The sequence below is a fragment of the Brachionichthys hirsutus genome, unplaced genomic scaffold (genome assembly GCF_040956055.1).
Source record: "Brachionichthys hirsutus isolate HB-005 unplaced genomic scaffold, CSIRO-AGI_Bhir_v1 contig_317, whole genome shotgun sequence".
NCBI classification, from domain to species: Eukaryota; Metazoa; Chordata; class Actinopteri; order Lophiiformes; family Brachionichthyidae; genus Brachionichthys; species Brachionichthys hirsutus.
Window position 1 is genome coordinate 701 of NW_027180462.1, and position 70,749 is coordinate 71,449.

Below are 70,749 nucleotides of genomic sequence, written 5' to 3' on the forward strand. Positions count from 1 at the left end.
TGTGCTGACATCTGGAAAACGCCGATGTGGTACGACTCCTGCATCGCTATCATCTCCTCCTCCTCTCCATGTCCACGAGCGTGCAAGTCAGAGCAGCAGTTCAACAGCCATTCCAAACGAATGTCACATTCCTTATAATGGGTAATCACGTTTGGGATATTTAGTTTGAAACAAGCCTGCCCAATTATTGCAGATATTGCAGGCTGTTTCATGGTACTTACAGTTCTGTATATGAATTATTAATTAAGAATTTAAAGGGGACATATAGATATTTGTTTTTTTAAATAACTTTTTTTAAAGAAGAGTGGATAAATCTATCTTTGGTGATAATGTCCCTGCGAATATTGGCTAATTTCTTTTAATATGCGCTAAAAAAGTCACCTCACCGGTTACCATGGTAGCGTGCAGCTGCGCCCGTCCCCGCTATGAATTTAGTTTTGGTTTAATGTTCAGAGGCGTTTCTGACAGAGCTGTTTGAGACAGAAAAGAGGGACGCTGTCCTGCAGCATCTGTTTGCTATTTTGACCAAAGACAGTCACAGATATTTCATATAAGATTTTGTGAACTACTCTGAAATCAAACAATGTATGAGGCAGTTTCAGGCTTTAAAGATCTGTCAACCATAATGTTAATAAACCATTAATAGTGGCTCTGCTTTATTCCCACTTTTGTCCCATCTAATGCATTTTGTGCAATGCTGTGTTGAAGTCCAGTCTCCTTTCAGCCTGACATACAGATGTGTTCATTCAGCCACTAGAAAACTTGACAGGCACTGTACACAGACATAGTATCATCACTCTCCTAACTGTCACACTCACATACACGTGGCAGGTTTATTCCCTCCTGAATCACAGCTGTGCATGAGACACAAAAAAAAGAAGGTATTGCAACTGTCCAAAGTATCTCTTTAACATCCTGTGATTATGGATGCTACACGTTATCAGTGCTACGATAACTCAGAAAAAAAACATCTTCATGGAGGATAGACTGCAAAAAAAAGGAAATCTGTCACCTGCAGCTTTGATATGAGCCTTAAAATGATGTGCTCATCCTGAGGGTGGGGTAATGACAGCACACTTGAACACACAGCACCTGAATTTCACATAGTTGTGCTATCTCTCTTTGTACACACACATAAATATATCCCTCATTCGAGTGGCCCTGAGTGGACATTGAAGTTATTTTCCGGGTCGGGACACTTGTTATCTGAATGCACCTGCACTCTGGAGGAGGTGGCTGGAATGGGAGGAAGAAGATTAAAAAGAGAACGAGCTAGTCAACCGTGACCACAAGGCCTTCCTCAAAGAAACGTTGGAGCGACATGTGGCTTTGATTTTCTTTATTCATGTCATAGAAAAATGTACATCAAAGACGATACCATAGAAAATAGAAAAATAGCACACGGTACTCACTAGTTCAAGCACAGTTAGGGCTATACAATACTGCTTTGGCATAAAAATAAAAGCATGGACTAAAGTGCAAGGTCTTCCATGCTTTAAAAAAAAACTAATTTAAATACATTCACATGTTTGTTTTCACTTTTTCATCAGCGTTTCTTGTTCACAGCATCATAACAGTGCAGATACAGCATGCATGAAGATACGTTACTATCATCGTACCCCCCCCCCCCCCCCCCCCCCAGATTGTCTATGGTCACAGGAGGGTTTGTCTTTTTGCTCACACACGTACAGCCCTATCGCCTTGTTACACTTCACTCGGCGACCGGGATCGATAGGCCGTGTTGGCTTGAAAGCAGCCGCAGAGAAGCATGTAGATGGAGCGCTGGATCTCTGCATTCCTAAAGGCGTAGATGATGGGGTTGATCATGGAGTTGTAGGTGGCAGGCAGGAGAGTGGCGTACGTGTACACTGTCGGGTAGTCCCGCTCACCTACTAGGCAGTAGATGGCGAAGGGCAGCCAGCTGGCGCCAAACGTCCCCAAGATGATGGCTAGAGTGGAGACACCCTTCTTAGTGGCCACATAATGCGAGGTGGCGAAAAAGTGCTGCTGGAGGGCGATCTGGTGGGCGTGGTGACACACGATCTTACAAATCTTGAAGTACAGTGTCAGCATGAGCGCGAAAATGCCGAAGAAAGAGGTGGCCAGGAGCGCGACGTTGCTCCTGGTCAAAGGTCGCACGATGCTGCAGGAGGCGGGCTCGTCCAGGCAGTTCCATCCGAGCACCGGCAGCATGCCCAGGAACAAGGACACTCCCCAGGTGCCCAGCAGCATCAGGTGAACATACTGCAGCGTCTTGTCCGAGAAGTACGTCAGGGCATTGTAGAGGGATAAGTAACGGTCCACGGTTATGGCCAGCAGGCTGCTGATGGATGCAGTGAACGAAGCAACCAGGAAGCCTACAGTGATCAGGCTGATCGTCTCGGACGACATCACGTACTGGAACACAAAGTTCAGGATTAATCCCATCCCTGCCAGCAGGTCCGCTGTGGCCAAGCTACCGATGAGCACAAACATGGGCGTCCTCAGTGTTGGCGTGTAAAAGATGATTGCCACCACTATGGCATTTTCACAGGCAATCACGGTGCCCGACATGCAGAGCATAATGTCCCATGGGTTGATGGGGAAGTCGAATGGGGCCCTGGAGAAATCCAGGCTGCCGTTGCGCTCTGGAGAGTCTGTCTCGATCCATGGGAGCGCCTCACCTGCCACGAAACCTGCAGAGGAGTCGTTCACCGCCAGCGACTCGTTCATATCGCCAGGCTGTCGTCTTTGTTTCCTACAAGCAGCAGCAGAGGAAGAAGATCGGTATGTTGATGAGAATGAGAGGGCACAGCATCCTTCCACGTAAAAAGGGTTCAAGCCTGCGGCTCATTATAGTCTTCTAATGAGTTCTTTTAAAAAGCACAATGTACCTTTAATTGTAAAAATGTAACAGAGAAAATTCACCCTTAAACAGTCTGTAGCACAGAAAAGTTTGGCCCATTTTAAAGTCAGCTTTAGGGTGGATTTCTCTATAATAGTGAGGCAGAAGCAGCGGAGCTGTCCATGGTGCTGAATGAATAAAACTATGGGCAGAAGAGAAGGAAGAATCTGTTTGGAAAGTTAAATGAAAAAATTCTATATATTAAAAGACTCACAAAGTGATTACATTAGCTGTCTATTTTTGTAAAAGTTAATCAACCTGATTTGTAAAACTATGTGTAATTATTGGTATTTTAGCTGAAGGTTGCTCGTTTCCCAATTAGCCCATAAGCTAATTTCATTCATTCTTAAAACAATCTCTTTGCTATTTTGGAGAGATAACTCAAAGTTATTTTTTTAATATAATTTCCCCAACAATAACTAATCAGTAACTGTTTCATCATCATCGGTTCTGTAGTATTTCGATTACCTACCTCCGTGGTAAAAACGGTATCAGCAGAGATTAGATCCAGAGTCCTCCTCTGTGGCAAAATGTCAAAGATCTACACAGAAGGGAGGCGAGCAGAGCCCCCTGTTCTCTCCTCCAGAGAGAGGGGGAGAGAGAGAGAGAGACAGAGAGATAGAGAAAGGGAGAGAGAAACAGAGACAGAGAAACAGAGAGAGAGAGAGAGAGAAACAGAGACAGAGACAGAGAGAGAGATAGAGATAGAGAGATGACAATCCGGACTCCTATTGGATAGCAGTAGGAAAACTGATATTCTCTTTTAATGTATATTAATTAAATAATACCAGAGGAAGCTGCTGCTAAGTTAGCCTAGCATCTGAAGCTGCATTCAACAGGCCACTTTTTATTTTATTTTTATACATTTTATTGAAAATGAACAAATATAATACAACAAATACTGTGACAATTTTCAACAGGCTCAAGAAACATGAAAATCTGGAGAAAGACAAATGAAAGACTTAAATTCTTACAACAATTTTTTCAAACAAAGTCTTGGCTTTCATTGCTTTCGCGTTCAAGGGCAACTCAAATAAGAGTGCAGGAAAGGTATAAAAATAACAATGTCAGGTTTGCTGGCATGAATGCATTCAACAGGCCACTGGTCACGTTCAGCCACAGCTGGAGCGTCACGCCGGCCCAGGGAGACAATGATGACCGCCCATTATAAACACACCAGTGCGCTACTGGAACTGTTATCAGCCCCATCAACGATTCAGGTATAATACATAGAATGTTAAACGAGCTAACTCCATCGGCTGCTTTGGTCCAATCCAAATCACCTTGCATTGGGACGAATGCTCCGAGAGAGCAATAAATAAACATTAATAAACACCAGTTGTGAACGGGTTAGTGGTCAGGCCATGGTAGTTCATGTCTGGCCTCATCTCTTGGGTTGAGGGGGGTCGAATCTCCGATATGCAAAACTGTGTTAACGTCAGATCACAGACCCGTTTATGCTGTTGAACTGAAACCCGGCGGCGACACAAAGAATACGTTGGTTCTGGATCAGACGCGCCGATGCAGAGCATCCTGAAGATGCTCCGTGGACATGTCTGGTGAAGACGCAGCAGTGGAAGAACTGGGATGCTTTGAGCTTCCTGGAATGATGTACAGAAGAGGACGGCAGTGAATGAAAGAAGGGCAGTGACTCATGAACTGCAGTTTTTTTTTTTAAGGCCGGTTAGCCTTTTTTTCTGGATTCTTGGAAGACATTGGAAACGGTTTGTGTTTGAGAAATTAAATTCAGCTCGGAGGCCACAGCTCCGCTGGACATTCAGTCAGAATGCCGATTGGAAGCTACTGTACCTTGGAAATTCCAACTTCTGTGGCATTACATTCTGTTATGCTTGAAAAATGCCAGGTATGAGCTTCATAAAAGGATGTAATCTGCTGTATCAATTACATGTCATGCAACAATGGATGGGAGGCAGCAGTGGGAGGAAGGGGAGAGTCACTGCTGAAGAGCAACATGGGAGCCAGTTTTGGTTTCCAGGCAACAGCTGTTTGTCCACCTTCTGTCAGCAAACCTGGGATGAAGAGGGGGTTGTCTTCATTCATACGCTAAGTGGTCACATGAATTACACGCCCAGTGACTCATGTCAAACACCGACAACACATCAAAACCAAAAACAACAACTCCAAATCATTTCTGATTGTTCACCCAAATGAAAGCAGCGCGCATAAACATTAAATCCCTCCTTTCTTTTTCTAGAGGAGAGCTTCCTCCTATACCATCGTCTGCATACAGTTATTAGTCTCATGAGTCTATGGAGAGGTTTCCAAGTAATGAGTCACCTGCACAGGACAGAAACGCAGCGGAAGTGGAGAAAGTTGATTTGCTGTGGCAACCCCGGATGGGAAGAGCCGAAAGAGAACAAATATTTTATAAAAAGTGGTTTCATTGGAGTAGCATCATTAATGAGGGGAAATGAAATAAACATTGTAACAATCAATACTTATATTGGACTGCAATTAATAGATTAATGTATATACACCCCAAAATATTTACAGAACTCAATCCAAGTAGATAATGTCATATGTGTCAGGTTTTGACGATCCGATCAATCTTTGTGACAGAAACGTAAAAGTAGTTTTTGTTGCATCTGCAAATATTCCAATGATTTGAAATACGCATCTTTTTTTTTCCACCTCTTGTTTTAATCTGGGCCTAAAAGCTCTGGAGCAGTTATTCATTTGATTCTCCTGCCGTTCCAGCACATCACATGCTGAAACGCCCCCACTCCTCCTCGGGCTCACAAGGCATTGGTCAATCAACATGCTGGTTGAAGCGCACGTCTGTTACAGGAAAGGCAATTTTCAGCACATTTCACATTTCGTGACACATGCTGTTGAATGTTCAGAACTAGGAGATAAAAGCAAGAAAGCATGGACAAAAATAAACCGGGGGGGGACATGCAGAGGTTAAATGAAAGCAAAAATATCACTTTTCTTTTACTGCAACAAACTGGAGAACAATAAAGGACAAGTAAAGGAGCTAAGAATAAGAAATAGGAAATAGTGGGGAGAAAAGCACTCAAATGTTGATAAATATTTAATTATACAACTATATATCAGAAATGCCTTTACACAAAACACAATCATTGTGAAGTTTTGAAAACAATAGTTTCTGTAAAATTCACATAAAAATGAAAACTCAGGTTTATTTTAATCCAATAAAGCAACGTGCAACTTAAAAAATAAATAGAAGTCAAATCACCCAGATAAAACTGACTATATTGAAATTGTTTCCTGAGTGAAAAAATTAAATAAAAAACATGTAAAACTTGTGGCTTTTTGTCTGAGGTAATAAAAAGAAATTCAAATCTCAAAGCACGTTTAAGCTGGTATTTAAAGGGCCATTCGTTATATTCTTTGGACTTGCCATTATTTTGACGTGATGTTGAAAACATGTCGTTAAGTAGGGGGATGCAATAAAATGTTATTAATGGGAAAAAACTGAAAGTGCAAAAACTAAATAGCTCGTGGAGACATGAATGAATGAACAATTATTTTTTTTGAAGCTATTAAAATAAATGCCTTTGCTTAATAGAAATACTAAACAGACCTGAATCCTTCAGTCCAAATAAAGGATGTACAGTTTCATCCATCAGTGAGGACCATTTCCTTCCAGCAGGAGGACACCTGGGCTGAAACACGTCTACGCCGCCATCTTGTAACTGGGAATAAGTCATTGCAAGTGTTGCCGATTGGATCTTGTGTTTTGGGCTGGAGCGATCGGGTTTAAAATATGGAGCTCCAGTTTGTCTCACATGAATCTGTTCTTGAAGTAGTCCCTATAAATCAACATGTCCTCCCTACAGAGCGCCCTCATCTGGCCATGAGCCGCCATCGCGTGGCTTTCAAACTCGTCGCAGCTGGCTCTGTCGACCTGCGGAGGACAGACGGCGTAGATGCTGTCCTCTGAGAAGGAGGACACTGGCTCTCTGAGGAGCAAAGGACAGAGATGGGTGAAAGCATGTTCAGATAGCGGCTGCATTGTTGATCTAATTCAAGCTAAATCCCACATTGCAGAACAAAAAAAGAAAAAGCCATGACCATCAATTTTCAGGGAAATACGGCTACTTTTTTTTGGTTGCTCGATGTTCTAAAATTTCACCAAGGATAAGAAAAATGCATGAATAAACCCCCCCCCCCTCAAAACTGCAGGGGAGATATCCTCTTTAAGAGAACTGTTAATAGAAACGAGGATGAAGCAGTCAGACCTTCTTAAAGTAGATGACTCATATTTTTACAGAAACCAGACTCAATCATGTCTCATCATGCTCCGAGTGGATTATTAACCGCATGCTCTTCATGCCGGCGAGCCAACAATAGTGAGGGGCTGCACAAGGCGTGCATTTCACACGGACGCCAGTCATGGGCAAAGTCACAACGTCAAGAGCGTCAAACCTCAAAAAAGGCAAACTACATAGAAAATAGCATTGACTGTTCTCTCTACACGCATCTTTAGTTATATTGCATCCATCCATGCGCGATGGACGAGAAGAAAAGAGAGTAAAGAAGTGACTGCTACGTATAGCAAAGCGCGGTAGCTCTGTTCACGTGTTTCAAGACTGCTAAAAATATCACGTTACCGTTGAAAGAGTCCGATTCCAACTGCAGACAAATGTCACGTCATGACCAGCGTCACGTGAATGAATGCCCGTCAAACACATTCTCTTTTTGCTTTCTGTATTTTAGTAAATGTGTCACGTGTTTTTCTCACAAGCAGATGATGTTCGCCAGGTTTACGTGGCCGGTTCTCTCCCTCCTGTGCTGGCTCTCGCCGAGATGTGCAAACCTGCAGAACAAACGGATAAAACCATCTTAGAAAATATATAAAATACTGTAAATAAAAAAAAAAACACCTGCAGTCTTTGTGCTTTGTGGAAACAAGCGCGTCTCTGCCACGGGCCCATTCCACCTAACAAAAGGTAATTGGGGCAACTATTCTCTCAAATGCTGTACTAAATCGCAGGTTGGTTGCCATCATCTGTTCGTGAACACAGATTATCAGGAATGAGCAAAGCACATCTGTTGAGGTCTCTAATGCTCATATCATCATCAAATCTCCAATTTATCTTCAGGTTATTTTTCAATTGCAAAATACACAATAACAAGCAACAGCCGAGCGCTCCCCTCCGGCCCTCGTTCATGATTTTTTAATATTAATGCACTGATTAGTGGAGCTCTGGCTGCAGCAAACACAGCTTAGGAGCCATTCCAACTTCCAGTCTCGATAATGAATGGAGCGTGTTTCTCATTATGTGCTACTACAGTGAGATGATAAAAAAAAACATTCTCCACTCCAGGTTTTTTTTTTAAGTGATCCCTGACTGTTTTGACAAATCAGTCTAAAAATACAAGAATATACATAAATACATAAATATTTTTGTCTATGTCTTTCTCATAAGCTATAAAATCCGGTTTGTTTGGTGGCCACCAATGTTGTTTACGCCGCAAGGCATTCTGGGTGTGACGCCAAATGGTTGCACCACCAAAGCTCACTGCTGTGTTGGAGTGGAGCAGCTGGTCAAAAGTTTCTTCAACAAGCAAAAATCATTCCTGAAACATTAAGTACATTTTAGATTGCTCCTGATTCTTGTAGCTAATTTTTTCATTAATTGTGTTGGAAAATACAGAAAACAATGTTTTCTAAAGCTGTGAGAAAAACTGAACTATTCCTTGTAACTAGTATTTTGGTAAAACAGGATCATCTACACTCAAACCACAGCCTCCAAATTGAGCATTAAACCATTGTGTCTTTTAACAGTTTTCACAAAACAGGGCTACAAGCTGCTTCATTTGTAAACTACTGGATGGGTGTTCATTAAATGTAATTAACAAACAGAGAAAGGACAACCTAATCAGAGAAACCTGTTTTTAAAGTTAATCTAAAATACATTTTATAGCATTTTATAAATCAAAGTCTGACTTTGAGCTGGGAGGGTCCAGTATTTCAAGGGTGACTAGATAAGTCAGGGTCTTAGCATCTGAAGGGGTCAGTCAGAACAATTGTAACCCAACAACTGCGCTTGAAACTCATGAACTCATATAAAACTTGATCAGCTATTGCCTCAGAGGCATGAGCATGCACCAAAACAAGCCAGGTATTCTCGCTGGGCCGGGGAATAGCCAATAGCAGAACAAACTATTACAGCTCCAATCAAATCACGGGACTGTATCAAATGTGCAGCTGGCAGTGAAAGAACAGGCAGTCGTGTTCCGTTTCAGAGTCTCACGGTGCCTATTCACCCATCAAACAAACAGAGAACGGACAAGATGAAATCGACGCACAAACATAAATGAAACCACGGGGTGAGGGGAAGGAGCTGTGGGCAGAAACAGAGCGGTCCGAAGTATGATACGCACGGGATCATTTCACCGCCTCAGTAACAGGCAATCTGGTCAGTCAGAAAAATGTCTTAAATGTTATTTCTTGTCCACTGTGCATTCTTAGATTTTGTGACAAATAAATTATTAATGCGATCAAAACACCTCTTTTTCTGAATTTTTCTACACGTGTTCTGCTGAGAGAAATGGACTTGAAAGATGGAAAAAGCCCAACAGACTGAATGCACATGTGGATCTGCAATGCAGCCGCGCGTCCATCACCTCTCATAGATGAGCAGGTCTTCCTCAGCAGGAAACGCAGCCAGACTGAGTCCATAGGGCTCCTTCATCGACTGCTGCTTCTGGATCTCCTGTGGAGGAGACACGGGAATGCAGTTAACCTGAGCGTCCAACTGAGACAGAAAAATACAAGGAAGTTTAAATAAAAGTAAAAAGAAAAACACAAAGAAATTAAATTGTTTTAGTTTAAAGCCTCCTCCAACTCAGATGACATTACATCAGATCAGTGCATCATGTTCCTTGACTTTTATTCAAAGCAATTGTAGGTGTCTGATGAGGGTGGGGTCATCTATGGGAGGGGTACAGACATTCTAATCATTATAATTTTAGAACTCATTTCAGAACATTTTTTATTACAACATGGTTTTAAAAAGTAAATGTAAACAATTAAACCAAAAACTGCTGAGCACCTAAATCTATGAAAAGAAAAGCAATATACAGTATATTGACAGGGTGTTTAAAATTCATCAGATGAGCCTCTCTCTGCTCATCACATTTGTTAGATAAGATGAGGAGGCAGTGACAGAATGTCTGATCTGATTAATCCCAGTTTTTGTGTTCACACGCCGCTGACAGGGAGGGAATGCCGTGCTATCGGCATGCATCCAGCTTGCCTTGTGTCATGGGGCGGGATTGCAAGCCTGCTGTTAACGCATGGCCATGGGTGGCTTCTTGGCAGCTTGTGGGCCATTTCATAACAGCTGAGTATATTCTGAATATCGTGGATGAATTCAGTTACAACTGATCTTTTGAGTAATTGGTATGGCAATTCATCATAAACACAATAACTTCTGATAAACCAATAAACATGTTCTTGCAGGGGGGGGGGTGAAATGAATGAGGGTGTTTCAGGACCACGTCCGAGAAGCAGCAGCTGTGAACACACACGTGTGTATATACAGGGGAAAAAATAAATTAACATCACAAAAATACACATCATTGCACAGAGTACGCAGGAACACACAGGTTTTGCAGCACATGTATTGCGTGGAAACAGATTGCACTGTAAATCCAGCCATATTCAGGCAGGTGCACATAGAAAATGAGTCCATGAAATTACACGTCAAACACTGTAATGATCCGGCGTTTAAATATTTTAACAGTTTTGCATTGAAAGATTGCACCCTGCAAATCCATTCTCAGGGAGGGGCTTGGAGGCAGCAGCACGAGACGGGGGGGGGGGGGAGTGTGCGCCCAACACGTGAGCTCGCTGTGCCATGAGCAAAACTCATGACCGGCTCATCGTTCAAGGCCCCCCCCGACAGACGGACCAGAGAAAACACTGATGACTCATAAAGACAGATTGATAAGGAAGGGCAGGCTTAGTCAAAACTCTTTAGATAAAAATTTTCATCCACTGGAATCTGTTTTTTCTTATAACTATCTGCTCACTTTTATGTTTTCTTGAATGCACCAAATGGAAATGTTAATGGAAGTTGAAACGCAGCAGCTTTAGGCTGTTAAATCATTTTAATCCTAAGTTTTTTTGATCTATCAAATGCAAAAAAATCATTGATACAGTCCATTGAAGAACTATATTAGAACCATCAGTATAGGTTCTAATATAGGCTCCTGTTTCACCCTGCTACCCTATTACATTAAACTAATACGTCTGAATTAAGACATAATGCTCAATGCTTCTCAAAAACAATCCAATACAAGACTGAAGGGACAGGAACTTTATAGAACGTGAAGATCTGTTCCAACATTCCGTGACGGCACACTTAAAAGCACGTTCTGGGTGATTCATCCTGTAACACACCGACCTACTCGCGGTGCTCATTACTGTGCTGCATGTGTTCTGTGGAATCTGGATCAACAAGAAAAGTCAACCGGCAACCAGTCCATTTTGGTATTTCACTAGAGAATGAATTGAAACTTGAATGTCTGACTACGAGCCAAAGTCATGCAGCAATACCTTGGAAGCTGCTTTGTAAATGTATGTGCACGGTATTGTACTGAATGTGAGCTTTGGATCAAGAGTAACTTCTTTTCCTACCAAAATGTACAAAAATGATTTGAGAGTGCAGAGGAGCATGCGAACTCGAGCAAGACTGAAAATAGAGTTCATGAGTAAGAGGTTCCTCTGTCTGGCACAAACAGAAACCAGAACTAATTTTGTCTGGAGGACTTCTGGGACATGTAGATAGAAAAATACAATTAAGAATGACATATCCAAATTAGAGAACAAACTATTTCTGAGGCCAAAAACGCAAGTGAGTGGGATCAACACCACCTAAATCGCAGTGACAATTCGCTGGAGGCTTGAGGAGATTACATATCCTTGACTCATAAGAGGATCTCATTTAATTTCCTCAGTATCAAACAATGAGGCTTCATAGGGATACAAATTTAGACTTTGTTTACTTGTGCTTCCAATTCCTCTTTCATAATTTGTTCAATATATTTAATATCATTATTGTGTCAGTGCGTCAGTAAATGCGTTGCCTTTTCATACCTCCTGTGTACGAGAGCTCTCCCCAGACTCCGTTAGCAGTTTGATGGGGGTAGAACGCTGGGACACAGACCCGTCATCGTCACGGTCCTCCTCTGAATCGTCCTCTGAAGTGCTGCTAATGGCCTCCTCGCTTGGGGGAGGAGGTGCACTGGCTGCCGTCTTCCGCTGGAGCAGAGTCTCATCCTTGCTGCTCTTGTTGCTGCAACGATCCAAAAAGATACGCATTCATGCTCAATGATGGTTTCGAGCCCATTATTGGTAAATTGGTTCCAAAACATGATTGTTCATCTAAAATGATAATACAGTAAATAACTGGGGACAGTTTTTAAATGTTAGAATTCTACAGAGAACTAATTGTTTGGGCTAACGGGATAAATTTGGTTGCAACCAAAAGACTGGTTAATAGTCATTAAGACCTTTTTCTTTTTAGCAACTTACCATTTCAGTGGAACCTTGGTTCTCAAACTTATAATTCGTTCCGTAATACTGTTCGAAAACAGAAACTATATTTCCCATAAGAAATAACGGATGCGATTTAAATGCCTACAGTAATATGAATAACTGTGTTCCAATTAATCAGCGTTAAGTAGTTACACATATTCAAGTCAACAATGACATGGGTGCCTACATTTATGCAAAATCTACTTTTAACACCTGATTTAACATCCAAGTGTTTTTCTAGTTTCATCATATTATATTCAGGAAATAAGTAGGTTATAAAATACAATCCTACCGAGAGGCCCTGTTGTCCAGAGCAAGGTCAAGGAAATCAACCCTTTACGAAAAATAGGAAATGCTCTTTCGTAGCGTTATTATGATGTCAGACAATAGGAAACGCTCCCTTCCTCATTAACTGGGGAAGAATTGTAACAGCATTAAACAAGCCTCCATTTTTCTCTTTTAGTTCTTGCTGGGAAGAGGAGCTGTCTCCCAAGACGTGAGTATTTCAGAAAAGCAGCGTAAAAAACACACACATAAACTCACTTTTGTTCTATGCTTCATGAAAATGAGTTGAGCTGAGATAAGATGTTGAGGTGCGATGAATTAGGATTGACTGGCCACTCGTCTGGTCACATGTTTTGCCATACACAGGTACGTCTGCCATACCTAGTGAAATGTTCCACAAGGGCCAAGTATTCTTTTATTGCTGTCGTTTGTTTTCATATGCAAAAGTCAACTGTTTCTGTACTGACTCCAGAAGACCACTTTGTGGAAGCTAACAGGGTTCCCGAAAATACAGGAAGCAGTATACTCTGCATGATTCTATTTTGTAATAATGCATGTGTACAAATACACGCCGTAACACACACACACACACACCAAACACACACTTGCGACCAAAACAAAAACAGGGGAAAAGCCGGAGCCGTGTTTTTGGTTACCTGAGAACACCATGTCAAATGACGCTCTGTCTACGAGGGCACAGTGACATGTAATTTAATACATAATAAATGAATGGATGAATTAACTAGAACATTTGTTTCCAAAGCCAAAGATGCCCTGGATGCTGGAAGATGCAGGCTGCATTTAGACCATAGCCTTTTTTAGAAAATAGTAGATTGACATAAAACCCCAGCGATTTAATTGTACTAGAAATATAGTCATGAGCACATTGAGGAAACTAATGACCAGATGCTCATCTTGAGGGTCTTGTCTTGTAATATCCTGCTTTCAGTTGCACTTTATTTTTTTCCTAGATGCTGCACATGTCCTCATTATGTTGTAGATGGAGGTTTCATTCATGTCTTTGTGTTTTAAAGCCAGGACAGCAGGACAGGGAGAAACTAGAGGAGCGACAGGGGAAAAGCAGAGAGAGCCTGCACTACTTTAAGACCACGTCTCCATGAAGGAAGGACGTGCTCCACCAGATGAGATACACAGTGACCCCGCCTGCACTGAGCTGTGGGACCGCCGTATAAACATGACATAACAAAATGATGCCTCAATACCAAAGCTCTGATGCTCGAGGCCACAATGACACAAATCATTCAGGGGAACAATCTCCCGAGTCCCGACTCATTGTAGTCTGAGCCGTGAGTCTGCAGAGAACCAGCAGCGAAGCTCCCAATCTGTTGTGATGGATTCCCAAAGAAATCATTCAGTAAACGCAAACAGGATGAAATCTCAATCAATTCTGTCTTGTGGGGGTTTTTTTTTTCTTAGGAGAAGTGGATAGGTCATATCCCCTTTTACGAACATTCATATAGACAAAGGTAACACAGATACACCATTTCTGGGATCATAAAATAAATCTCTCTCACCTCAGTGCTGATTTCCCTGTTTCTTCTGGCTTGCGAACGGTAAATGGGCTTGGATCCACTCCTAATGTTTTGGGCATAAATTCCCTTTTATGAAGAAAAATCAGATGGAAACCCATAAAACACTCTGCAACACACTACTGTATATAACAGCTCTCGGTTGAATGTTTTGTGTATTCACCTTAAAGAGTTGGTCATGGCAATGCAGAATGTGTCATCAAAGGAAGTGAGCTCATACGGTTTGAAGAACTCTGTGTATATGTCAATACTCTCGTCAAAGCGGTTCACCCTCTTCACTTTAACCCTCTTCATTGTTTCCTCACAGGGTACTGCACTCACACACACACACACACACACACACACACACACACACACACACACACACACACGAGTGCAGAAAACAAAAAACAACAACAATTAGTTTGCACTCAGGAGCAATCACCTGGTATATTCTGTTCCTCATTCCTTCCAGGAAAATTCATTCACAAGTCAATAAAATAAATTTGCACATTCTCATGACGTCTCCTCCTGTCTCAAATGAAACTCTTACCCAACTGTCATCTCAGTCTCTGTGTGTTATACTTTGCAATCATTTATCTGTGGCAGATTATTATATTATATAATATGTAAAATATGTTACACAGATGCCATATATTGAAGTGATACCTTCATCATAGGCCACAGGAAGGTAGGACAGGATTCCTTCTGACCACCACAATGTGTAGCTGTAGACAGACAAAATGCACGCGTTAAAGCCTTAGATGAAAACCTTCCACTGATTGATCTGTATTCTGCAGGCTTTGCTGAAGATTGAATTGCTTGGATCACATACTGCAAAACTATACAAGAACCTTAATCAATAGGATCAATTTGAATAAACGGACTGAGCGTGATTTAGTCTGATGTGCTACTAAGAATTATGAGCTACAGTATAGAGTTTGACTGACAAATTCAATAAAATCCATTGTAACCCTGTGGAATAATAGCTGTACAATAGTGCACATCTGGCAGACAACTGGTTCTCAACTTGGACAGACAACAGCTCCAATATCCGACTACAAACTCATGATGTTCAATTTATATGGCACATAACATGAATGCTTTAATTGACTTTGCAAGAGATTTAAGAGGTGTTATAATTAGACTCTTCCAACATTGCTGACTGACTAGCAAGCAGTTTCATGTCCCAGCCATTACTTTAAAGTTAAACCATTTTACATTACCGTCATTTTAAAGATTTACACAACTCATTCGTTGACATGATTTGATGAAAAAGATGAAACCCTTGACCACAGTTTGAAGACAACCTCAAGGGGATCATGCTCTATCAGATCTACACAGTGGTTCTTAGTTACATTCATACATCCTGCGTTTTACAGCCTCCACTCACAGTAAAGTTACACATTTGAGACTCTACAACCTTGAGAAGTTCTCTAGGGTGTTCTGTTATGTAATCGGGCACCTGTCAGTGCCCTTCTCACAAGATGAAAACACGATTCACTCATCGTGCCTATCTGAAGGGCAGATCATGTTAATATAAAGGGTTGTGACTTTCGCCGTGTTTCTGTGTATTTTCATATCTTGTCATATTGTGTATATGCACAGTTTTGCAGTGTATATTTAGAAGTATAGCTATTTATCAATATTTGGATTTAGATTTCTGCATGTGTTGCATGTACATCTAGCAGTCTTGTGTAAATGTAACAGTGCGTGTGCTTACCTGCGTCTGTTTTGAGGGAGGCACATGGTGTTCCTCTGATGCAGGTAGAAATCCGTCGGAAGCTCCCAGAGGTGTGGCTTGGACTCTGATGGCTGGTAGACTTGGAGAAACAGGTTGATAGCATCCTGTCTGTCCGCATCTGGAGGGACAAGTTGTGTGCATACAATGCATTTAATCATTCTCACGTTTGAATAACAATCTGGACAGTATCCTGTGAGAATACATTCTGATGCTCAGTCATGGGTAAATTAATCCATTGGCGAAGAATTAACATTCAAAAGGAGTCAGTCAATCATTGTCGTTATTTTTCAGGCTTTTGTCAACATTGTGTGACATTTGAGGGCACAAAATGTACCGACTGAATGAAAATAGGGAACAGCTTCATAAAGGGTGTGTCTCATGTTTCAATGAAAACAGCTCAACAACTAGAAAACGACAATCAGAGATTGCAGACCCCGCCTCCAAAAGACTATTGGATCTTGTGAGACAGTAAACAGGGCTTCCGGATCAGAGGGGCCAAACCTGCTCTAGCTTGCTGCTCCGGAATGTACTACAAGACTCCTTCTGGACTCTTTTTCCCATCATGCCATTCGTGTCCCTCCCTCTTAAAGTGACAGTTTACAGCACAGGCACAATTCCAGATGTAAAAATAATTCTAGAATCTGGATCCAGATCCGGATCAACGCCATTCTCGGGGAGGACCGAGCCACGGACAGAACCTTACTTGTGTAAAAATTTCAAGTCGATTGGGTTACTAGTTTTTGAGTTACGCGCTCGGACAGACAAACAAGCAAACAAACAGACAGACAGACAAACAGACAAACAAACAAACAAACAAACGCACCCAACTGCAATACCCTCGCCTCCTCTTCGGCGAGGGTAATGAGAACCTGAGACATGTTGGAGAGCTTTTGGGAGAAGCCGATAATTGGGTCATCCTATTTATTTGGATTTTGGAAGACAGTGAATGAAAAAGATGAGATGGCACCTCTACACAACACACCTGAGAAAGCGTTGCTGTAGTAGCGTGACAGTGTCTGCATGATGTCTTTGGAGTGTTGTGTCCATGGAGCAATCTTGCGGTAGGTCTTGACTCTGTGGACCAGCTGAGAGCCTCCATACTGGAGCGACAACGTGTCTCCATGGTCCTCATAGAGCTCCTCAAACAGCCTGGGTCACGCACAGATAACAAGCAAACACACATTAACAAGTTGATCAAATACATGGTTCCTGTCAGTTGGGTTGATGAGGGATGAATAGCACTGACACGAAAAACCACACACAGGCACGCAATCTATGATGAAGTAAGATGCTTTACCTCACGCAGTCAGTATCAAACTGGAGTTTGGGCTTATCGATCATTCCTAGTGCATAAAGCTGATAGGCCAGTGCACACTTTCCCACCATGAACTGGGCAGTGTTGGTCCTATCCAGACAGTCCACGCAGTTGGTCCGCAAGACGCCGGTCTACAACAACAAAGCTGTTGTCATGCCCAGTTATAGTAAACAGCTTCGATAACTCCTGGGACAGCTTACACAACAAGCTCGTCTGACCTCGCATTATGCAGTTACGTGTATTGACCTAGTTTGGTAGCTATAGCAATAAATACACACAAAAAACAACAACAATGCAACAATTACAAACAAAAACAGCTTCCTTGGCCTAGTACTGTATTGTGATTTTTTTTTTTGTAACTGAAAATATTAACAATATTGAAACAGATCCATTTTCCAGTGAACAAAAGCTACAAACAAATCAGCATTTGAGAGGCAAAAAATTCAGAGCCTTCCAAAAACCGAATCATGGAGACAGAAATGACAAAAACCCTGATCACGCTGTAACATACCTGCACAAGACCACTGGCTGTGATGCGTCCTCCTAGAGCTCCCCATCTAAATAAATGAATTCATGTATTTATTTCAACCTTAAAATAGAATATTAGCTTCAACAGATCATTTGGAACACACACCGTCATTATTAGTATATATGAGAGCAAAATTATCAAGATTCGCATTTCAACAAATAATACACAGTACATGCACAATATGCTTACTTTGTTAGCATTTATTTTATGGTATTATAGCCTAAACGATAACTGGTGTTACCCTGATTGATATTTACTGTGATGATGATGATGAATATATTTATTAGATAGAATGTTAGAGCAGTACAAGTACAGTGAAACAATAGTATGTATTTGCAGTACAAGTACAGTCAAACACCCTGTCTAAGAGGAGCATTTCAAAAAAGCCCTTGCGGTCTTGTTTCCGTCGAAAGTCCTTCGTACGTAAATACTGTACTATACTGTGGAGGAGGAAATGCTCACCTGTCCTCTGGTCTGAGGGTATGACAGTAGAAGTCGGAGCGATTGATGAAGAAGCCTGTTCGTTTAACCACAGTCTCTGCTATCATACTCAGTCGGTCCAGGACGTTGCACAACTTACTAAGAGAAATAAAGAAGCAGGATGATTCCTGTTTTAATTAATCAAAAAAATGGCATATATTTCCATTATTCAGCACTAATGTAAAAGTTAATATAAATTAAAGTTTATATAATATAAATGTTTAATGCATCCTCATGGGTAGCACGGGTAGTGCGGTTAGCAGGAGCTAACGCAGCATTGCCAGTTTCTCCCATCTGCTGGTCCCAAGCCCGGATGAATGCAGAGGGTTACATCAGGAATGGCAACCAGCGTAAAAAAAAAAATCAAAGTGCAAATCAAAGTAAATATAATGTAAAAGTCTCCCCTTGTGGATAAAGAAGTTTATTCTCAGAAGTACTCTGGCACTTTGTCCTGCTTCTTGTTCTTACGAATGCAACCTGTTAATTTGTGCATGTTTATTCAGTAATCCCCCTATGACATTGTTTTATAATGGGGCCACTTTCAGAAAACTGGAACTGTTTTGTTGTAAATGCCGCATCATGATTCATTCAGGCAAAAAAAAAAAAAATCAAACTGTGAGTGCTCCTGGTGAGGCTGGAGTGTTAATAACAGCATTTTCTTCTTTTCAAATGAGGTTGATATTTTTGATGAAAAAAGTATGACACTATGAAAGTAAATTTAACATTGACAAACGCCAACCTCTTGGTATAGCGGGCCATGTCCCAGGCGATGTAGTCGATGCAGTTCTCTGGAGGGAGGAACTGGTTGAGATTGAGCACAGCTGGGTAGAGCTCTTCACTCAGAATCTTCTCGTGTTTCCTCTTTTCTCGTTTCTGTAGCAGAGGCACACGTCACCCGTACTGTATAATAAACAAGAGCTGTGGTGCCAAGGTGTGAATGCAAGCGTAAAATTGAATTCCTGCTGTGTAAAAGGGTCCAGCAGGACATACAAACACGTGTATACAGAGAACCAACAACATATTTTCTCTTTGAAGCATTCACAACAATCAGTTAAGGTCTTTCTTCCTTCTTCTCGAGGTGAGCTCAGCTGCAAGAGTTCATTTACAGGATTTAAGGAGCGTGGAATGTCACAGCACCGAAAAATACAATTAAAATAATATACATAGATATATTTAATGTAAACATGTATACAACGCAGACCTATATACCTACACAAGCATGTGGGCTGACCATGGCTGTAAAGTAGCGCGTGACGCCTGCCGAGGTGTAAAATGTTGGATTCCAGGAAGGCGTGACTAAATTCAGCCTCACATGCACACGACAGCTTTGATCGGGAGTTCTTGCTATTTTTTTATTATTTTTTTCTCGACTGGGGAAATTACAACTCTACAATTGCATACTGACAAAAACATATCAATATAGAGAGGGTATTACACCTCAAGCTTCCAAAAGAAATGGACTCTAATTAAGTCAGCTCGCTCGAAAAAACAAAAAAACAGAAGCAGATACACATGCTTGGCCATGTGCAATCATACTATTCCTCTCACTCACACGAAAGACACAGCAATCGATGACGAACCCGAGCTGGCTCTGGTTAGCGCCATGGAGAGGTTCAGGATTTCACGGTTAATGGACGATTCTTCCTTTAGTGGGATGTCGTGTATAAAAGCAGGGCTTCCCCTCCCTTACTCCCCTCAGTCTAACTGTATCACATGGCTGGAGCTTGTGCAGACCTCCGAGCTCTGCGATTGGTCCCTCGTCTCTCCCCCTTAAGAGTAACAACGTGAGCTACAGTTTGCATGGCCGTGTGCCCAAGCGCGTCCACGCATGTGTACAACCAAAAAGCATAGAGCGATGACTGCTAGACGACCAGCTCCGATGAGAAAATGTACACCAGTGAGGCACACAGGGAGAAGGTCCAAATCAACGTTGATTTCTTTTCTCCGTGTATATTTTAGGACGGATTGGCTTGAAACCTTTTGCACGTCTTTGTCACCATTTTCAGGATTTCTATTTTCTCTGATGTTTCAAAAGGGAGCATGATGATATGATAACGTGGCATAAAATGACAATTTTGCATCTATGCAGGTATGCACATTTCCCGTGACGTCTTCCGTTTGATTACCGCTTTCAGCATTTTGAAGCACGTGGCAAACGGAGATAAATTTTCACGCAACCATTTTAAATGTCACCAGGAAGATCTCTGTGATTGTGAAAGTTGTTACAACAAATAACCTCCAAAAACAAAATTGCACAATTGAGCACTTTGTCATTATGTAACTGGAGTGATTTCGCAAACAGTTTAAGAATCCACCAAGACTTACGAATCTTACGTACTCTTTGCACAAAGCTTACGTTTAAAGCATTCCCATTGGTTCACAGCCACAGTTCATAAATTCAGCAATCAGAGAGACTCCACACACTCCAAAAGTAAAACTGTATCTTGAAATGTAAATTAACCAAATGTACGCACCTGTGAGCCATTAATGTGAAGATATGAATACTGTGTGTGTGTGTGTGTGTGTGTGTGTGTGTGTGTGTGCATTTATTACCTTGACTAGATTGAGGATGATGATGGGAGAACCAAACCTCTGCAGCATTTGGTCAAAATGTAGTGCAGCTACATGGGCATACGGATCAGCCTGGTCCACTGAAGGATAAGTCAGAGCCATTGTTTAAACGTTAGGGCATTGAAGGCAACATGTTATTGAGCAGTTACAAGTTCTGACAAACAACTTGGATTATGTAAATTATTTAAATAGCGTCTGCGTCTTTCAACGATTCATGCACTGACCCTGCCACAGGTCCTGCTCATTGTTCACTACTGCATCCGCTTCCATTGTCACAAGTCCACTCACTTTATTTTTTTAATCAACTTTAATGCCTCAATTTTTCTCTCCCGTGGAGCCCCCACACCTGTGGCCTGCCATCAATGTGGGACGACGAAGCAGCCAGAAGAACGATTAGAGGAAGTAGGTCAGGCCATGTCACAGTTTATCCCATAAATGTCTCACCAGTATCACAAAATCTACAATTCAAGTTTGTCATTTTCAGGTTGTCAAAATGATTATGTCATCATCCAGTGTGCATGTAACCGATAAAGTTCATATAGATTCTTACAGTCTTCCTGTACATTTGGAAATGAAGTGAGACAGTGGTGATGAAGAACAAGAGAAGATCATGCAAGTCATGGACGCATTGTTTACTCCCGTGTGGCAATGAGTTTAGACATTCAAAGCAGGGATGAGGAAATTGCTGATGTATGGGCTGATATGGTCGCCAGTCGTGCATACAAAGAGGAAGTGACCCGCTGTCTCCTCACAAAGTCTCTGGCTCACATTCATTTAATAGGTGTTTCTATACAGCCCACAAAATAATCAATATTATAATTACATGCATTATAGGTGGAGTTTTACGTCCTGCCTTCACCTGTTTGTTTATTTTTTTATGTATCCTAGCAGTGAAGAAGAATCACCAAGTCTTTAAGACTTATTTCAATGCAGTTTTCCCAACATTGTTTGTTCCTCCCTACAAGATCATTTCTGGACCTGGACAGCATTAAGAAAGAATACACTGAGCTTCATAAGCTGATGTGGCGTTCAACGCATAATCACTGAAGTAGAATATGGCAGCATTGTTAATTTCTTATCAGCGCAAAATGGACATAAAAAAGATGTTCCATCCATCCTTAGGCAGCTTCATCAGCTCACAAGCAGACGTTGAGTAACTTGAAGTACTGTATTTTGATAAAGGAGGACAAAGAAGCGGGTTGGTGTAAAAGGTAAGAAAGTCGTCTGGTGTTAAACGGGAGTCTTACATCGTATTGGCGGTTTTGGCATCATTGTGGAAATGTCCTGGGACCAGTAGAGTGGGACCGAACCTCGCACCTGGACGTATGAGGAGTAGCGTCCTGCGGTGAAAGACATAACTGAGGCATCATGGACTATCTGTTCAGTCTCAACCTCATTAGCCACATCCCCCTGGAGATGACATAAAAAAAACAGAAGCATGGTTAGAAAGGTCCATTTTGCAGCTACTCACATAATTCTTTTTTACTTGGGTTTGCTTATTTTTCATGTCCAGCCCTCTGTTTATACATATTAATTGTTCACTTTTATTGGAAACATAATCATATCCATGGGTGAAGATCATGTGATACAATTCAAAGCCTCCTCCTTCACGTCTTCAGCATGAGCCCGAGTAGGACTCTGAAAACATTTCAGATTGAGAAGACAGCAATCCAAACATAAAAAGAAAACCGATGTTCACGTGTTGTCTGTCTTTCGATTACACACCCACAAAAACACTAACGTACATTCAAGTTGGAGGCATTTCAGATGAACCCCCTGGGATCAACCCAAGTCATCTCCAGCATACCGTTGGTGCTCAGCCTCATTTCCACTGCCCCTTCCTTCTCTGTTGCCAGAGCTACTGCCATACCTCACAGTTGGCTCCTCTCTTAAGAAAGCGGGTCCCAGCAAATTTGCTCGAGCGCCTGGCAATGAGCGTGATGTGAACCGGTCGGCCATAGATCAGAAGTTCTGTGTTCGGTCAGTAAAGGAGAGATAACGCTGGAAATTTGCCACTGATGACATCATGTAATCATTTGTTTGTACACCCCGGTGCTAAAGTTAAAAATCATTGCTATTTTGCGTGACTTTTCATAGACCACTAGTACTTTCCACACAAACAACTGGCTCTTATAGTAAGAACATCCTCCTTTCTTTTTTTAATCATCGTTGAACACTGGGATGTTGGTCATATTCATTAGCATTTATAGTTTTATAGAGCAGCTCTTTAGTCAGCATCTTGTTCAGCAGCATATATGTTACATTTTGTTTTTGTCTGCTCCTGATCTCTGTCTCTCTATCACTTCTCTATCCATCTCCTTGTTTTTGACTCTCTTCCTGCCTGTCGTTCTCTCTCTCTCTCCAAACAGATGGCCGTCTACTATGAGCCTTAGGTTCTGTCCAAGGTTTCTTCCTTGCCTCCATCTCCAAAGTGCTCTAGTGGGTCAAGTTGGGTTCTGTCTTTCCCTGCTACACATGTAAAGTGCCTTGAGATGACTTTCTGTAAATCAGAAACTTTGGCGTAATATACCAATTCATTTAAAATGAATTATTGAATGAAATAATACCAGCTAATTTTGATTGAAATGAAAAAAGGCTGCATATTTACCCTCCTGAATGAGAATTAGGCAAATCGAACTTGACAGAAAATAAACATTTGAAACCTGGACCTAAGGCAGACTTTTATGATGATAAATCAGACTGTTTAGTCAGCTGTTGTCATGCCCAAAACTGTTCAGCAGCAATCCACACAGACATGAGTGAAAAACATCTCAGATTATCAATAAAATGAAGCACATTTTTCCATTTGGGTGTAATGCAAATATCTGGGACGTAACATAAGAAAAACTTCAAAAGCTGTACTAGCTCTAAAACAAAGGCTTTAAAAAACATTATAAGAAAATACAAAGACATGCTTTGACATCATTCTTATTTTGTGTGGTTAAAAGTCTATCCTATCTAATTAAATATGTAAACTGCTTTTTCATAGTTGATAACAGATGGACAGATTATGGAAGCGCCAGTGTTAACATAGCTGATAACCAGTGCCTCACTGTGACAATATTTGTTTTGCTAAATCTCTAAAAACTAACACCAGTTGCCTCTGCAGCATTGTGTTGACTCACACACTCCCTCACAGTGTGATCCACGTGTTCCAACAGGCCACACACAACTAGTGATGCAGCAATAAGGAGGAATAAGGGGAGGGGGACCAAAGAGGAACAGTGGGGGGGATGCAGGGGTGTCTGCTGGGCTATAAGTCAGATCATTCAAAGGTCCTGATTTATCCCAATAAAGCATTACACAATAGCATTTCTGTGTTTGTTTGGTTTTTTTAATTAAAGCAGCTAAAAAATGTAAACGAGGCACACAAAGATTTAAGAATTTGATTGACAAAGCTCAAAAGGATACTGGACTGTCCACAAAAGCCATGGATTATATACATGAGCCAGTCTTGATGCACGATGTCCTTGATTCTTTCCAGCAGCTTCCCGTTCCACACGTATTTGTAGTACGGCTCGTTCTGGATCCCATAAACCACTGTGGTGGCAGAGGAGACATAAAATCTTTACGCCTGACCAAATGATCAGTTAGAAAGCAACAAGCGGAAAGCTGAAGTGACACAAGCTGTGAAACAAGATCATTTTTTAGAAACATTGGGTTTGATTTACTGCTGCTAAATTCAAGCTCATGTTACAACCTAGGTCATAAATAATTGATCTAATGCAGGTCAATTTGTTACAGTGGAACCTCGGTTATCGAACGACTCAGTAGTCAAACAATTCGGTATTCGGCTAAAAATAAAAAAGGAGTTTAAAATGTCTCAGAAGTCGAACTAATTTTTGGAGTTCGAACACACGAGTGGAGCAGAGGCGAACCGGACACAAAGTTCAGTTCAGGGTTCAGTTGGAGTCGACCTGCGACAGGAGAAACACTGAAAATGTTTCGCCTCTAATGGGTGTTTTTTTGCTTTGTTCTCTTTATCTCTTCGTCATGGACCCAAAGAAAGGCAGCAGTAACACTACTGGAAAAGAAAAGAGGAACGTAGCGAGAACAACTGTTGAATTGAAAAAGGAAATAATCGCTAAAATATGAAAATGCCATTCGTGTCTGAGATCTTGCTGCACAGTACGGTATGGAGAAATAAACGATTTCGACTTTTCTTAAGAAAGATGAGCTAAAGAGAGAGCGAAGGTAAACCCCCCCCCCAGAAGGACAGTTACCCAGTCATTTTATGGCGGGGGACTCCCTTTCAAAGGAATAACCTTTCCCTCCCTCCACATTCCTCGCGAGACCACAGCCAAAAAGGTATGGAAATGATAAAGAATTGGGTTAAATTTAGTTTGATAGTATTACTTACACTTCTGTTGTTTAGATACACGTAGTTACAAATTAATATAACTGTAGGCATTTAAATGGGCATTTATCTGGTGCTTAGGAACAAATTAATAGAGTTTCCATTATTTCTTATCGGAAATAGAGCTTCGGTTTTCGAACAGTATTACAAAACAGATGATGTTCGACAAATAGGGTTTCCAATGTAGGCCAGTGACCTCAATAAAAAATAAAATCCTGCATTAGAACAGATAATTTACCTTATTTCGCACTTTTTCATAGTTTGTCTGGTCCTGCGTCTTATACTCAGGTGCACCTTTATATATATAATATACACATTACATAACATAACATACACAACAAGCTGACTAAGTGTCCGACTGAAACATAACATGCATTTAACTCATCAAACATGAGGGCGTCTCCAGTCGACAGCAGAAACTGAGCAACATGTGGGTTCTTGATGAACTTCCTCTCACCTTGTGTCGGCACACCCTCATCTTCAAAGATGTCAAAGCTGTCCTGCTTGCTCTGCGTTTGGACCACTTCCTCAGCAGAGGACACCGGCGGTGTCCACAGCTCATAAGGCCTCTGCAGCAGAGTCAGGTTGTACTGCAGCGAATGGCTCAGGTCGTAGCTGTAGCTGCAATGGAAGGTAAAAGGTGAAAATAAAGGCTCACATAAATATAAGCGAATTTGAACTGAGGATTTGTCTTACCTGAAGTAAAAGTTACTGGATAGATCCACATTTTGAAAGATGCGTACATATCTAAGAGAAGAAATACTCATCAGTCCAACACACATCGCATATACGCAACATTGAGGTAATGCCAAGCGATTTATTAATGGTTTATATACATGTTATTAACAAAACAATTCGATATCAATAACGATATGTTGCAACAGCACTAATTCATACATATGACTGCTTAAAGCTGTTGCCGTGGCATTATTTATTTAACGTCTTTGTGACATTTGCTGCATGGGCTGGGTCAGATTTTGTAAATGACTGTCATCATGAGTCTGAGTTATGCATTTGGCAAGAACGATCAAATCAATGATCAGATTCTGTTACTGAGGTCATGAGTAATTATTTTAATCTGCTGCCATGGTCACACTGCAAAACTAAGAACAATCTCAACAACACACAAAAAAAGTGTTTGTTCATAGTTTCTTTGGACTTTCAAAAACTGATTTAACTTCTTTGAGAGGAAAAGATTATATAAAACATTTAACAGCTTTAAGAGGGTGCGATGCATTAATACATTATGAGACCATTATGAGACATTCTGCATTCTGTTCAGGATTGAGCCCTTTTTCAAGTCAAGGAAATGTCACCGTGTCAGACGAAGTAAGATTGTTGTTTTGACTTTTACGTCACAGTGGTACTTCGTCTGACAGGAGAACAATCATGTCTGTGCCTAAAAGGCAACAGCTTTTCTTTTCTGTCACCATGTTCAAGAAGACTATGGTGTATGAGAGAGAGGAAAGAGAGCAAATGCACACATTTGTAAACACCCAACATTACAGCAAAAGGTCTGACCATATAACTGCATGATTCCTAAAAAGAGCAGCACCTTGCTTCATCAGGATGTGTAATCCTGGCTGAATCATTAGGGATGTAGATCATGCTAGTGTCTTCTATTTTGTAGACGGACTGGCCACCGATGTCAGCCACCTTTCTGAGCTTGGTGATCAACACGATGTAGTACCCTTCAAGGAAACGTACAAACCCTGTTGAGGAAAAATCACAAATGTACACAATCAAATATAGTTCACTTTATGAGAACTCCCCTTTACCCTCAATTCTGATATAAATCTGAGTTTTTCCACACCGTGCTACATCAGGCCAGAGAAGAGGTCTACATGCAAGCGGATCTGTGGGTGAATCTTTCTGCTTTCCAGCTACGGCTATTTAATAGGCACAAGTGAACGACTCATATAAAAGTAAAAAAAAAAGTGGTTCATGAATATTTGTGTTACACACACACTATATTAACTGTAAATTCAACTCATTCAGTATTCCAAAATGAAAACCCTGACCCAGAAAGCATTATAAAAACGTAGTCAGCGACTTGCTTTCAGCCTCTGATGATCTTCTATCCCAGTCAATGAAAAACATAATATATAATTATGTTGTATATCACCACAAAACCTAATCTATTGAGAGAAGAATAATACGTGTGTGCCAGTGAACACGCAGACACAAATGTCCAACTACTTTTGTGGTACAAGCCGGCCAGTGGGGGGGAAATGGTTTGTATTATGTTTCCACATACTCGGAGGAGGATGACACAAATATATTCAGAAGATTTAACAAATACTACATAAATGTACTACATAATTAAATAAGTAAAAATAATGATGCTGATATTAATGCATATAACTTTATTCTGTATTAAAGTCTAGAAAAATATAATTAATACTTTCCTGGACGTGCAGTTTAGAAAAATGTTTTGCTGTATGTGGTGGGATTCAGAAGTTCAAAATACTCGTAATACACACGTAATACTCTAATTTGTAGCTTTACTGACTGACTGTTCTTCCATCAAATCATTACGTTTCTTGCTGTCTGGAATGGAACAGGCTGACAAAACTGTCAGATGAAAGGGTATGAAAACCTTCAATAATGGCACTTATTATTATGAAGTAATAGAAACTATGGCAGGAAAACAAGACTCGGGATACACTGACTGTACCCTACAAGGCTTTTACTCTATACAACACAATGGCTTTGCCAACAAAGGCGACACAGTAGAAAAAAATAAAGCATCCGATTCAGTCTAGCAAATATCATATGTCTGTGTCAAAGTGACCGACTTGACGACAGACTCAACAAAGATATTGAATTATGTTAGGTGTGTCACTATTATGCATGAAAGACCTATGAGTGAGCAACCTCTAGCACTTTCTTTGCCTGAAAAGGACATGCTTACAGGTTCACATACAAACAAGCCACAACAGTGGAATCAATTCATTGCTCAATCACTTTATTAAAGACTAATACATCTTAAAGCATAATAAACTACTCGTGTACTTCCGGCTTGTGCCGTGAGGGGACGCCGCAGCAAATCAACCTTCTCCACTTCACCTTGTCCTTTGCATCGTCCTCCCCAACACCAGCCACTCTCATGTCCTCCCTCCCTACGTCCATGCATCTCCTCCTGGGTCGACCTCTAGCCTTGTCTATAACTGCATAATTTGTCACTAAGCACCTTCATTAATATCATACTTGAGTATTATGACAATAAAGTGCTATTCTAGTCTATTCGCTTCAAATCCGGCGACACCCTGAGACAGATGCTAGTCCACTCTAAAGACAAAACACCCAAACACAAACAGAGCAATACAGATGACGATGTAGATTAACCTCCATCCCAAATCCAGTTGACTCTTGTTTTTTTTCTCTTCAAGAATAAAAGGTTAGTGTTCTTTGTGCATTAGAGTATGCATAGCATGAAAAAGGTCAGAACTGGGGGAGTGATCAGGCAATGTACATGTGAATTTAACAGTTCTGATACACAAATGTACTTTTCACACCATAGCAGTAGTGCAAGCCAAGGACGCACGTTACTGGCTGCACACATGATTGGTTATACAGATTCAAATCTGCCCGTGAGAAATGATTTCAATAAGCATGCTTTTATAGCACCAGGTCAAAACACAAACGAGAAGTAATATTACATGGAGGTGAAGCACATGTTGCCATCTCATGCACCATAGCAGTTGTTGCGATGCCAGTGAGGAAGACAAGGATGGACTGTACTCACCCACAATGCCATAGGCTGCAACAGCCCTGGACAGGCCAGAGGAACCCTTCTGGCCGATCTTGGTGCGGTTTCCCAGATCCAGACGGCCCAGCAACTCCCGAACCTCTTCTTGGTTGTACACATGCTAGACGACAACAATAAAAATACAAAGAAATTGAGAAAATGAAGTATATATTTCTTCCTCAAAGAATAAGATGCCATTCAGGGGGAATTTCTTCGGAATAATTTCATTCAGAGCCATTGAGACTTGCACAATATAATTATTTTCTGAGCAATTAAAAAGTCAATGACTAACAGGCTTAGTTTAATCAATGACCAGAACGAATAGAGCAATCCTCGCTGACAGGCAAGAGAAAATAGATTAGCTGTTCTGAATTATTTCTGAATAACAAAATGAAAAACAGTAAATAAGTTCATGTTTATTAATTAGTTATAAAGAAAACCTCAGACTGGACAACAAACTATGATCGCAACTAGCAAATTACAGATTCTGATATTAAAATCCTTCACTGCAGGTGCAATAGGGATGTCTCCTGATGTGCAATAGATGCTACAGTACATGTGAGTATGTGTATTAATAGTGAATCGGATGAAACAATTATGCATAATACAATAATCCAATTCAAAGAGCGAATGCAAAATAAAACTAGACCGCAAGGGCTTTTTTTGAAATGCTCCTCTTAGACGGGGTGTTTGACTGTACTTGTACTGCTCTAATACTTGTACTTATCTAATAAATATATTCATCATCACCAACTACCAAAGTTTGATGCCTTCATTGAAATAACTGGATTTGTGCCGTTGTGGCTTGGCCAGAATAACAGCAGCATAACTTAAATACGACCTCAGTTCAAAAGTGTCCATAAATTGGAAAAGAAAAAGTAATCTGCAGAAACCAATTATGAAATATAAACCTTCAGGGCTAACACAAAGCATGTGTGAACTTTCATTGGATTCTGTCCAGTGTTTGTTGAGGTGTGGAGAGACCACATACAGGCAACAATCCTTTATGCCCCTTTTCGGGGCAGGAGTAAACAATTATTTCTCAGCTCACTGAATCTGTTTCATCTCAGAATTATAAAGAAATTGAATGCAGCCTTTTATTTCACTACACATGGCATGCTGTCTTTCCTTATAAATAAACTGAGAGAAAGTGATGGGGCTCCGTGTCTTCGTCTTTAAACCAGCCCACCTCCACCTTGTCATCACAGTGAATCCACACTGATCCCATTATGCATATCAAATAAAAAACAAACACGATTTTTCCTGAGATCGGTATCACTTCTGCGATGAATATTTACTTCTTTCAACAAGCACATCACAGTAATTATCACCCACAAAATGAACCTACAAATCTAGATTCATAGGTTCCTGGTAATGAGCGGCAGAGAAGGAAGGGAATTGCACTCGGCACTCATCAGCTAAGACGTCAGCGACAATACACCGGAGACAGGCTGAGTGATTACACGCAGTTTTACCTCAAGCGTGTTGAACTGTATTAAACAAACACTGTGTTTCTGGTGGAAACTCTATACTTACTTTATCGTCAATTATGACCAGGTCCTTGGGCTCAGTGCGGTCAATCTTCAGGACTCTGTGTTTCGTCTGCGCCTGATTGGTCCCAACCAGAAAGAACCGCTGGCAAGAAACAATAACGTAAAGGCATGACTGCATTTCTCCTCAAATGGGCGAATACATATTGCGGATACAATGCTTTCACCATGAGGCACTTTCTTTGACCAGTTTCTGTCTCTATGAACACTTTGAAAGACCACAGTCAGACAGTATGACTAAAAGATGCACTCTTAAATCTGTCTGTCAGTAACGTGTGACATTTTCTTTCCACCAAGAGCTGCCCAAGTACACATGTATGTATTAAAAGGTCTTGAAATTATACACAAGCTGAGGCAGATATGATTCACTTAATCACATGTGCTCCTGAATTAGAGCACTTTCCATCCAGAGTGCATGTGGGCAGAGCCCAGGCTAAATCACAAGGTTACAGTCTAATGTGTTACTTGTTAGAATTTGTCATTCTTGTGTGCCTATCAAATCATTATTTTTCTCACACTGGCTTGCGAGCTGTCTTAAGACATTCTGTCGACTTAACAACATTAAATTGGAACGCCATGTCTCAGTACAGCCCGTGACCATTGGGGCCACTTTGTTCTGTTCCACACATATAAGCATCCGATGGAGCCCTTCTTGTCCCCGGCAGTCGGTTTGTTTAGCTGTTCAGTACAACTGAAAAAAAAACTAAATAAGATTTTATGACAACTCAACTATGCATCACCCGGACATTCACATGCAATATTTATACCAGCAGCAATCCAACATTAATTAAAGCAAACCTATATTTACAAGCTATTTTGTGCATGAAATGTAAAACTGTCCAGACAATTATTATGCTAATTGCAGAGAGTAGGTAAGCAGGAGCCTGGAGTCGACTTGCAGAAACAGTTCAGCACAAACCAACATTCTCTCGCTGCCATCTAGTGTTTGTACAAATGTAGTCACGGCCCTATTGGGCTTCTTCGTCGTTCTCTCATCTCATTAGGATCTTAAAGCCAAGGCAAATTTCTTAAATCAATATGGTGGGATACTCCATTGTGAGGGTCTACATTAAAGCAGGAGCAATAAATCCTGACATGGATTTTAGCTGTTAGAGAGGGATGTATGATTGTCAGAGAATTAAACATCCGGACTGGCTGTAGAAACACACGTCGCAAGCAAACAGTTGTTTGGTAGGTAAGTATTTCCATAAGAGCTGAGAGAGGCTGGTTGTGCTGGGTAGCCCTGGATTAATCCACACTGGTATTATCAGTATACAACAGACACACACAGCACATGCTCTCTCTCCAGAGAGCAACTGTGTGAATATAAAGCCGTTTTGAGCAGACAATGAACCGGCGTACCGGCAGTTTCAACGCCAATTCCAAAAGAGTTTGGACATAATGCAAAAACGTTTTAAACTAAGTGTTACTGAATACTGTACAAAGAGAATATATCTCATGTTTAGTTTGTCATCTTTATTGTTTATTTTAAATATATGCCAATTCTGAATTTGATGCCTGTAGCTGTAGCACGTTGAGACAGGGTCGCATTTTCCATCATGTTAATCCTCCTTTTCTGACGATAATACTCACATCTGGGAAGAGAAGACTCCAATTATGGTATTGAACATTTAAACAGGGAAGCCTGTCCTATTCTCGCTTCATAATGTCACACACATTTTCATTCAGCTGAACCAAATCTTTCCAATCTGAAGCCACGCTGAACGAGGCTTTGGCACTCTCTAGCTGTTATAACAGAATATGTTGTTCCAAAGCACAAGTTACCCATGTTATGCCGGATCACGTAGGTTAATAGTTTGCACTTTGCATGATTGAGTCTTAACTCAGATTTGGAGATGCCACTGCAAACTAATTTCTGATGATAGTTTTCCAAAGTCTTCCCGAGCCCATGCAGTCATATGTTTCATGGAATAACTTCACATTTCAACGCAGGAATCATAGGTCACATACAGGTTTTCATCTGTTGTGGGATACCGATGGTGTTAAATACTTGCAAATAGTGGTACTCCAAAAGTATCATTCAGAAGATTTTTACATCAAGATTTTCTTTACTGGTGAACCTTTCCTCATCTTTTCTCGAGAATCAAAGGGCATCGGAGTGTACTATTTTCATACGCACTAATATATCAATAGTGTCCACCTCCAGAGTACCGCCGAGGTACCCCCGGCTTGCTGATCATGGAGCCCCATCCTACTACGGGGCCCATAGTAGGATGAAACAAATGCATTTCATTGTGTACTTTGTGTTTTTGTTATTTCTTTCTCTTTCTCTTCTTTCTTTAATCAGCTAAGCCCTTTATCTGTAGAACGTCCTCGTTATTCTGAGCATTCCACATGCCCCTGCCTTTTTCAGAGATGTCTTACTGATTTAACCAAAGGCATGTATGGTGAGACGTCAACAGCACAAAGATCAAGACAGACTTACGGCTCTGGTTTCATAGAGAACCATCGTCTGGATCCCACTGATGATGATGCTGGCTGACTGAGGCATTTTAATGGTCTTTAGTAACAGCCCGAAAGTGTCATCAGAGGCGCCTCAAAGTGTTACGAAACCCTGAAATGAAAGCTTACATTGAAACATCCGCCAAAGGCAACACCTTGCTTGGGCTGTGCATACCTTACTTTGGATGGTTTCCTTATTGGCTAGAACGAACGAACGTCACCCACCATTATTCTTTTTGGCTAGCTAGCTAGCAGCGTTTGCTTTAAACTACGCCAAAGGATATTATTATTACGTTCCTCCGGCAGTCAAAACAACTTCTCTGGACGTCCTCTATTTAACAGATGAACCTAAATGTGTATTTAACACGCTCAAGCATCCACAGCTAATACGTGAGCAAAACAAATAGTGTTCAGTCAGGTGACTGTGATGACTGGCTCGGCCGCAGCTGATACGGTGTCTCGCATGGTCAAAAGGCTCGCAAAACCGAAACGCGATAATAAATGAGTGCAGAGCGCTCGGCCGCAGCTGATACGGTGTCTCGCATGGTCAAAAAGCTCACAAGACCGAAACGCGATAATAAATGAGTGCAGAGCACTCGGCCGCAGCTGATACGGTGTCTCGCATGGTCAAAAAGCTCACAAGACCGAAACGCAATAATAAATGAGTGCAGAGCGGTCGCCTGCTCTGAACTTAATGTCGTTCACATAAAGTTACTACAGGTGCATAAAGGTGTTCAGAAACCACGAATGCACTCCAGCGTTATCGTTAACTACAGTATGAAAAAGCAACCCCACCGACCATTTGCTTGTTGCTATGGTAACAGTGTTTGGCGAACATTTCCGGGTCGCTCGGCTGCACAAGTGAGAGAAAGCGATACAGCGTTACTTGCTGATAGGATATAAAAAAATATTATTATTATTTTCCACGAACGACGTAATTCAATAGAGGATATAACAATGTACCAAAGTAATGGTGAGGATTTTATACTTCATTTCAAATATGATAGTAATTATCATTACTAATAATTATAATGAATAATAATAACAAGAATAAGAAATGTAGACTTTGTTGGGACAGTTCACAATTTAAGTTAAATGTTGCAATGTTTAAATGAAGTTATGCTTTGACTTTTGACTTGTGGTAAACTCTCTTCACTTTTAATGAACTCAAACAGATCGCCTGACAGACAGCCTGATGGAAGATGAGGTCGAGAGGGAGAGACTTCTCGCCAAGCCCACCTGCTTCATCATCGTTGGGAGACCGGTAGTTGTTTAAGCTCTCTCTCTCTCACACAGAAACACAGGTTGCATCACCGACACAGTCAGACGTGTTTCCTGGCAGCTATACAGTACATCGATACAATACTTCTCAGGAGATAAATATTTGAACACGTTTCAATGCCTGGTAGTTGTTTTGTATCTGGCGTTGGAGAGCTGATGCAACGAAAACAGGCCATTTTCAACAAGCACACATGGTCAAAGCCATAAAGTAATGGTTTGAGAGGCATTCTCTGCCCTGATGCTTTGCCCCATTCAGTCCCCAGGCCTTAAAGTCTGGTCGTCTTTGATATGTTGGTGCAGGATTCATTAAAAGGTTTCAAACTATCAACTCTCTTTTCTGAAGTGTTAAGGGTCACTTGTTTTTCTTTTGTTACATTCTAAAAGAAGAGAAATATCAGATAAATAATGCCTCTCTTTTTTTTTTTTTTTTGCCCAGGAGGTCTCAACCTGCCCTGTAACACTCTGATAACATTTTATCTTTCTTTGTTGCAGGGTGTGGGCAAATCCACTTTAGCCCAAAAAATTGCAGAGTCCTGGAAGTGTATATTAATTGATGGTTTGTAGTACAATTGCTTTATTTTTTGTTTTTGCCCCCCCCCCCCCCCCCCCTCACATAATTCAGATATTTCTCACCAGTGGTTATATTTCAGATACAGATCTGCTCAACGCACACATTAAAAATGAAACAAAAGAAGGGAGAGAGGTGAGTATCACCTTCTGTAGTCATGTCTTCTCCATCACATATCATATCACACACACACACACACACACACGCATGTGCAGTTTATGATTGGGTGATTCTGACCATTGCAGCTCCTGGAAATATTATCCAGAGGGAGAAGTGTACCTGAGAACATGCTTCTCCAGCTGATTGTTGCCAGGCTGAACTCAACAGATGTGCAGCATTATGGTAAATCCCATTCCTAAACTTTGCTTATTCTGCTTCAGCTCAGATTAACTGTTTGCACGGTGCACCATAACCTGCCATGCATCTACTGAAAAAAACAAACATGTTGTTGTTGTAATACAGGCTACGTACTGAGCTGCTTGCCATTCATGTCAGAAGAATGTCTGAAGATTAAAGAGCAGATTGACCTGATTAAAAACCTCAAACTCACGCCGGATTTCATCGTCAACATCAAGGTTTGCACACGTCCTCTATTTACAGTGCATTGCTCAATGCAGCAGCTGGTAAATAGTAAAGTAAAGTAAATAGAAAGATCATATTCTGACACCTGGGATTGATGGTTACTCGACTTAACACTTCCCATCCGCCACCAGTGTTCAGACAAGGATCTTATCCAAAGGCTGTCAGGTTTGAAGCAGCACCCAGGAACAGCACAGCTGTACAGCAGGGATCAGTGGCAGCGTGAGAAGGTGTTTAGCCAGACGGAGAATAAGGATGAAGAAGAGAGGGTATGGACCAAAAACACAGTTGTGTTTATTGTTCCTTGTCCTTAGTATATGGGAAACCTGGTTTTGATGGTATGAACAGTCGAATCTTTTCTCACATTCCACCGTTAAGTTAGAAACAAGTTTAAGTCACAAATTTAAACTTGCGCTTTGAATAATTAGCTCTCAAGCTAACATTTTGTATCAAAAGATTTTTTTTCTTTTGTATGCAGCCTGGTGAAGAACTCCAAAAGGACACCATTGAACAGATGGTGTGGACATCAGAGAATTTAGAGAGTAATGCACTTCTCAGAATCCACATGTACAAAGATACCATTCTGAGACCGCTGGAGGTAAGTTATAAAGGGCTCCTAATATTCTGAAAGGTTCCCGTTTCATTAAGAAGTCTAATCTCATGCCTGACATGAATCCAGTTTATAATTGAAATGTACAATTTGTCATGTAATATAAATTTGGATGCTTTCTTTGAATTGTTTCCGGTCACATTAGTTTCAGATCAGCTCTGAAATATGTGCTTAAATCATGTAAACATTTTGTGGATGGACCTTTCCAGTCGGAGTGTTTTGTGGGCGGACCAGTCTCGCCCAACAACAAAATAATCGTAAATAGTATCACAAAGCGCATGTTTCCAGTCGGAGTGACTTTTATTATAATGATTCAAAATATTTTGACTTTTGAACCGTTTTCATTTTGGCTTTCAGTGTTGGTTGCACTTACATTACGTTATCCTCATGCGTTTTTCAAATGCCAACATGTTTGCTGAAAAGTGAAGCCAGTGTTTTCAAGGAAGTGTGCTTTCCAATGCAAAGATGTATGCATATATTAATGAGCATATTTTGTTACTAAATACAGTATAGAAATAAAATATGCAGTTTTGGTTACTTGTAAATTCTGTTAAGCCATTTCTACATTATTTCCTGTGTTTACAGGACTACATGATGGAACACGATCCACTCTACCTGTTGGAGCTGGATGGAAACAAAACGCCTGAAGAGTTGCACTCAGTAAAGATGCTAGGAATAAATGACATAAATGCTACAGTATTACAAACTTTGAATTACTTGATGTTGTGTTATGAATGCTCGCTAATTATATATATCTATATTTATTTATTTTTGGTCACCATTGTAAAGCTTTTAATTAGCATTCAGTATTAATCTTAAATTAGCTTAGCTTTGAAACAGCAATTTCCTTTTTGGCTAAATTAAATTATATACATAAACTGAACTATCTTATTGATTCTTTTGTCTCTAGTTTGTTCTGTCCCGTCTTGGATCCTTGGCTATAAACCGTGTTTCAGTTCCAGTCCTCCTCCACCAGACTGATGATGAAGAGTTGCCAGTGGACTTTGAACCGGTCTGCCCTTTATGACCATATATTCATATTTAATGTAACCCTTTATTGCCAACCATATAATATTTGAAACGCATGGCCTTTCAGGATTTTGAGACTTTTAATTTAGAAGTTTGAACTCCCCCCCCCCCCCCCCCCCCCAAAAAAAAGATGATAAAAAAAATCCGGATTTTGCAAAAGTTACATAAATCAGAGCACTTACATAAAACATTATGTTTTTTGACAAATTTGTCAGAAGGTTCCATTAAAATTAGAGTGTTCTGACAATTACTTCATGGTGTGGGCTTTAAAGGGTTCAAATCTCAAGTGGTTCAAACTTTCTGGATAATTCTACATTCAAATTACACACACAGGTGATGTCAATGCATCCCCTCCTGAGTTAATAAGTAAAGTAGAGTAATTAGTAAATTCATTTTCCCCATTTTTTTCCAAGGAGGAGCTGCTGAGAGTTATGTCCTCCTCCAGGACAGTGGCCCCTGGCATCAGATGGAGAAGAAGTCGCTGGGGCCAAACCTGCCCTGTTGCTCTGAAGGAGGGCAAGGTCATTCCTGGAAAACCTGAGTTGTGTGTGGGGTGGGTGATCTTATGTATGCTCCTGTCAAGAAAGAAATAAGTGCTATAGCTTTGAATAGGACTCGAGGAAAATGCCAACCATCGTTTTCACTCGTGTGCAGCTTCCAGGACAAACTGTACGTCCTCTCGTCTCAGGAAGCCCTCGGGAAATTCACCACAAACCCCCGACGGTATTTACTCCCTCCAATGCCCCGACTGCCTTGCAGAGTTGCTATCATTGGGCCGCCACAGGCAGGGAAGAGCACTCTATGTAATCTTCTAGCTAAACACTACACTGCATCAGTGCTTGATATGGAGGCTCTGGTGCAGCCGCTTCTCGCCAAAGCTGAACAGGAGAGGCTCGGGAAAATCAAAGAGGAGACGACACGGATTGCTGTAGAGAGTATCCAGATGAAAATAGAGCAGGGTGGCAGTCAGGATTCAGGCAAGTTGAGCTTTCATTGGTAATAATGATGTGTCGTGCAAGAGATTATTTTATGTTATAAGTGTATTCTTGAACATGTGATTTCCTATCAAACACAGAATTAATGTTCTACTTCTTTATTTCATCAGATGAAACTAATTCTTCAGAAGGTAAGGTATATACCGGTGAATGTTTTTCTTTCATTTTAGGGTCTAGTTCAATTAAAAATACTCAACCTGAATAACTGAACAATTCTTTAAAGTTTTCACATAGTTTGTGGTGCACATCAAAAATGGTGTTCTGGTCCTGCTGTGCTGTGTCCCGTAACTTTGGACCTAGCAGCGATTATGTGGGTTTTTTCTTGGAGTGTGTATATATACTGCACTTCCGTTCAGATGTTTGCTCCTGCTTGTTCTTCCTAGTGAACGAGGAGCATCCAGAGGTACAAGCCATCGTGCTTGCTGCTCTGGAAGAAGCCAAACATGTGAGCACATCTCCTGCTGGCTTGTATATTCAGGCACTGGAGTCGCATGTTAAAGAGGTTGGTCTAAAACCTAAAGCATAGCTGCATTTACACAGGATTTCTGTTTTTAAAATGTGTCATCATGTTGTCCGATACACTATTTCTACTGGGATACCAAACATTTCCTCTCTAATATTTTATGACTGTTTTTGAACTTTTCAAATGTTTTATAAATTAACTTTATTTTTTATTATATTTGATATTAATTATCAACTCTGTCACTATGAGACCAAATTATAGCCTACCTATAGTTTGATTAGCTTTTAGCTTGAGATGTCACTTCCTGTAGATGCAGCGGCGATTCAATAATTCTGATTTCACAGATCGAAGAAATCGACATTGATGCAGGTTTCAGGTCTGGCTGGGTGCTGGACAATTTTCCCAAGAATGTCTCCCAAATGGATATTTTACAGCAATCAGGAATCGTGCCAGACATCCTCTTCTGTCTTAGAGACAGCGATGGAAGTCAGGGTAGACAGCAAACACACAATCTCTCTCTCTATGTATATGACTCTTATTAGAGCGTTCATGTATCATTTTAATGTGTTTCACAGTGTTGAAGAGACTTTATGAGATGAACAAGCAGAGTGTGGATGCTGCCATAAGCAAAAGGATGCAGGATGAACAATCTAAGAGGGAGAACCAGGCCTTGTGAGTGAAGGTGTAATGACTAGGTATATTTTCTGGAGTCGCTATAACTGGGACTGTTTTGTTAATGAAGCGTTCTCTCAGTTTCAGTAACCACAGAGCGTCAGAAGTGGAAGCCCGACTTGCAGAACAGCAAACAAATCTTGGGACAGTTGCTGAAGAGACAGAAGGTTTTGCATTATTATTATTGTCTGTGTGAAGCTAAAGTCGCTAAGGCATTCAGATTCAGATCCTAGTCTAAAAGCAACCATCTATCCCTTTTGTAGAAATTCCTGAACAGACTGACGCCATCAGTCCTGTAGGTCCTGACACGAAAAGAGAAGGTGAGCAATTTTCATTACTTGCTGCTGTTTCCAGAAATGAAAAAACTCAGTTACAAGAGGGAACATGTTTGTCATCAATATTCAAATGTAATGAATGAACTTGGGTTATTTTCTCCCCCAGAGAAGATCAAAAATACTTTTCAATATTTTAGTAGCATTTTTTTGTTTTCTCTTCATAGTTGCACATTAAATTTTGCCTCATTCTGTGGGGATGAGACATTTTTCATGACGGCCTCTTCTCTACCTCATTATTACCTCCGCTGAGGAGTTTATGTCTAATTAGTTAATTAGTAAACTGATACTTCACTTTGGATAGGAATATTCATTGAGGTCCTATGTGATGAAAATAATGACAAAACTATTCCCTCCATCTTCAATGCTCACTGCCTCCTACTCTCATCTGTGTTGCTCAAGCAGTGACTCTACCTGATTGTTGGGAGTCAGGCTACCCAGACGGTCCGGAGATGACTGACTACAAACTACAGCTCCAAGATTTTGTGACTGGATGGGAGCACATGCAGCCAGGTTTACCTTTCACCCTCTCCATACTAGAGATTGGTGAGAAAAGTCCTGAGAACCTGCTTCAAGAGATGATCCTGCAGATGCAGAGTGAGTCGAAACCTCAGTATTGGAGTCTTGAGTTTACGTAACACTGTAAATTTTTAACTGATTTTGGGCACACTAATATTTGTATTATTTAGTATTTTCCTCTGCTTTGTTGTTGTTGTTGTTTTTTACTGTACAATTAGGAAATTGGCAATGATCATGAGTATGCTCATTTAGGATTTCTCCATTTCTTTCTACTCAATGTCATATTTGGTAAAGCAACGTCCAAATTCCTTTTGCGTGTGATTGAAGAACCCTACCAGCATGTGCCCTGGGAGCTGTCGGCGGTAGACATGGAGGAGGAGGCAGAGGATATGGTTGCCTTATCTGAATGGGAGAGAGCAAAGGATGGAAGCAGCGACAATGACGCATCAGAGGAGGAGGATGCAGTCAGTAAAAAAACAACTTTTTGACTTTACTGATCTAGTCAGTCACATTTTGATAAAGAAAATATATCAACAGTATCTTCTTCCTGCTCTAAATTAAATCAGGGGGACACAGCAACCAAGAGATTATTAGGCGATACCCTTCATTTCTGTCCAGTGGCTTTAAAAAACGACAACATCCTGTGGCCTTGTACAGACAAATTTGCCGCAAAGTACCGTGAGAAGACATCCTACTTCTCCACCCCAGAAGCCATGGGGGCCTTCCTTCAAAACCCCACACAGTTTGTAGCAAAAGCAGCTCCTCTTAAGGTAGAAACTGACATCAGAAGAAGAAAAAATATCACAGAAGTCTCAATAAAGGGAATAAAAAACAATCCATAATCATTTTCCTGTCTTCTTATTTCTCAGCCTCCTGCAGTGCGGATCTTTTTACTTGGGGCTCGAGGGTCAGGCAAGACCACTCATGGTGAGTGGCTGGCCCAGCAGCTCGGCATCTTCTATGTTCAGTTCCGGGAGCAACTTCAAACGCTCATCATTGCTAAAACAAAACAGAAGGTACCTCATGCCGACGAGGTTGACTTTGATGAGGCAGCGAGGGGAGAAGAGAAGACAGAGATGGAGGGCATCTCCGCCTTCTCCGATGACATGGAGGTCAGGTTGGACAAAGACTCCCTGTAACGGGATTAACGCCGTTTGTTGCATCACGTTGTAGGGAATTATTTACGATGCTTTTTGTGCGCACAGCAGGAAGTGGCATTCACTGATGAGGAAAATGCCATCAAATCCTACTTATCTGCTGGAGATCCACTGAGTCCACAAATACTAGACATGGTTCTGAGACCATGCTGGAAAGAAGAGCCGTACATGTACGTGCACACGCCCACAAACAAATCAGTCCTGACCCTCCTTTGTAAACATCTGGCAACATAAAGCATTTGCTTTCTTTGACACACGCCTCCCTGTAGATCTGCAGGCTTTATTTTAGAGGGCTTCCCTCACAATCCTGAGGAGGTACATGTTGCAGCGGCAGCTTTTCCCTGACCTCGTGGTCATCATGGCAGTCGATGCCTCAGATGTTCAGAAGCGTCTGTTGCCAACTCACCTCGAGAACTGGCATGAGCGACGCGACCGGCGTCAACGGCAGCAAGCGCTCCGTCATGAGCTGCGTAAGAAAAACTGGGTAAGTGATTTGGCATAAAAAGTGAAATAAACAACGCGCAGCATGTTCTGCACAAGAGAATTTTGACTTTCACATTAATTGTTTGTGCCATTATCTACGGTGAATCCCTGTTATCAACCATTATTCCTGCTGGCTGTCGATTGTGTGAGCATCAAGTTCAATTATAGCTTAACCCTTGGTTCAGGAAGAGAGCATTGCTAAAAGAAGAGCTGAATTGATGGCAGAGCTGGTCGCTAAGGCAACAAATGCAAAGGTAAGCAAACTCAAAATGTCCACCGTTTTTCTGTCTCTATACTTGTTCCTGACCAAACCCTTCCTCCAAACTCCACTCACCCTCCAGTCCATTTCTGACGAGGACGAAGCTGCAGGTGGCATAGAGGATGAGATAGAGGACCTGCTGGGGGAGGAATTTCCTTTAGAGGAAGATAACAAGGACTCTGAGGATGAGGAGTCTGAAGACGCAGCATCCGAGAGGCTGCGGAACGAGATAGAGGAGCGTTTTTTGATAGATGAAAACAGCCTGATTCCTGTGATGGTAAGAAGATGCAAAACCCAGTGAAGAACCTCACGCGCCGATATCCCTTCACTTTTATTGATTCTAATTTGGCCTTGATTGACACCTTCAGACCTTCAAGTGTATTATATTGTGATTCCAAGTACATAATTTAAACAGAAAAGCACTCGGAGGGTACAAACCTCCGCCAAGCAGCTCATACCCCTCACAACTGGGTTCACAACAATCCACATGGTGATCCAGATCATCATCAGAAGGTTAGACGTTGTTCTTGGTTTCTTTACACACCGACCGTGACAAGTAAAAGTGAATCAGCATTTTTAACTGATTCTAGGTCAGATCCAGAAGACATTTTGCATGACAGTGCATATCTGTAGGGTCAGATCGCTCTCTAAATGGGTTGGGATCTAAGTTAGACTAAGACCTATCTTCAGATTTGTTTTTGGCAAGATCCATCCACCACTTTTACCATAATCCTACTAAAAAAACAAAAACAAACGCCGTCAAAAAAAGAACCTCCTTGGCGTAATGACGTAAGTGTGGCCTATAATGATTTATGGTGTCTTAATAGTTTAGGATCAGATATTATACTTTATCTCATATATTCTGCTTTGTTTCATGGCCAGGAGATTTTGAGCGAACAAAACATACCACAAGTGACGCTCCGCGCGTCTCGTAAGCTACAGACGGTGCGACACCAGCTGCTCCAGAAAGTCCAGCCCTGGGTGTCCAACAGGGAGTCGCTCTTCCAGAAATGCCAACCAATCTCACCCGCCCTGGCACAGAGACTGTTGCTCTCTTCTTACAAGCTCCACAGTGCCTTTGGCTGTTCGGACCCAGTGAAGGTTGGGTCATAATTAGGCTATTTTAAGACGTTATAGAAATATTTGTTGTTTTTTTTGTTTTGTGCGTGTTAATCAGCAGACCTCTTAACATGGTTTTGTCCATATGTATCCCCTACAGCAATACAAAGAGAGAGATTTGATCCAGTCTCTGCAGTGGCCTCTCAATACCGCTTATCCCCTCATCTTTCATCAGAACATCTACTTCTTTGCGTCTAAGGAGAACCGTAAAACATTCATGCTGAGCCCCTTGAAGTACCTCAAACAGCCAAAGCCCTGCCCATCCCTTCCCATCAAAATGGCTGTGGTTGGACCTCCCAAATCCGGAAAAACCACTGGTAAGACTGAAACTACAAAGCTATCTTCTCAGAAGCAGGACTCAAATGTTTATCTCTCTCTTTCTCTCTGTCTCGTCCTCATTTTCTGATTCTATCACTTCCCAGTGGCACAGATGTTTGCCCACAAATATGGCTTGGCCCGGCTTTCCATCGGAGGCGTCATGCGTACGGTCCTAAACACTCAGGAGCACACCGATCTGGCTGTCCAGATGAAAACGTATCTCTCACAGGGCCTCGTTGTGCCCGATGAACTGGCCGTTCAGTGTCTGGAGGTGGCGCTCATGAGCTCAGTCTCCAGCATTCGGGGGTAAGCTTTGGGGTGTCGCTTATTTACCCCTTTATAGTAATCAATGTTTCAATACAAAAAGTATATTCTTAGAGGTGGGTGTGTATGTACATGAAAACGACCTTTATTTATTTGGTGTTCCAGGTACGTGCTGGACGGCTATCCAAAAACACTTAAGCAGGCAGAGCTGCTGGGATCCTGGTGCATCATGCCCATGATTATTTTTGAGATGGAGCTGGACACGGTGGAAGTCCTGAAGAGAGGCCAGGTGGACAAGATGAAACTCAACAAGTCAGAGAACACAGAACAATCAGAAATTGTACATTTAAAAGCTTTTAAAATATTAAAAAACTACAAAATCAAAATTTCTTCTGACCGTAGGCCTCACCTGACGCTTGATAGCTCTGAGATCCTCCACAACCGTAACGCCTGTTACAAGGAGGAGGTCGAGCATGTCAGGCAACACTTTCAACGAGAATATCAGAACTGGGTCCTGCTCGATGGCTTGAAGAGCAAATGGTGGCTCTGGAACAGAATCATAAAGGAGGTCAGCATCAGCATGAGATATATCCACAGCTACCTGGAGAGGACATGCAGCAGTAAGTGCATTAATCTTATCGAATCTTTAATCAAATATTACACCAAATGCTATATACTTATTATCCGCATGTGTTTGTATCTTACAGGAAAAGCAGCGAGCATCAACAGGCTCTGCATCACTCCCAAGCAGCTGCAGAATCGTCTGGGAGAGTTTGGCCAGTACTGCCCTGTCTGTCTGGCTCTACAGTACCACCTAGTGGACTGCTCTGAAACTGCAGCCTTGAGTCACGCTTCTGAGTACAGGCGACACTACTACAGAATGTGTGGCACGGAGCATCTCGAGGTCAGCATAATGGACCTACACTTTAGCATCAGTATGCAAATGAGATATTCAAGGCAATTATAGGTGATTTTCTGGAGCTATGTCTTGGAGTTTACCCCAATGAATGAGCGTGTCGCTTCCGTGCACCTTCGGGTCAGGGACAGGTGTCTCACTGTTGGTTCGGCCTATGGGCCGAACAGCATTGCAGATTACCCGGTCCTCTTGGAGTCCTTAGGAGGAGTACCGGACATTGACTGCCTTTAAGTCGTTATCATAATCAGGTTTCTTTGAAAGCGTAAACTTTTTTGGAACATGCAAGTGTGTACGTAAGAGTATTTTTTACAAAAACCTGACGCAAATGGCAACTTTTTTCAGAAGCACTTTTCTCTCTCTCTCTATAGCGGTTCCTGAACTCTCCAGATCGGTTTGTGGCTCCTACTTGCCCGAACCCTCTTCCAGAACCGCACCTGCTGCCAAGAAAGCTTACTGAGAGTCAGGTGAAGAACAGGTTCCCACAGCAAGTGGAGATGAAGGGCTTCTGCCCTGTCACCTATCTGGATGGAAAGCAAAGGTACCCTGTTCACTCAAATAAAGTTTAAATCTACCTCTGCCTCTGTTTAATATGTTCTCTTCAAGCTCCAGCTCCATGGCTAAATCTGTTTGTCCATAGGTATGAAGCCCTGGTTCGAGGAAAGATGGAATTTGCTGTGCAATACAGCGAACAGATCTACGTGTTTGAGACAAAACAGAAGCAGGACAAGTTTCTGAGGTGCAGAGCTATCTCTTTGTGTACTTGACACACATTTCTCAGCGAATGATGCTTTACTTTTACAAGTTTTACTCAGTTTTTCACATTATTATCCAGTAAAACTTGCTGTTGATCTGTCAAGGAGTCCTGAAACCTATTGGGACCAGAAGCTGCCCATTAAGGTTCCTCCTCTTTGTGAGCCTGCACCCCTCACCTCCCTTCCGCCGCTGGGTTACCTGGAACAAGTCAGACACACACTCAAGCTCATTTGGAAAAATATCAGTATCTGTAATAATTCTGTCTCGAGCTGACTTTTCATGTGCATCTATGAAAGACTCTTTGGCATCTGACCTTCATTATGTTAATCCTCTTTACTTCAGGGTGTGGCAGTAGCAATTATCAAGGCCATGACAGCTGTCGGTTGTCTCAAACCAAAGTATCCCTTCCTGAGCACACAAAGATCAGCACTCCTCTATGTAGCCTTTTACCTGAAAGGTAAGAAAGATGTCAGGGTATCCTAAGCAGTGTTTTAAAGGAGACATATTATGGAAAAACGCACTTTTTCCCAAGTTTCTACACTATTATGGTGGTTTTGGGTCATTACAAACCCAGACACAGCAAAATAAACCATCAAGTGAAATCGCTCCCCCTGTGATGTCACAGAGGGGGAACGTGCACAAGGCGCGCGTGCACGCAATGAATCTAGATTAGTTTTTGTTGTCAAAGGCTTTTCTGACAGAGCTGTTTGAGACAGAAAAGAGGGACGCTGTCCTGCAGCATCTGTTTGCTATTTTGACCAAAGACTGTCACGGATATTTAATATAAATATCTGGGAACTGCGTTAACTTGTGGAAAAAGAGTATACCGTAATGTGATCTTTAAGCATTTGTAAAGCTCAAGCACAGCACAGCTTTCTTCCTTTATACATCATGTACTTACTTGACAATGTCGTAAAACATTTTCCTGTCCAATAAATTCAATTTCATATTTTTACAGCTTTCAATCACAAGACTACAAACTACACCAGACAGAAGTACCAAAAGAAACTGGCATCTTTTGAAGAAAACTGTGCACTCCTCCCCTACCTGAGCTCAGCAATGACAGGGAACTACAGGCCTCCCAGCGAACGTCCCATTGACTTTGAGTTCAAACTGAATCGGTTCCTGACCTTAGGAAACTCGCCAGATCTTGATTACTGTGACTAAATATTGTGCAAATAAATGACAACGAAGTTATTTAAATGAAAACTGTGTGAAGATTTTGTCAGAGGTTGCATTTAATAAATATCCATCACTGACAAGGCTGGAAAATGTGTTTTGTTTGAACTGGGCTTCTGTGTCACTTCTATGCTTTTAGTGGGCACTTTATTTTACATGCATCGCATTTAAAAGAAAATGGAAGATAAATTACTTTTTGCTTTCACATGTGTTAGATTTCTCCATTTTCCCTCAATTATTTTATCTCATATTAGAGGTGAGGATTAGAGGTAAGGAAATACAGGGCTGGACTCTTCAACAGAAGCGGAAGCAGGATTCTGTAGGAGATTATCGAATTTTCTACGGCAATGATCTTTATAATCCCCGTTTTCACACTCCACCTGGGATGGGCCCTAACCTATTCCTACCATCTATCAGTTAACCATGTGTCATGATTTATGTGTGATTAATATATGTGTATGATTACTATAACGTATATAGAAATAAAGCAGCTAATAGTGTCGGTGTGGCCGATCTATTGTAAGCGTGCATGCATTACTAAAATTGCTCAAATATCTAACACATGACTTAAGATCCTTTCAATATCTATTTGTTAATATTGGCATTGAAAATTATTTACAAATACAATTATTACAAATATTGTCAATACATTTAAAAACGTTTTAAAGGAAATATTGTTACCAATGTTACCAGTTTTTTTCCGAGTCACAGTGGATCAGCATATATTAAGTGAAGTGACTCCTGTCCAACGATAGAGGGCGCAATTGCCCTCGTTAATGTACAGCTCTGAAGAAGAAGAATGCTGGGCGCGAATTACCGTAGTTCGCGGTGTCTCGCGCGTGTCCGTCAGTCGCTGATGTTTTTACCGAGGTGAGCGTCGCTCGTCCCCAAACTGTGCACTTTGTTGTTGTTGTTGTTGTTGTTGTTTTTTGCTCTCTGTATGACGTAGTCAGCCAGATAAACTAGTTCGGTTCGGCGGCTTGCTTTCACCGGACGCCGCTCTGCCTTTTCGGTTCATTTGTCAACACTGTTATGCAAATCTGTCTTTGCCGAGACAGCCGTGAGATTATTAGCATGCCGTTTGCTAACCGCCTGGGCTAGCGAACCACCACTTTGCTGTTCTGGCTGCTGCTCATGCTAGCAGCGACGGCTAATTCAGGGCGTTTATTTACTCAGTTTACGTCTCCACCAAACCAGCGTATTTGCTGAAGATGTCAAAAAGGCACCGCAGCCCAAACATCGCAACCCCCCCCAAACGGGCCAGAACCGCGGAGGAAGAAGATGCTAAAGATCACGACAGCGACCAGGAAGATGATCTGAGCGAACCGGTTCGTTGGTGCCTTCACCGCTAAACATGTCGTTATTCTTGTGCCCAAACTTTTATAGGAAGTTTTAAATGTCGCATTTTTATATTGGAGGATGAGTTTGTGTCGTGACGTGGGTCGTGTGCGTGTAGACCCTGTGCGCCGGTGAGGTGGTGAGTGATGCGGGGATCGTGGAGGGCATCACGCTGAAGAACTTCATGTGCCACTCTCATCTGGGCCCGTTCACGTTCAGCTCCAATGTCAACTTCGTGGTCGGCAACAATGGAAGTGAGTCGAGCTGCTTGAGTAGTGAAATAGTCAAGATGATTGATGACGTTTCTTCATCTTTTATATACTGTAGTTATTTGAAACATTATTTTTCTCTCTCTACCATCTTACACATCTGAGATAGTGACCATTAGATTACCGCGATTATATCGTAAATGTGTCACAGATGGATAAAGCAGAATTTTCAGAAGTTGTAAATATTGTTTTACATAGCAAGCTAAGGAAAGTATGAGAACATTGATGGATGGATGTTTATTATTTGCCAGCCCATCATAAAACGTCAGATCATGAGATGAGGTGAAGGAAAACCAGTCTTTGTGCTGCAGAAATAACCCCAGGCAGCTAAAATAAACATGCGCATGAGTCACCCAGGGCCGTGCAGATATTTTGAACATTAGTTTTGATGTCAGAACCAAGGAGCTTCAAGTTATAGTGTAGTAAACCTCCTTTTATAAAGGCCTGTATTCACAGACCATTTTTACGACTGAGGTGTTTTATTAGGCATGAGTGATGTCTGTCTGTGTACCGTAAACTGTTTACATATTTTATTCATAATAGACACGTGACAATAAGTGAACTTAAAAAATGCAAAAATAGTTTTAATCCGGCGTCGATCATTGCATGATGAACGTTATCTGGCGGAACGAGACGGACACGTTCCCTGTAGAGCAGACACCAATTATTGGTTATTCCTTCTGAAGGACTTTAGACATCTGACGTTGCATCACATTACTGTTTGACTCGACAGTAAATCAAGTATGAATGGATAGTAAATGCAAAATTAAAGTTTTCTTCTAAAGTGAAATCATTCATCACTCTCGTACGTTATTAACAATCCTCTCTGTAATTGAGACTAAATCATGTTTTACTGTAAACGTAACATACTTGGTGCTCTTCTTCTTCTTTCTGGAATACATCGTATTTTGTTTTATCTCATCTTCTGTTTGTTTTTTCCCCTTTTCTATTCCACTCCCTTAACATTATTGCTAACCTGTCAGGTGGAAAGAGCGCTATTCTGACAGCACTCATAGTCGCCTTGGGGGGGAATGCCCAGGCGACCAACAGAGGAGTAGCTCTTAAAGGATTTGTGAAGGAAGGAGAAAAGTAACTGCACTGCCACATTCCCGTCGTGATCTTTACGAGATATGTTTCCAAAGCCGAGAAGCACCGTTTAGCTTTTATTGTCTCCACAGCTCAGCTGACGTATCGATCACCTTGCGCAACAAAGGAAGGGACGCTTACAAACCTGAGGTGTACGGCGAGTCCATCATCGTAGACCTGAGAATAACACGCGATGGGTTGAGAACATATAAACTGAAGAGCAAATCGGGTAAAGGCTTTTGAGTTATGGCTCATTTGTTTTTAATTGTTTTTAATTTTTGATTCGATAGTCAAGGGAGTATAAATGAATTCTGAGTTGTGGTCAAACTGAAAAAGCATTTTCATTCCAGTCACTTGTAGCTCAAGAAAATCCCCACCAAATTAGATTGAGCCGAAACAAAAGAGCGAATGAGCTCAAATAAAAGCAAGACAAAGATTTAAAATTTTGTGAATGAACATTTCACGCATCTGTTTAGGAGATTCTCTCAGCTTTAGACATTCATGAATCTCTGTTATTCTCTTCCAGGTAAACTTATCTCACACAAAAAAGAAGAACTCGTGTCCATCTTGGACAACTTTAACATACAGGCAAGTGCTATGTAAAGTCTCAACTGTAGCAACAAAGGTAAATGCTATGATAAGAAGCTGTGGGGCTCATTGCGTTCTTTTTTCCACAGGTCAACAATCCCGTGTCAGTCCTCACTCAAGAGATGAGCAAATACTTCCTACACACCAAAGGAGATGGGGACAAATACAAGGTCATTTTGCATGAATGAATGCATGACATTAAGCGTGTCTTTAACTTCGGGTGGCGACGTTTTTCTTGGCTATATGCGTTTTTTTGTATTGCTCTTGCAGTTTTTCATGAAAGCTACCCAGCTGGAACAAATGAGAGAGGACTTTGTGTACATCAAGGAAACCAGACACATCACAGAGGATAAAATTGAACAGCACAGTGAGGTAAGAATTGGTCCTCCTTCGGTTACAGTTTTGTGTTCTTTTGGGTCTCAATCTATCTTTTTGTAATTATTAATTGCCAATATTTTTCCTTTTCTAATGTTTTTCCAAAAAATATTCTACATTTTGAAACAGAAACATGTAAATAATTAGTCCTCCTTCTTGTGTTAAATGACTAATAGCTGTCTGAAAAGAAGGAGATCATAATTGCACATAGCAGTGAACCAAAAGTGATGCTCATCTTTCCTGCATGGCTGCAGGAGAGTCTTATTCTTGTACACGGTGAACACAGGAGAGCGAATGCAACCAGTTTGTTACATCAGATTTGCCCAAGTGTAGCAGGGTCAAGAGGGTACGACAGAAATAAAGCTGTGAAAGGAATGATCCCCCCCCCCCCCCTGCCCATCCCAGTCAGAAAATGTTACTATTAAATGGATATCTGGTGAAAAGAAATTACAAACAGGGAAAAGTTGCTTCAATGCATGGCTGTTACAGTGCTTGAAAGACTTTAAGCGGAAGTACCGGGAGAAGGAGGACCATTACAATAGCCTGGCATCGCTCGATGAAATGCACACAAGACTGGAGGAGCTGCAGAAACAAATGGCTTGGGCTTTGGTGAGCTCATCCTCCTTCCCGCACTACCACGTCCTTGTGAAACGGGGTCAATAAAATGTGAAATAATCTTGAATGTTGCAGGTGGCTGAGATGGAGAAGGAGTCCGAGCCGTTAAAGGAGACGCTGCAGTCCGAGAGAAGTGCTACAAAGAAATACGACGAGAAGGTGGTGGAGTGGAAAGTGAGTCCGGCTTCGCCGTAAAGACTGTAAGACGATGGCACAAGTGTGTTTCGTTGTCTTGTTCTCCTCTGATCTGTTCCTGCGTGATCCAGAATAAGGTGGAGGACGCTGAGCAGAAACAAAAGCAGAGCCAGGAGCAGTTGGATGGAATCACACGGCAGCTGTCGGCGCTCCAGTCCAAATGCGCTGAGCTCAGAGCCGGGGTCCAGAAACAGAACGTTGTCCTGAAATCCAGCGAGGTCAGTGTTAAATCACTGCAGTGACAAAGACCGTATCGGCATGGATCCCGCCCGCTGGTGGTGCATCTGAAACAGAAACGTTTACGCTGCGGTCCAGCTACAGAGGAAGGGTCCCGCCTTCGTTCTGTTTGGCAGAACCAAAACGATGGCGACGTCTCCTTTGCCATGCTAAACTGCCTGGAGGAAAATGTAAATCGTAAATTGCATTAACTTACCTGGTTAGTCCTGTGAACTGATGCCCACTGGAACGCTGGTTAAGTTGATATGACTGTGATTTTGGTGAGAGGCCATGCTTCCACTGCTTCTGGAAATACTTTCCTGGGGTTGGTACATTCTGGTTCAGTCACTTTCATTTTTTCACCGTGAGTAATTCAAGGTTGTAAGAGTATTACGATGATGTAACGTTCGCATGTAAATGAAGTCGTGTTTACCCTGCTGAATGGGATGACACATCTGACCTAAACGTATTACCACAAAGTTCTTTCTGAAGTGGTCCAGATAAACTCGAGTAAAGATGTTTGGAGATGAAATGCTGTGCATCCTAACTTCCTTATAGTCATAGATTCGCTGCGATCATTGCAACAGCTGCTGTGTAACTATCATTTCTGTTTTCCCATCATGTGCGTGAGCCAGCTCACCGTGCACAGATGCAAGACGAACCTGAGGAACCTGGAAAAGGACAAGGTTCAGCTGTCATCCAGGATAAAAGACCTCAACCTGAGGTACGGCCCGATCTTGTGTTCTTGTTATCTCTGTTGCACCGAGGTTGAAACCAGATTTGTTTTGCGCTTCCTTCCTTCCTTTCGCCCTCCAGCATCAGTCAGACGACCGGAGCGGAGAGCCAGGCCAGGGCGGAGCGTGTCCAGCAGATGCAGACCGAGCTGGAACACCTGAGTCACCAGATCGCCACTCTGGGCCAGCAGATTGACCAGTACCAGAACGCCTGCAGCCGCGTCACTGAAGAGCAAGGAAAGATGAGGTGGGAAGAGTTTAGCGTTTCATTATTCGTCATTATTTTATGTTTCGTGTTGCACCTAGAAAAAATCCCAGTTTGTGAATCCTTTCACCGACGATGGCAAAGGAGTCTGTTCTGACCAACTGACTCTTTCTCTCTTCAGGAGAGAGCAGCAGACGCTCCAGAAGTCCATCGATGCCAGCAGAAGAAACCTGCAGATGATGGAGAGCAGCCGGTCCAATCGCCTGCAGCGTTTCGGAGAACACTTGCCTGCACTGCTCAGTGCCATCAGCGAGGCGCACAAAAAGGGACAGTTCAAGCAACGACCACGAGGACCTTTGGGTGAGACTCGGCGCCCAGTTTTGCATCGATTCAACTCATGTCTCAGCCTTTGAAGAGTAAAAATCATGCAACAATGTCAGAGGCCGATCTAAAAAACTCCCGTTTTCTTCCGACAGGATTCCTCATTAGCTTGAGGGACCCAGAAATGGCCCTTGCTGTGGAGGTATGTCTTAAAGGTCAGCTGCAGGCCTTCTGCTGCGATAACCACGGCGACGAGAGGGTGCTGCAGACCCTCATGGCTAAGGTACTCCGCACTAACCGCAGGCCGGCCATCATCACCAGCCATTTTCTCCCGCGTGTCCATGACACAAGTAAAAGGTGAACAATATTCCAAAATCTATATATTTACAAGCTTGCATTGCCTCAGACGGGAAACTAGAGGGCCTTTGTTCACCGTTAGCGATAGCGCCGATCATCTTTAGCGCGTCGTTTTATATTTTTATCAGGCCTGTAATGCAGAAGCAGACTATACGTAGTCATGTTTGTGGCAGGCCGAAACGTTTGTTCACATTTCCGATTGTAATGGTGAATGTGTGAAAGCATCTAATCAATAAAGGTTCATCTTGTCTCAGGGCCGTGAATCACCCCGAATACCCCTCCGTTCTTCAAGCGCTAGAAATCGACGACCCAGTCGTGGCTAATTGCCTGATTGATCAGAGGGGCATAGAGACCGTTCTGCTCATCAAGGTAAAACAACATCTTGTAAAGATGCGGTAAGAATACCTTCTGTGTGTGACGTGTGTGTGTGTGTGTAGAATCGCACAGAGGCCCGGAGAGTGATGCAGGGCAGAAACCCTCCTCAGAACTGTCACCAGGCGTTTTCAAAGGAAGGCGATCAGATCTTCACTAACCGCAGCTACACGGCGGAGCAGAGCAGAGCGAACTACCTCTCCGGAGACGTTGAGGAGGAGATCAGGTGAGTCGGTGAGCGGCGAGACTCATCGCTCCGTAGCAAGGCAGCTGGGATTAGAACTCTGCTCCTCTTGGTCTGTCAGGCACCTGCAGAGGGAGATGGAGAACCACACGGCTCTGGCAAATCGCTTCCAGCAACAGATGAAGAGATTGGATGAGGACCTGAAACAGAATGAAGTACTGCTGAGGAGGACCCACGGAGAGCAGAAGGCGACCAAAGTAAGGCTTATTATTTATTTAACACGCGTCTGGATTCTGTCTGACCGAAGCGCACAGCGAAATAACGAGGACTAGAATGTCAAGTATTTAAAAAGGATCATTTATAGTCATATTTCATTCTCTTTTGAGAGCATCTGAAAGGGAAAATAAAAGCTGGCTAGGTTTATGTAAGGTTTTCTTTTTCTCAATATATTAAAAAGAGAAACCGTAAAAGCGTTTATTTTGGGTTATCTCTCTAGCTAGCTAGCTCTCTGAAGAAGTTTGATATCCAGGCCTTCCTACGTGATGTGGGAGAGAATGAACATCATTCCCTGTATGGATGATGATGATTGGTCTTTCTTTAGATTCATTTGGCACTATTATTGATAAACACGCGCCACTGAAAAGATTCCGCACCAAGAATCGATATAGCTCCAGGTTCTCCGCTGACCTGGCTGATTTGAGCCGTCATAAAAAATGAAACCTGGCAGAGAGGCTGGTCCTCTCAGTCTCCTGTTGACGGGAGGAACTTTACACAGGCAGACGGGCAGCTAAAATCAATCACTTCAGGGATAAACTCTCACGTCTCTCTCTCAATCCAACAAGTTCTGGAAAAAAAGTCAAGTCTATGGAAAATAAACTGAGCTGCCTTCACTTATCTTCAAGACACTTCTAAGGAAAACGGCTCAATACCTCTCCGACCTTTTGCAACCTTCCCCTAATAGCAGCCACCTGAGGTTCAGGGATTTCATTATGCTATCACTTCCTAAAGCCTGCACTCTCTTCTGCCAGAATTCCTCTCACTTTGCTGCAGCGAATGGTTGGAACTCCTTCAACACTCATTACAATGCTCAGCTTTCCATCAATTCATGTGTTTAAACAGAAATTATATCATGTTGACTTCCCTCCCGCTTTATCCCCATATACTTCAGTTTAGTCTAGTTATTTAAGTTGTTTTTAACTTCGCACTCTCTTCACCGTTGGCTTCAAGCCTTGGTTTCTTCTATACCGTTTCCTTTCATCTCTTTTTTGCTTTATGTTTTGTCTGCTGGGGCCTCTTGCCAGGTCATCATTGTAAATGAGAAGCTGTTCTCAATTAATTTTAAATGAAGGTTAAATAAAAGAAATCAAGTTATCATTCTTTTTTTAATGATTACGTCTCCCATGTTGAAAATATCAAATGTCAGGTCTAAATTTCTGACTTTCCTCTGGTTTCCAGTTGAAGTTATTGTAAAACTCAAAATTATTTCTTTTTTTTTTTGTTATCAGTTTGTTGGATTGCATCATTATTTATTCATTATAGTAAATTCTACCCAATGGAAAAATATCAAATGAAATTGATATCTCTTCTTTTAACTGGATTATCAAATATCTGTGTGTGTTTTTCTTCTAGGGCAAGGCCATGAAATTACAGCTGGAACTGACAGACTTAAAAAACATGGATGAGTCTCAGCTGGAGGACCTTCAGCCCCTGGTCTGTACACGTCATGAATGAATCTCAGTAGCTCCACGTAGCCGGTTAAATCTGGTTAAATGTGACCAAGGAGTGTGTGCAACGCTAGTCATGTTGGGGAAATATAAATATGAGGTCACATTCCAGTGACGTGCTGCTGTCATCGTTCTACCGCAGGAGGAAGATCTACAGGAGATTGTTGCCAAGATCTCATCCATGCGTGTTAAGCACGATGAGGAGCGAGCTCAGATGGTGGAGCACAAGGCCTCCTATGAGATGGCGGAGCAGGAGTACAAGAAGTACAAGGAACAAATCGCCACCCTGGCTGAGGAGACGGACTCCAAGAAGGTAGAAACCCCCAACGTGCACTGTGGCGTGTTCACCAGCTGCATGCGCGAACGGCTAGAAAGCACACATTGGAGCATTTTCAACTAATGTCACTAATTTAAATAGAAATAACAAAAAATACGGTTTTCAGTGAAAACATTTCCTGTAGCTCATCTTATAGGACTCAGGAGAACCTCCTTAACTTGTTCCTTCGCCCCGTTAAAGGAGAAGCTGAGTAAGACTGATCACGTCGTGTTGAAATGCAAACATCACAAGAAGCATTACGATGAGAAGCGCAGCACCCACCTCCGCAACATTCAGACCCTCGAGGACAGTCTGGCCAGCAAGGAGCAGGAACTCGAGGTAGAAGCTCATTTCAGAAAGACCACATTTCTTTATTTTGTATTTGTCTGTATACTTATTTGGTGATTCATCAACCACTAATCGATTGATGGTACGGTTTAGGTATCGATAGTCAAGGCCACTGAAATCTGTCCCGAGCGTCAGGAGGTTTCACGGACAGCCAGGAGTCTGGACAGCGAGATCAGCCGTCTCAAGGTGAAGATCTCCACCCAGCGGGAGAAACAGGGGGACCGTGAAGAGGTCATGAGGTATTCTACTCCCGTCTGTATGTCAGAGCTTGCCCTTCGGTGTATTGCCATTTTGACATTTTATCATGCTGCCCCCCCCCCCCCCAGACAGTACCGTGAGGCTCTGGAGAACTACAAGAACATGGCACAGCAAATGAAGAACCTCAATAGCTTCATCAAATGTCTAGATAATGTCTTGAACGACAGGCTCCAGGTTTATGCTGAGCTCAGGAGGTCAGTAAAGTGAGAATGGTCTGTACCCTCAACTCTTAATATTAGAAGATTATTAGAATATGACTATAAGATCATTTGTATTCTTCTTTTACTTTTTTTTTTAAGGTTTGTCTCTGCCCGCTGTAAATACTACTTTGATTGCATGCTAGCCCAAAGAAACTACACTGGATATATGACCTTTGACCACAAGAACGAGACCCTCTCCATCACAGTAAGAAAGGCATGATTGAGCAGCGAGCCCAAATGTGCTTCTGCTATTCTCCTTTGTACCTCTGACTTGGGTCGAGGGAGACATCTTGGATCCGCTTTTCACTCGTCTTTATTTTTTTTATGTATTATAGACGTATCAGGTCGGGACTCGGTATCGGTTCAAAATCCAATGACTCTGACTCGGGGTCCAAAAAACCTGATTGGGACATCCCTAGTAATTATACAGCATTACAGAATATTTTGATATTTGGAGGGTGTTTCACACCTTGAAAGACGTTCAGCCCTTCGTTTAATGCCGACTCAGAAGGTGGCCGTTGGCCGGATCTAATATTTCAGAAGACGCACTGAAAACAGATATTTTTTCTCGTTGAAACTCATTTGCACCCGCTTGTCTGCAGGTCCAGCCGGGTCAGCGGGACGACGAGGGCTTGAATGACACGCGTTCCCTGTCTGGAGGCGAGCGCTCCTTCTCAACCGTCTGCTTTGTCCTCTCTCTTTGGGCCATCACCGAGTCACCTTTCCGCTGTCTAGACGAGTTTGATGTTTACATGGTAATGAGAGCCGCTCTCTGTTGATACTGGATGAACTGACTTGATCTGTTTTCATAGCATTAAAAAGGCACTGCCATTTTAGTGGACCTTATTTGCATGCTTTTTCCACCCAGGACATGGTGAACAGGAGGATATCGATGGACATGATGCTGAAAGTGGCTGCTAGTCAGCGTTACAGACAGTTCATTTTCCTCACCCCACAGAACATGAGGTATTAAATCTGTTTTTGTGCTGCATATTGAAGCAGTTAAGACATAGATGCGAGTAGCTAAGTAAATGCCATGTGATTTAGCTATGCCGCTAAGTCCTTGTAATGAGCACAAGTTTGACCTCTAAGGTCACATCGCCTCCCTTTCTTCTTCTTTCAGTTCTCTTCCGGTGAGCAAATTTATCCGCGTCCTGCGTCTCAAAGACCCGGACCGCGGGCAGAACAATGCGCAGAGGACTGGAGACGAGGACCAGTAGCGTTTCCAGGTGGACATTTTGTGTCTTTCGGGTAAACGAGACCACGAGCATTCCACCGAAATCCTCTCCCACTGTGGGGGTCGTCTGTTGATCCCCATCCTCTGGAAACACTTTGTTCAAAGTTCATTTTACGTGCTGCAATTTTTTCCACTAAGTTGGTTCAAAAGAGTTTAAGAATTTGCAGAGTTCTGTTTAGTTAATTAAATGTTAAGGGAATAAACTCACCAATAATATTCTCTCGTAGGTTTTTCGTTTTATTGCCAAAATAACCGCTTAAAGGGTTAAAAGCAGCTGCCATTGTAAAGCCATGTTCAATTTTCATTAAATACCTTAAACCCGATGAGAGTTCTGGTATGTTTGTTATGCATTAACATCATCATCAATTCTGCCCCATGATCATTGTTTCCCTCAAGTGTTTTAAGCCATACTTGTCAGTCTAGTGAAGAGGAAGGATTTGTGCCTTTAAGGGCTGCATGCCAAATCCTGGACTGCACCTCCAGTCATGCACAAAACATCTGTGGAAGGCACAGCTGGCCTGAGGGGGAAGTGCTACTTTTTATTTGTCAGACGGCACCAATACTGTTTGAACTTTAGCAACAGGAAATACTTGCCATGCACACAGCAAAATATGACCGACAGCCTGCACTGATGACTGGCTAGCGGAGGAAAACAGCAGGCAGAAATGGCCAAGAGACGTTCATTTTGCCTTTCTGCCAGACCGTTATGAGCCGCTGATGGATGAGGCGGCAAAAGTCGAAGCCAAAACGAAGATGGAAAGGAAGAAAAAACAGTTCAAAACAGTAAAGAAGGTTGGTATGTGCTCGTTTTGTTTCTGTTAGTAACATAACTCAAAAGGTTACGGGCAGATCTTGATGACATTTCAGGAAATGTTGATTCTTAATAGATGTTTATGGAATGTGACAATCATGTAAGATTGGGATCTCTTTCCCACCACCGAATTTCATCCAGATCGGATTCGGATTGTGGATGCTGTCGCGATACAAAAACAAAACCGGATTTTCCCCATTTACTTGTACATATTTTTTAAAAGCCTCATATATATCTTGGAAAATATGCATTCAATTCACTCATAAAAGGGTCCCTTATGCACTGTCATGCAAAATGTCTGATAATCTGATCCAGAATGAGGTCAGGAATACACCTTAATTAACAAAAACCCCATTTATGGATTCAAAAAGCTGTTAAAAATACACATCAACTCCGATTTCACTTTTACCAAGAACAATTTATATCCTATGGTGATCCAGGTCACCATGTGGACGTAAACTACGGGGAATGAGCTGCTTGGTGGAGGTCTGCGCTCTGAGTACCTTTCTTGTTACAGTTCAATCAACCTGTGTTTCTAATGTTCTCGTGGCACTAAGATAAAAGAAAATGAGCAACATTTGTTTCCAACATGGAAATCAGTATCAAGCTCTTTCCAAAAGATTGTTGAAATTACATAAAAGAATGCAAAATTCTGAGATATAAATGTTATCATGCCCTTGGAGAATGTCATGAAACTATTGAATTGTGTACAGTTATTGTCAAATCTTGGATCATAGTCATCTGACTGACTAAAGCCAGAGACTGTTCTGACTGAAAGCTTTAAAGCTGCCTTGGCTTTCTGTTACAAAGTGCACAAAACAAAAAAGAAACTCCTGACAGAGAGGTCACATTATGCTTTTAATTCAACATCCTGTTCTGAAACTAATGCTTTTCACCTGACATGACCTGACTAATCTTCTTACCAACATCCATATACCCCCCTGTGACATACACCTTTGTGAACACCCATTCACAGTGGAGGGACATTGTTCTCCAGCCTGGGAACTGGGGAACACAATAATAGGGTCGCGTTTATTTCACTAGGTTTTAGCTTTGCCTTGTCCTGCTGGGCTTGGGGGTCTGGATTATAATCACTTACATTATTACTATTATCAAGTTCAATTATAATGGAATTTAACTTGGGAATGTTACAAAGAAAGCCATCACGTTTTTTTCTGGCATGATCAATATTTGACAGAGTTATCGATTAATCCATATGTTTGTCTTTCAGGCAGTTGGTAAGGCCTTTCGTGCCACCTGGAAGTGTCTAACGCTTGGTCTGTGCAACTTTGCCCATGGTTACTCTACTCCGGTCGGTGTGGCTGCTGCGTTCGTCCCTGACTTTCATCTGGGAAAGAAGAACAACCTGAACTGAGCCCCTTTAGTTTCTTTACAATCAGGACACTCAAGCAAATTTCATTTTTTGGGGATTTGCCTTTTCTTATTTCTTCCTGCAAGGTGCAATCAAGAAGTCTTGCGGTGCTTTATGCACCTGAGTTTTTGTTAAATGTTTCAAAGCTGTCAATCATCACTGATTTCATTTACTTATTTATATTTATATATTTTAACTTTTTGAGTAGAGAATATATATATGTATATATTAAATGTCTGACGTTAAGATTAAAATGTGTAAAAAAAAAAGGATGATGAAAATCCAAAGGACAAAGCACAGAGGAGCAGAAAGAATTATGCAATAATAATAATAAAAATAATAGGATAGTTTGGGTACCACAGCAGCATTACATATTATATCATATTATCATTAACAAAAAATTATTATTCAAAACACACAACAAAACAACATCCAACACTACTGTACTGTCCCATTTTAAGTAACAGTCGCTCCCGTGACGTCAAACTTATGCGACAGAAGGATCACTTCCGTTGTCGTCTTGTAATACTCTTGTGAGACTCCACCGAGCACCGTTTTGTGACGATTATGGACAACAAAGCCAAGAATATTAGCTCTATCCCCATCGATGGGTTCAGTAATCTGAGGATTACGTCGATATGGACATTTATCATGTCTGTGAGTTTACATTACACGTGTTATTTACTGATAGGGCTAGCTAGCGAGGAGCTAGCTGTCACGGATTGATTGCCTATAACCACAGCTATCATCCAGCATGTGTATTCCTGTCCATTTGACGTTACAGAGAGCCGATATGGGCTTTGTTTCTGTCTCTAGGTGCAGTGGTCGGAACCATGGCTCATGGGACTGCTGGTGTTCCACTTCGCCTGTTTGTGCCTGACTGTTGTAACATGCAGGTACTACAGAGTTCAGACGTGCCACTTCCTGCTCATGGGTAAGCGAAAACAACCACCTGAATGAGCTTCAGTTTAATTGGACTGATGCCTCGTGCTGTGTACGTTATGTACTTGTGTCTGTACACGTCAGGGTTCATGTGTGTATCTCACAACCATGAACAATGTGTGCACAAACACAGTTCAGCAACCAAATATGGAAACAAAAATATCACGTATAATAGAGTATCTGATGGTCTTTGTAAAGCAGCTGGTTGCATTGTAAAGAAGTGGATCTTGGCTTAAGGTGTTAAGCCAATCGCTATGGTAACTGCAGGTGCGAGAGCTATTCATAGGTGTTAGCAGTCAATAAGAGTGATTGGCAGCCTTAAAGTCATTGAACAAAACACGTGGTAAAGGTAAAGAAATGAACACGGACAGTAAACTCACTCAGACGGGCGAGTAGAACCAAAGCTGATCTTAGTCAAGAACCAAATAAATAATTTATTATTTTTATAAAAAGCAATATGTGATATGTGAAATGGCAGAAAAGTGTCTCAATACTCATCCGATGCAATAGTAAAATACGTGCTATGTATAATATATAGTATAATCCACGTTTATGTCCGTAGCATTCCGTTTAGTTTTCCACGGTGTTTTAGCCCGTGCAATATTCCAAGCCAGTTGACATGATGCGAGCGTTACGGCCTCCGAGCGCTTCAGCACGTTTTGGAACAACTGTGTCTGCTTTCCTGCATTGACTTTTCAAAGTGACCAACTTTTGTTTTGCGAAGTTCAGCCCCTTTTGGAAATTCCTGCTCGACGTTGGCATGGAGTGAACTGAAGTGGCGTAGAAGCTTTGAAACGATGAGCACGCCGTGTCAAAGCCAAGCTGAGCAACCACGCCTGGTTTCCAGTTGCACCTGTTTGTGTACACCTGTGTCTGTGACTTCTTCAAGAAAGACATGACAAAGGGGCAGTCAATGTTTTTCTTTCTTTTGTGGTTTGATCTTTACCCTCGCCGAAGCGGAAGCGAGGGTATTGCAATTGGGTGCGTTTGTCTGTCCGTTTGTTTGTATGTTTGTCTGTTTGCTTGTCTGTCCGAGCGCATAACTCAAAAACTAGTAACCCAATCGACTTGAAAATTTAACACAAGCAAGGTTCTGTCCGTGGCTCGGTCCTCCCCAAGAATGGCGTTGATCCAGATCTGGATCCAGATTCTAGAATTATTTTTACACCTGGAATTGTGCCTGTGCTGTAAACTGCCACTTTAAGAGGGAGGGACACGAATGGCATGATGGGAAAAAGAGTCCAGAAGATGGCTTGTAGTACGTTCCGGAGCAGCAAGCTAGAGCAGGTTTTGCCCCTCTGATCCGGAAGCCCTGTTTACTGTCTCACAAGATCCAATAGTCTTTTGGAGGCGAGGGTCTGCAATCTCTGATTGTCGTTTTCTAGTTGTTGATTGAATACAGTTGATGGGGATTGACATCATGAATAGGACGCATACTTGATCTGCTTAGAGTGAAAATTGATGGGTGAGCCGGTTGGACAAGGTTCAGACACTTTGTGGGGACAAACTGGAATGCAGAGCAGCTTTTGGTTGCAGAGAGCGATGGAAATGTGTTCTCAATGACAAATGCACTGGTTTATTTTCTTTAGGTGATAGATCTTACTGATACTTTAAGAGAGAGAAGTGCATGTGTAACCACTATTTATGTATGTGTGTATATAATCACCCAACAAAGAAACCAGTGCAATGCATTTATACACACAAATAACATTTAAGCATTAAGGCTGAGAAGACAGTGTTGAGTCTGACTAAAAATGTAATCAAAAGTCTCTGTGATGTCATTTCCTCCTCAGTTGTTCTGGTGTACACCGCTGAATATCTCAATGAACTGGCAGCAATGAATTGGAGGTAATGCAATTGTTTATTTTATATACAGATTTTTTTGTTTTTGGGAACTAGTGTCTCTTAAAATAAGCCAGAGTAATTAAAATCTTTTTTTGTAACAGGTCCTTTTCCAATTTCCAATATTTTGACTCCAATGGCATGTTCATCTCGTTGGTGTATTCGATTCCTCTGCTTCTGAATACAGTCATCATCGTGGTAAGATGTATTATTTATCTCATTTGTTTTATATGGTATTAAATATTCAAAAGACAACAACACATTTTCATGGGACTATTTGCATTGCGTTGCCAGATGGTGTGGGTGTACAGGGCGTTCTCCACTATGACTGAGCTGAAGATACTTCAGCTCAAGCTAAAAACACGACGAGACGAGAGACGGAAGAACGACTAACTCCGCCACTTTGATTCCTCCTCCGCACGAAGACCAAGTTTGAAACAGTCTCTCTATTCTAATCCTGAATTCCCGGGAAGGAAAGCGATCCATTCGCATGAACGATGACTGTCGGCCAGGTCTGGAGGCCTACTGTTGGACAATATGCTGTACATGAGGACAAAAGTACCTTTTACATTTAATGTTTTTATTTTGTTGTATGACGATGTATAAAGAAAAAGAAATGTTTGAGTGATTTCTGTGCTGATGATTTTACAGCCTGGGAATGTTGCAGAAGTTGGAAGTGGAGGAGAGAACGTTGTTTAAGAACGTTTGTACTGTAAGGCGCCGTTTTTCCCTCCGCCGAGGAGGTTATGTTTTCGCCGGCGTTGGTTTGTTTGTTAGCAAGATAACTCAAAAAGTTACGGACGGATCTTGATGAAATGTTGGGAATCTCACCAGGAACAAATGATTACATTTTGGTGATGATCCAGAAGAGATCCTGGATTCTGGATCGCTTTGAAATTTTTGGTAACATTGCAGTCAATAGAGCTTCAAAATTTGATCCTCAAAATCTTTGTTGATTATTGATAGATAATTATGAAATATGACAGTCATGTAAGGTGGGGACCTCTATCTCACCACCGAATGTCATCTGGATCTGATCCAGAATGAAGTCAGGAAAAATTATAAACTTTTTGCACTCATGTTTCCTCTTCTATGTGTAAGGATCAGTTCCCCTAGATTTGGAAGAGGTACGATGGTTGAGTTAGCTCAGCGGTTTTCATAAAGCTGCAGCATCAACGGTATCTAAAGCAGCAAATGCATGTAGAAAGTCCTTTGAATATTATTGGATTTAAACCTCTGCTCACTGATATTTGGTTAAATATTTACAAATCTCAAAACAGAATGCAGTTGCACAACTTTTTTTTTTTTTTTTGTAAATAGTTTTGCTCCAATAATGGTCGTGCGTGTTTGGTTCTTGCTTCCACCAAAGATGCGTGTTTGCTGTGTTTAGGTTTGGCAGTTTTGTTTTTGAGAATATCTCAAAAGGTTTTTCACGGAGGTGTTTTGATTTTGTGGCAAATTGTGTTTTCTTTCAATAAAAACTTTCAGGCTTATGTGAGCCGAAGGTTAATAGAAATAAGAGTACAACCTTGTAGTAGTGTAAATGGCTGTGTGTCCAAGAACCAATCCCATTTGTCTGTCGGCTCCCTCATGTGAGGCTGGAGAGGAAATAGATTTTACTGTATAACCAGTAGATCAAAGGCCGTAGCAGAGTCATCAAGAGACATCACTCTTTCATTAGGCCTGGCAAAAGCTCAAGGATAGTCTCCCTCAAAACAGCTCAGTCATCAGTCGCTGCACCTATCATCACTTAGATTATTTATAAATGGCTGATATTTATTAGTAATATAATGTTGAATGAGTCGTGGCCGTCCCAGAGTCCCACCATGGATGTCCTGAATGCCTACCAGACCGCATAAATTGGGAGAGTACAAAGACACACTGAAACAGGAAATATCAAACAACTTGGGGACTCGTCCGGGATGTGTGTATCTTTATCACATATTTCACATATTTTGAACCGTTCTAGAATTCATCTGTAAAGTACAGATTCATTCATTTTTATCCCAGGATTTTGAAAAATACAATTTGTCACTTAAAGGTCACATTTTTATGAAATATCTGTGACCGTCTTTGGTCAAAATGGCAGGGCACCGTCCGTCATTTCTGTCTCAAACAGCTCTGTCAGAAAATGAAAATGAAAATGAAACTGAAACCATGGTCACCGGTGAGGTGACTTTGTAGCGCACACTAAAACATTTTTGTCAGAAAATTATCACCAAAAATTAACTTTATCCACTCTGTTCTTCTTCGACTCATGCAGGAGCCGCAGGTAGAGCATGGATGCGCGGAGCGCAGACATGGGGAGCGTGCGCACACATCTTGTGAACGCCCCCCCCTCATGTTTTAATACTTGATTACAGAACTACGCAGGATTGGCTTGATGGTTTAATTTTGCGGGTGGTAATGACCTGAAACCACCAAATATTAGTGTAGAAACACGGGAAAAGTGATTTATTTTTTTCATAATATGTCCCCTTTAAACTAAGAAAACAAAAACAGAAAAAAGTCAGAGTAGGCAGAAACACAATAAAAGCAGTTGACCAGCCACCAGAGGGCAGTATGGAACAAAGCATACAATACAGGCGCACGCCGGGTTTCTAATCTCTGTGAGGAGTGACATTTCCTTTGAAGAGATGAAGCCAAAGTCCTCAGATCTGGCTGCTATCTTGTTTGATATTGATGTTTGAACAATATGCAGCCCGTAACACATTGAAGTGATTTACAGCACTGAAGAATGAAAGAAAAATCATCTGTTATAAAGATGGCTTGGTGAGATGACCTCTTTATTCAGGCCCATAAAGTGGGAAACAGTGTCCATCAGAGAATTCATAAAACAGCGTGGAGAAATGCATCCTAGGTAGAACTTGAGTCATAAGAGAGAGTAGCATCAATAAAAAACAAAGTTGTGAAGTCCCAGAAGGGTGATTAAGTTGATCAGCCGATGAACAGAAATGATAAGAGCTTCTGGAACGCTTCTGGAAGGAAGGCGAATTCACATGATCATGTATCCTACCATGAGTCACAAGTACGGATGTAACCCTGACTCATCTTAAAAATGTGCAGTATTTTGCAAGCATTTGCTATTTATAACTTATCTGACTAGTCAGTGAATCATGACTGATGAGCATGTTAAATCACTTATGACAGAAGGAATGTCATGATGGGCATTTAATCGGGGGTTTTTCCTCAGGGTGTTGTCCTGACATGCTTGTCAGCCGATCATGGGATATAAGCTGAAGCTGTTGTTTATTACACAATTAATATGTTTTCCAAAATTCCAAAACAATAAAGGCTTTCTATTCTATCCTATTCTGTTTTCCACAAGTTAATGCAGTTCCCAGACACTTATATGAAATATCCGTGACAGTTTTTGGTCAAAATAGCAAACAGGTGTTGCAGGACAGCGTCCGTCATTTCTGTCTCAAACGAGCGTGCACGCAATGCACATTTTGTGCAGGTTCCCCCTCTGTGACATCACAGGGGGAGAGATCTCTGCCAGATGTGTTTCAGTAGGTGATTACAGAACTACGCAGGATTTACTTGATGGATTATTTAGCTATTTTGGGGTTGATCAGGACCCAAAACCACCATAATAGTGTAGAAACATGGGAAAAGTGAGTTATTCACAATATGGGACCTTTAAACAAACAAACAAAAAAAAATCATATTTGGAATCTGATAGAATTCCTTAAGTGGCACCAATTTTAAAGGAAGAGGGATGTGTTCTACTTCTACTGCATCAGCTTTGGTCACTGGTTAAAAACTAGGCATTGTGAAATGATTGTCAAAAGCCATCTACTTTGACACAAGACAGACGATGTCGCAGCCTCTAAAATTTGGCAAAACATAATATGCATTCAATGGATTTGAGCATCTGCAAGCCACCCCTGCGATTATTCCTGCAAGTTCTGAGTTCTCATGGCTGCTTTTGATTGTGCTGCATGTCAGACCAACTGGCAATGGATGCTGACGCGCAGTCCTTTCTGCATATGAGAGAACTTGAATAAGCACATGCTATGTACCGGTAAGCCACAAAATATCACAAACTCATTGAGTTCATGTCTTGAGTAGAGAAAGGATCTAAGTTTTCACTGTGGCGGTGCCGTCTCTCGCGGTTCCTGTGCAGTTCACGTGGGCTGCTGCTGAGATGCTGCACAGCTGTGACTGTATATTCAGCTGATAAACATGTTTACCAAATGACTATTTATTAGAATTGCATGCTAATTAAAAGCAGTTCTAAAAACTTGTTCACATTACATTGCTATTCAGCAGTTTAAATACATATAACGAATGACGAAAGTCATCAGCCAGGTCGGCTACCTGTTGTCTTCTCTATTATGTTCTCATTTATTGAGGTGACCAAAGACACAACACTAAATTAATCTGAAATTATACGTAATAAAAATAAAATAAAAACTGCTAAAATGTCAGCTGTACTTTCTTACAAGTTGATTTCATTGTTGTGTTCAGAAGATGTATTTGCTGGCCCCCATTGGGGCCACATCACATTTCATATCATATCATTATTGCCAATTGAAATGGCAGGAATGTTTAAAGACCCGCCCTTGGGCCAATCACAGCCGAGGGTCTGATTTTATGCGGCCTCGCTTGTTTTGTCTAAAAGTTGGTTGTGTTTTTTGGTTGCAAATCAACCTTCTCCACTTCACCCTGTCCTTTGCATCATCCTCCCCAACACCAGCCACTCTCATGTCCTCCCTCACTACGTCCATGTATCTTCTCCTGGGTCGACCTCTAGCCCTGTTCCCTGGCAGTTCCATCCTCAGCATCCTTCTACCGATATAGTCCCTGTCTCTCCTCTGGACATGTCCAAACCATCAAAGTCTGGTCTCTCTGACCTTGTCTCCAAAACGTCTAACCTTCACTGTCCCTCTTATTGTCTCATTTCTAATCCTGTCCAACCTGGTCACTCTCAAGGAGAACCTCAGCATCTTCATCTCCTCCACTTCTAGCTCCGCCTCCTGTCTTTTCCTCAGAGCCATTGTCTCCAAGCTATTTCTTTTTTGTACTAATGCTTTTAACAATTGTACATGACAAAACATTCTCTGTTTTTTTTGAAGGAACTCAAATACAGGCTGAATATGGCGATGTGATGTATCACAATGATGTGAGGGGGCCGACTAGATGGCAGACTTGACTTTTTGTGTTGACATGTTGCTTTGTCACCAGACATGTCTGTTATCACACAGAGTTGGATTTTACAGTTTCTGGTTGTTTCGGATGATCTGAATGCTTACATTTGGTATCTTCATTGTTTGTTGCATATAAATGAAAATACACTTGCGGAGATCAGGTTCAGGTTCAGCAGAAAGGCTTCTGGATTTATTGACAAAAATGTTCTCCGTGGTTGACTTCAAACCAGGGCGGGCCATTCAAACCAGCTGTCCTCACTTCTTAATTAAAGAAGCAGGTCTTATCTGCGCAGTGGACCTGCTCATAAGACCTTCACGGCAGGTTACACACTCCACACAGCCTGGGACATGTGGAGGGTCGTCTGTCTCACGCTCCAATCCGAGGAGGACATGGATATTTGGCTTATTGGGGCATCTGAAAATTGGGCTGGGAGTTGCCCTGGTGTACCGGAGAGTCTCCACAACGTTCTTGAAAAATTGACCATGGATCTTAAAGTGCTTTTCGAGGCCTGGGGGGGGGGGGGGCCGTGAGCTCATCCACCTCAGGTTATTATTGTTTGCACATAAACCTTGTTTTTAGCTCAAAAACAAAACCTTACTCCTGCTTTGTCTTTATGCAAAGCTAAGCTAACTAATTGTACTCACAATGGAAGTTAGCATATATCCACCTAAAACCTTTAGGCGAATTCTTATCTCTGATTCTTGAGATGCTCTACTGAAAAGCTCAAGAATAGGAAAGTGCAAACTGAAACTCAAAGCAGGTTTTCGAGGAATTTATATACAAGATATTTTGGAGTTTTCCTAGTCGTCTAGTTCACTAGAGTCGCCCCAGAGGTCTCCCTCTGCACATTCCACTATACATTACAGACATTTTAGGACTGTCATTATGAATGAGACCAAGAGCAACAACACATTTTGCAAAATTGCTGCTTCAGCCTGTAAGTGCGAACACATGTGAATACATATCGCATGTGGAGTGGGGGAAAACCGAGCCCCATATTAAACAATTTTTGATTAAGCACATGAAGAAATAGTGATTTAGAATAAATACATTTTGATCTGCTGAGTCACTTTTGATTTTTAATTGTCTCATTTGAACTTATGTGAGCAGCTAATCCCGGGCTTCAGTTGTTCCAAGAGCTGTGGGTGAGGTCATATCCATCTGGGAGCACCATTAAAATATACTCATCTCTGACATAAGCCAAAGAACACACAACTCTCACAAACACATTTGAACACAGCGAAAGATGAAATGCAACACTTTGGGGTGATTGATTGTATTTCAAAGGATAACATCTGGCTGAGATCGACGGGAGATGGAGAAAGAAAGAATGTTGTAGAAGTTGATGGCATTAAATCCTTCAATTGCTATCACATCACAAAAAATGTGTTAAAAGCAGCAAGTCATTTTTATTACCAGGATCCACATGGGTCGGCATGCTCCGAGTTCAGGCCAGCAGCTGTAACTGTCACCTCGGAGTGTTGGTGGCTCTAAAACTGTGGCGCCGTTAAAACGCTATAGCCGTCCCATCGCCTCACTCAAATACCAATGTGGGGACAATAAGCAGATGTTGGTGTGGACTTCGTCCATGTAGTCCCGCTCATGTTCAGCATCAGGGAGGACCTCTGTTGGCCGTAACCTTAATAGCAGACGCCAGAAAGAACGCCGCTCAGGACTAGACCGGCGGTTTCAAAAAAGCTTTGTTGCTTCACAAGGTATCGTGATCAGGGTGCGTCCATTTCCAAAGTGAGTTTACTCCTTAAATTCTTTTCATGTTGACACATTTTTTTGCAGGTTTATCCAGTCAGTGACTAACTCCTTTTGGCCTTGGTCTGTGCTCAACAAACAACCTCAATAACCTCTTTAAAGAAAGCGAGTGGGTCAAAGGGCCTTTGTTTACTCAGATCTTCAATCAGCTACAGGAAGAGTAAAAAAAAAAAAAAAACTAAACAGAGTTCTTGAGGCTGATTCCATAATTTGCACTTCTTAACCCTTTAAAACCCGCACCACGAAGTAATTGTTAGAACACTAATTTTTGGAAAATAAGGTCTTAATTGAACATTCTGAGCAATTTGTTTGTAACTAATTTATGTAACTTTGAAAAATGTGGAATTTTTTCATGGCAAATGCAGATTATGTGTTGGTTACCAACTGTTTATTGATGCATGTGACCATTATACGCACTTCATTGTGTAGTGTGTAGCTGTGCGTGGTGTTTGCCTCTCTTGGCAGGTCTTCCTTGTTAATCCTTCTTAATCTCACTGGGAGACATTCCTGGTAAAAACAAAGGTTATTAAAGTAAAATAAAAAGAGAACTATTGCTATTTTTGACTTTACACTTACAGTAACAGCAATCCTCATTGTCAGTTGACAGAGCTCAAAATATGAGTAACAGAAATAATCAGATGAAGCAGGAGAGTAGAAAGTTTGGTTGTTGAGATTAGAAGAACAGAGATGGACACGTTTCCTTTTGTTAGAAGAAAGATGGAACTTTAGAAATGTAAATTTGATTGATTGGGCAACATTGAAGTCCCGCAGTTGTTCAATATGTCAGTCTTGATCAATAATGGATACATTTTCAATCTCATGGAATAAAGCCATTGCAGCGCAGAGTGAAGAGCACCCATAAGAATCATTAGAGGACGTATACAGCATGGATTTCAGATGGGGAAAGCCCGACATTCGTTATGATGGGGAAATCGTGCGGGCAGTTTTCGCCTCACCGAGCGCACCGTCCTGGTACCGAGGGCTTCTTGGAGGATGAGTCGGTGCATTTTGCAGCCTCACATTGGACATTGCTGATGTACACATATCTAATGGTTGTTCCCTCGCCATGCTGTAACTGTTTAATGTTTTAAGTGTCTCACCATGGTTTGCTGCTTGTCCACAGCCGGCAGAGACCACCAGATTCCAGCGCTCAATCTGAGCACTCCCTTACAACCGCAGAGGCCAGCTGCCCGGACCTGGATTGTGTTTCACCTTCACATACAGGCACATATTATTGGTGGGCAAACAGACAAAGAATGTGATGAAAAAAGCAAAGAAATTGAGCAGATTTATAATTTCACACTTATAATTTCAGTTTCCATTTACCAGTTTATCATTATGTTCTTCACCCCAACAGACTTTTCTGCTTTACTTCAGACATTAACCTTTTCAAGCCAGTCCATTAGTAATTTTTACTTTTAGAATCTGTCCCAT

The 70,749-nt window shown here is 41.6% G+C and overlaps 5 protein-coding genes across 5 annotated transcripts; 3 read left to right on the top strand and 2 right to left on the bottom strand.

The window, feature by feature from the left end:
• Positions 1-1,655: 1,655 nt before the first annotated feature.
• On the bottom strand, positions 1,656-2,712 carry LOC137915067 (G-protein coupled receptor 6-like). Its single transcript, XM_068758553.1, has one exon. It carries the CDS (start codon positions 2,710-2,712, stop codon positions 1,705-1,707), a length of 1,008 nt encoding a protein of 335 aa, XP_068614654.1. The 3' UTR covers positions 1,656-1,704.
• A 3,211-nt stretch (positions 2,713-5,923) lies between these two features.
• LOC137915062 (polyphosphoinositide phosphatase-like) lies at positions 5,924-33,042 on the bottom strand. The gene is made up of 23 exons (XM_068758546.1): positions 32,977-33,042; positions 30,517-30,615; positions 28,978-29,101; positions 26,785-26,941; positions 25,926-25,976; positions 25,687-25,850; positions 24,284-24,412; positions 22,743-22,843; positions 22,120-22,282; positions 20,855-20,952; positions 19,041-19,174; positions 18,284-18,400; positions 17,804-17,849; positions 17,275-17,423; positions 16,960-17,126; positions 15,957-16,095; positions 14,903-14,961; positions 14,418-14,565; positions 14,240-14,323; positions 11,979-12,177; positions 9,503-9,591; positions 7,614-7,688; positions 5,924-6,831 (listed from the first exon to the last, which is right to left on the bottom strand). The coding sequence occupies exons 1-23, from the start codon at positions 33,040-33,042 to the stop codon at positions 6,654-6,656; spliced, it is 2,736 nt and encodes a 911-aa protein (XP_068614647.1). The 3' UTR covers positions 5,924-6,653.
• A 908-nt stretch (positions 33,043-33,950) lies between these two features.
• On the top strand, positions 33,951-46,477 carry LOC137915064 (adenylate kinase 9-like). The gene is given in 36 exon segments (XM_068758550.1): positions 33,951-33,966; positions 34,169-34,257; positions 34,767-34,830; positions 34,925-34,977; positions 35,088-35,184; positions 35,305-35,417; positions 35,556-35,708; positions 35,900-36,019; positions 36,617-36,691; positions 36,942-37,043; positions 37,474-37,613; positions 37,715-38,037; positions 38,412-38,557; positions 38,863-39,010; positions 39,094-39,190; positions 39,278-39,357; positions 39,454-39,510; positions 39,928-40,119; positions 40,369-40,505; positions 40,608-40,811; positions 40,911-41,368; positions 41,468-41,515; positions 41,517-41,682; positions 41,867-41,935; positions 42,023-42,217; positions 42,823-43,041; positions 43,160-43,376; positions 43,482-43,683; positions 43,807-43,953; positions 44,044-44,261; positions 44,349-44,545; positions 44,926-45,095; positions 45,195-45,293; positions 45,415-45,517; positions 45,653-45,767; positions 46,269-46,477. Coding segments are annotated over 36 exon segments (5,238 nt in total).
• A 1,223-nt stretch (positions 46,478-47,700) lies between these two features.
• Positions 47,701-57,744, top strand: LOC137915065 (structural maintenance of chromosomes protein 6-like). The gene is made up of 26 exons (XM_068758551.1): positions 47,701-47,817; positions 47,946-48,081; positions 49,080-49,185; positions 49,275-49,411; positions 49,709-49,770; positions 49,860-49,940; positions 50,041-50,142; positions 50,635-50,754; positions 50,836-50,934; positions 51,027-51,173; positions 51,807-51,895; positions 51,988-52,152; positions 52,292-52,470; positions 52,587-52,788; positions 53,043-53,157; positions 53,226-53,386; positions 53,466-53,601; positions 54,974-55,054; positions 55,211-55,381; positions 55,586-55,723; positions 55,826-55,971; positions 56,059-56,184; positions 56,290-56,395; positions 56,793-56,945; positions 57,059-57,156; positions 57,314-57,744. Exons 1-26 carry the CDS (start codon positions 47,701-47,703, stop codon positions 57,408-57,410), a joined length of 3,270 nt encoding a protein of 1,089 aa, XP_068614652.1. The 3' UTR covers positions 57,411-57,744.
• A 2,387-nt stretch (positions 57,745-60,131) lies between these two features.
• LOC137915066 (transmembrane protein 18-like) lies at positions 60,132-63,879 on the top strand. Its single transcript, XM_068758552.1, has 5 exons — positions 60,132-60,267; positions 60,427-60,544; positions 62,346-62,400; positions 62,499-62,592; positions 62,689-63,879. The coding sequence occupies exons 1-5, from the start codon at positions 60,178-60,180 to the stop codon at positions 62,785-62,787; spliced, it is 456 nt and encodes a 151-aa protein (XP_068614653.1). The 5' UTR covers positions 60,132-60,177; the 3' UTR covers positions 62,788-63,879.
• Positions 63,880-70,749: the final 6,870 nt, after the last annotated feature.

What these genes read in the sequence shown, in the direction of transcription:
- LOC137915067 (XM_068758553.1), bottom strand. Translation starts at nt 2,712, where the DNA reads ATGAACGAGTCGCTGGCGGTGAACGACTCCTCTGCAGGTTTCGTGGCA.
- LOC137915062 (XM_068758546.1), bottom strand. Translation starts at nt 33,042, where the DNA reads ATGCCTCAGTCAGCCAGCATCATCATCAGTGGGATCCAGACGATGGTT. An exon ending in TCATCCTCAATCTAGTCAAG is followed by an intron (nt 19,175 to 20,854) that starts GTAATAAATGCA and finishes CCTCTGCTACAG; the next exon opens with AAACGAGAAAAGAGGAAACA. An exon ending in AGAGCTCTCGTACACAGGAG is followed by an intron (nt 9,592 to 11,978) that starts GTATGAAAAGGC and finishes TCTCCTCCACAG; the next exon opens with GAGATCCAGAAGCAGCAGTC.
- LOC137915065 (XM_068758551.1), top strand. Translation starts at nt 47,701, where the DNA reads ATGTCAAAAAGGCACCGCAGCCCAAACATCGCAACCCCCCCCAAACGG. An exon ending in CGTGGTCGGCAACAATGGAA is followed by an intron (nt 48,082 to 49,079) that starts GTGAGTCGAGCT and finishes CTAACCTGTCAG; the next exon opens with GTGGAAAGAGCGCTATTCTG. An exon ending in GACCGTGAAGAGGTCATGAG is followed by an intron (nt 55,972 to 56,058) that starts GTATTCTACTCC and finishes CCCCCCCCCCAG; the next exon opens with ACAGTACCGTGAGGCTCTGG.
- LOC137915066 (XM_068758552.1), top strand. Translation starts at nt 60,178, where the DNA reads ATGGACAACAAAGCCAAGAATATTAGCTCTATCCCCATCGATGGGTTC. An exon ending in CTGGCAGCAATGAATTGGAG is followed by an intron (nt 62,401 to 62,498) that starts GTAATGCAATTG and finishes TTTTTGTAACAG; the next exon opens with GTCCTTTTCCAATTTCCAAT. An exon ending in TGAATACAGTCATCATCGTG is followed by an intron (nt 62,593 to 62,688) that starts GTAAGATGTATT and finishes TTGCGTTGCCAG; the next exon opens with ATGGTGTGGGTGTACAGGGC.